The sequence below is a fragment of the Camellia sinensis genome, chromosome 15 (assembly GCF_055761805.1).
Source record: "Camellia sinensis isolate YWXY chromosome 15, ASM5576180v1, whole genome shotgun sequence".
In the NCBI taxonomy this organism is placed as follows: domain Eukaryota; kingdom Viridiplantae; phylum Streptophyta; class Magnoliopsida; order Ericales; family Theaceae; genus Camellia; species Camellia sinensis.
The window spans coordinates 138692973-138765061 of NC_138975.1; the positions used below are offsets into that span (position 1 = coordinate 138692973).

A 72089-nucleotide genomic window follows, 5' to 3' on the forward strand; every position below is an offset into this window, starting at 1 on the left:
ACCAAAAATACACATACACAACATTTTTAAACTTGTATAAAATAAAATAAAAGTGTTCATCGTCAAAAGAGTTCTATGATATATATATATATATGGGCAATATTGTCTAAGAAAAAAAAAAGAAATTTTACTCCGTCCTTACTCAATTATACACCTCCTTCTTAGGGTGTTTATTAACTAAAATAAATTGAATTATCCTTTTCACCAAATAAGGATCCAATACAAGAGTTTTGACTAAAATTTTCTATTATCTCTTTTAGGTCACACTTTATATTATATTATATTTTTAAAATGAATTAAGGTAAATTATATTGACACCCCTAAAGGTTTGCCTTTGATATATATTCCTTCATGACGTTCTACAAATTACATTTCCCTCCCCAGGATTTTCAATTCCATTACAATTTCCTCCTTTTGTCAGTCAAAGGCTAGGTCAACTAACAAAAAGAATTGATGTCAGCAAACTATTTATCAAATATACCAAATTTAACCCTAAGCTTTCTCTCTCTATGGCCCTGTTTGGCAAGTGGGTTTTGGGCTATTTTTTAGCAAAAATTCACAAAAAGATAAAATAAGTTAAAATAGCTAATAAGACAAAATGTTACATCAAGTCCATAATCATTTCACTTTTTCTCATCACATCCAACTATAAAAAAATTCAATCATTTTCCCAAACACAATAATTCTAGCCTTCTAAAATAACCAAAAACTAAAATAGCTAACTTCCCAAATGAGGCTATATCTTCTTCGTCCTCTCTGCCTTTAACTTGCTCAAACCCACGACCAGGTTGGTCCAAACACACCCACATGCCTATGTCTATGCCCATGTCTTTCCCAACAGCTCCATGAGCCATTTCTTGCCACAGTCACCGCAACCCAATAGCAATGAACACCTACTTCTTATCCCACTTTTGAACACTACAACTGCCCCTCCAAACAAATGAAACATTGTGCAAATGAAAGCCATCGTGAATCAAACAAATCGGATGGAATTTGAAGAGACTTAAACTCAACAACTAACCATTCTTATTGTTATCAATTGAAGATTTGGGAGAGAGTAGGGTTTTGAGAATATGATATATATATATATATATACATATGTGTACATACAAATAAAGAGAGAATGGCACATGAGAATATGGGGGTTGAGGAGAAGGGAAGATCAATTACAAGATGTTTAGTGCTTGAAGTTCAAGATCAAGGAGGCTGAGCAAACGCCGAATGTGAAGAAGCCGTTTGTGAAGAATAAAAGTAATGGTTCTGTCGTCGCATATTTGTCGATCAGTTCCTTTGGTTTCTTGCTGAGAAATCAAGAAAAATGGGTTTGGCAGTGGATTGGGTTTGAAATGTATATATGTATATGTACACATGATCAAGAAAAGTGGGCTTGGATTTGGGCAGTGAACTGGGTTTGATATTATATATATATATATATATATATATAAATGTACACATTTTCTACACATGAACAATCTGTGATTCTTTAATTCACAGATTTGTCTGGTTTCTATCTATATAGTTACATATATTGTGGTATGAAAGTGGATTTGGGTAGTCAAAGGTTTATCTTTTATCAATACAAGATGTTTAACCATTCTATAATATACAATATGCTTTAGAGAGAGAAAGAGTGAGGTTTGCAAACCCACGAACAATATCATCTAAGGGTTTCGGTTTGATTTGGCCTTACAGTGATGATGGCCAGAAGATGGATGATGATGGAGTAAGGATAGATCACGGTGTGGGTGCATCAGTTCTATGATGGTAGGGATGGAAGGTTGTAGGTGCACTAGCATACACCGCTATGTGAGATATCACAGCTCTGCTACATAAGTGGACTAACTCCCTTAGGCTAGTATGAGACCTTTTAAAACTATGAGGGGTTAGTTGTAACAACCCCGACCTATGTTTAACCTTTAATCCATGATTAAGAATGCCTAAGAAGTAATTAAGGTGAAATTTTGCATTAATTGCACATGTTATATGTTGTGTGAGATTCTATCTATTTTGCGTAGAAATATCTATTTGCGTTTCTACTTTTTTCTGTAAATTGACGGCCTTATCGTCATCCGATCACGAAATTGACTTGGTTGATGTGATATTTATAATTTTTAGAGTTTTATGGTAGGTTGAATTGAACTTTGATTCGGAACAAATTAATTAGAATAAAATAATTATACTTAGGTTAATCATGACTCAATTAAAGCTCTATTAATTGAGCCTATATAAGGCCAAAGCACTCTAGACACTTTAGAACTACTCTCATTTCATCATGCCTTGAGTAGAACAACGTAAGAAGAGAGGAAATGAAGAGAAAGTGAGATCAACAAGGAAGGAAAGAGATTGCTAGAGGATTTGAGGAAAATTTGTGGAATTACTCAAGAACTCACTAGGATTCAAACACTTGTGGATTTTAGGTAAGAATTCAATTCATACTTTATGAGCTCAAGTGAGTTTTCATGAACATTCAAGAGAGTATAAGAATTGATCCATAATTGAAGCTAAGAAAGTAGAATTTGGTAGCAAATCATATATGCATGCATGCTCATTCCACTATAATTTGAGTTTGTTTTCAAGGAATTTCCCTCTTGCATGTCCTTATTTTGATCTTGTTCTAAGAATTCATCATGTCCTTGAGTTAAACACCTCATTTGATCTTGTTTTGAAGGCTTTGAAGTCAAGAAATTACTTGCATGTTAAGTTCATGTGATGTTTTAACATTCCAAGTTTGATTTCACACAATTGACATGCTTTTGGGCTTTGATTTTTGCGAAACGATTTTCAATTCATGACGTTCTACAGGTTTCGAAATGTTTTCTTGATTTTTGACCCAAAATTATGAGTTTTGATGTGTTAAAGTCGAGTTTTGAGCTTGAGAGTGCAATTTGAAAATTCCAAAAATCTGTCTCTTTGCTAGAGCGATTGAACCTGCACTCGAGCGACCACTCTGTATTTTTCACTCTCGCTCGAGCGACCGAAGCTTGGGTTGAGCATAAAATGCATGCTCCCAGAAGTTTCACATTCTTGTCGACCACTCGAGCGACAAGAGTTATGCTTGAGCGAGGATCTCAGTCACACGCTCGAGTGACCGTCAAGCGGCTATCGAGCGAAGAAATCACACAACCAGTATTTGTGCAGAGTTTACAGACTGCTCGAGCGAGGAAAGTTACGCTCGAGCAACCACTTACATTTTTGAACATCTGCTCAAGCGAAGGAAGTTGCGCTCAAGCAAGGCCTTTGTCTTCAGCATATTTGACTAAGTGTTTTCAAGTATATTTTTATATCCTCATTGCATCCTAGGCATTCCTAGGCCATGATTAAGACATAATAATGAGGATAAGGGCTAGAGACACACTAAGAACGAAATGAACTAAGTTAAGTACAACCCAAGCGTGTGTTTTAATTTGTTTATCTGTTATGTTTGTGTAAGTCACGCGCCGTGAGCTGTCGATCCATTGGTGGTCAACGAAGTTATTTGTGAAATTATCTGTGAGTAATAACTTCGTAAAGTTATGTTTGACTTTAATTATTTTCTGATGATATGAAATGATCAGTTTTCTAAAAGCTATGAATTGTATGAATGAATGATGATTCAATTCTTTGAGATGTATTTGTTGTATCCTTAGCAGAGGCCCTCGCCTAGGGGACATAAAACTGTAGCTCATGGTCATGGGGCCCTCGCTCGGGGGAAACAATACTGTGGCCCATGTATGAGATATGTTACCCGGTACTGAAGGTTCCATTATGGCCCATGCATGAGATATGTTACCCGGTACCGAAGGTTCCGAAGCGATATGTTAATGCTAATGGATGTACCACACATGATTCGAATATGAATATGAATATGACTCTGTTTCTAATACAAACACGCCTATGTTTTTATTGATATGAGATTTGAAATCTAAATCTGTTACGGTCATCTTTCATTAAAACCTTTACTTTGTCATTATTCACTGAGCTACAACTCACTTTATTATTTATGTACGTAGGTGACCAGGTGCGTGACCAAGCTCAGAGTTGATAACTTGGAGTCTCTGTCGTGTCAGCTAGCTGTTGTGCCTTTCGAGGAGGTTGCCTTTTGTGGCACATGTTTGAGGCTTTGTTTTCTTTTGGGGATATGAACAAGTTTCCAGTTTTTGTGTATATTGGTCTAAGTTCCTTTTTGTTATACTTGTGATGGATGTGATGTAGATTACTGTAATTATGACATCTCGCCTATGTATATAAAGTTTTGAAATTTCTGTCCTATGTATGTCTACACAGCTCAATGGACTATGTATGTTTTATAGAATTGTTTCCACAGCCCTTTTTATTATATGATATTTGTTCAGAGGCCTTTGGTAATCCAAGGATTATTGGCCGATTACTATACTAAACCTATAGGGGCGGGTTTGGGTAGTGACATTAGATGTTGGTTTTCACCTAACTGCAAAGTGGATAATATCGTGCTAGTCAGGGAGAGTTAGTTACTTCATTTGGTGTTGTTTTTGGGAACTCCCTGCTCAGGCAACTAGTCCATTGGGAGTTATGTGGGTGCACTATCCCACATCGCTCTGTGAGAGATTACAGTTTCACTAACCCTCCCCGACTAGCATGATATTGTCCACTTTAAAGTTAGATGAAAATAGCAGCTAACCCCTCAGGGCTTTAAAAGGCCTCATATTAGTTTAAGAGAGTTAGTACATCGCTCTATGAGAGATTATAGCTCCATTAACCCTCCTCCACTAACACGATATTGTCCGCTTTAGAGTTAGGCAAAAATCAGTAGCAAACCCCTCACGACTTTAAAAGGCCTCATACAAGTCTAAGGGAGTTAGTCCACTTATGTAGTGGAGTTGTGATATCTCACAGAGCGATGTGAGATAATGCACCCACATAACTTCCTAGTTGACAAACTGCCTGAGTAGGGAGTTCCCACAGATGGCGCCAAATGAAGCAACTAACCCTCCCCGACTAGCATGATATTGTCCGCTTTGGAGTTAGGCAAAAACCAATAGTTAACCTGTAGACACCCCATTTTTGACCGACCTTAAGACTCAGACATCACCGATTGTGCGCTCGGTGACGTTGCATATCGTGCTCGTTCAGAAGTCTCAGAGTCGCGGCTGTGCGCCCTGCCTCCGGATTTCCGAACCCTCTTCTGCGCCTTGCCTCGGTTTGCGAACCAGACTTGGTTTTCTCTGTTTCTTTTCCTGAGGGGAGGGAGAGGTCCTGTAGACCATCTCTCAGTGGCCGTGGGCTACATTTTGTGGCTGTAGGCCATTTTGTCCATTTCGGAGCCCGGTTTCTGGTTTTTCGGGACCGTTGGCCGTGTGCCTCGGTTCGGGACCGCCTAACCATCTCCGTTTGCCCCGGTTTTGGCATACTTCTTATTTGCTCCCTTTTGAGGGACACTGAGGTCTGAGAGACCCACTTCGTGGCCGAATGCCACTTTCGGTGTTTAACAGGCAGTTTTCGGGGCCCCGAACTGCACGTTTTGGCCCCCGAACTTTCGTTTTGCATCGGTTTTCGTTCATTTTTGGTAGGTACCTCTGTTTTATCACCAGGAAGGCCGTAGAAGGGTGGGAGGCCAGCAATTGTTTCAGCAACCAGTTTTATTCCTCCGCCACCCTCCGACGCCCGTTTTTCTTCATTTCCGAGCTAATGTTGAACAACCTGGGGCCATTTTCTTGAACTTTGAACCATATATTTGTGTTGTACACACATGGGAGGACAGCAAAAGTTGGTGGCCGGCCAGTAATTCTATCTGACCCTTTTGACCCCCCCTAAAAATGGCCCATTCTCTCTCATTTTTTACAGTTTCCAATTTTGAACTACAGGGTTGTGTTGAGGGCACCTGGGAGGACACCCTTTTGTGGTGGCCGGCCAGAAAATTAACTTGACCTTTTTGACCCCTAGCCGGCCGGCCATGGGGGGTAGCCGGCCAGCCACCTGCAACTCCAAAAGCTGGCCGGTCATGATCCTCACAAAGTGCACTTTACAGCTGTATAGCTGTTTCCCCCAGAAAATATCTCAATCCGGGGGGCAGCTGTTGGGGGAGAACTTGGTCTTTTTTCCCCCACTCTTTCCCTCCCTTTGGTCCCTCTCTTTGGTCCATATAACCAGCTGCCATCTCTTGTATTAGGGGTTAGAAAAATTGCTTCAAGCATATACATACATATCTCTATCCATCTCTCTCATTTTTCCTTGAAAACTCCTAAGTTCTACCTCATTTCTTCACCACCACCAAGCACCACCACCACTACTCCATTTCTAGTAGCTTGAGAGGCTTTCCAGCAGCTAGGAGGCATCACTTCTCAAGCCAAGAAGCAACCAAAGACTTGTCTTCAAGGGTGAGTTTCATTTCCCCCTTTTTGGTCCATTTCTTGTGTCATTTTTAAGCCATATATGCTTGTTGTTTTGAGCTCCGGCCCTAACTGAAAGTAGCCTTATTTTGAGCTCTTTTTCACTTTTGCTTAAGGGCTCAGCACTGTTTGAGGCCCCCATATTGCACTTGCTTCAATATCCTCCTTGAATGCCATTTTCTTGCATGATGTTTTTAGCCTATATGTGATCTGTTTTGGAGCATGATGTAAACTGTAAATAGGCTTATTTTGAGCCCCTCTTCAATATTGAAGAAGGACTCATCACTGTTTGGGACCTCCATCTGCCACTTCATGTTATATCTCTCTTTGGTCCCCATTTTTGCATGCCTTGGCAGCCCCTTGTGCTTCCGTTTTTGGTCATTTTATAGAACTGAAAATAGTCTTATTTTGGCCCATTATTCATGTTTCATTAAGGGCATTTCATGTTTTGGGACCTCCATATGCCACTTCATGTTATATCCCTCTTTGGTCCCCTTTTCTTGCATGCCTTGGCAGCCCCTTGTGCTTCTGTTTTTGGTCATTTTACAGAACTAAAAATAGTCTTATTTTGGCCCATTATTCATGTTTCATTAAGGGCCTTTCATGGTTTGAGGCATATTTTATACACTTCATGTTATATCCCTCTTTGGTCCCCTTTTCTTGCATGAGTTTTTAGCTCATTTTGTTTTTGGTTTTGTCCTTTCGTCCGAACTTAAAGGGGTCATATTTTGACCCCCTTGACATGACTAATCAAGAATATTTTTCTGTTTGGTGAATGCTTTGTATACCTCATGTTATAACCACTTTTGAGCCTCATTTTGCATTGCATTTCTAGCATGTTTGTATACTGATTTTTGGGCTGCCATAAACTGTAAATGTGCATATTTTTGGTCCCTCTTCAGTGTTGTAGAAGGGCATTTTTCAGTTTGGGTTTTGCATATACCACTTGTTTCATTGCCCTCTCTTGGCCCCTATTTTTGCATGCCATTGTTGCCCTATCTTTGCTTGCTGTTTGGCCATGATTTGTACTGGTAAAATGATAATTTTGGGGCTGCCTTGCTACTGTCTATTCATTGCATGTCCATATCGTGCATATTTGGTATAGCTATAGGCCTTTTCGGGTGCCAAAATTTATGCTTCGGGGCTATTCCATGCATCGGGTGCACTTTTGCCTCATTTCGGGGCTGTTTTCCCCCACATTTCAGTGCTGAAATTCCATTAGCATGTTTGCGTATCATTTTCCATGCTATTGCATTGCATATGCCATTGTCTCGATTTGCGTGCCTGTGTGCACGCATTTCGAGGCACTTCACTTTCATCCATCGGCCTCTTATGTGAGTGTAGCTGAGGCTCTCTCATGTTAATGTAAGCCCATATCATTTTCCATGCTATTGCATTGCATATGCCATTGTCTCAATTTGCGTGCCCGTGTGCACGCGTTTCGAGGCACTTCACTTTCATCCATCGGCCTCTTATGTGAGTGTAGTTGAGGCTCTCTCATGTTAGGATAAGTCCATGTTGCATTCTATATGCCATTTTAGCCATATTACATTGCATATGCCATTGTCTCGATTTGCGTGCCCGTGTGTACGCGTTTCGAGGCACTTCACTTTCATCCATCGGCCTCTTATATGAGCGTGGCTGAGGCTCTCTCATGTTAGTGTAAGCCCATATCATATTTCCATATCATTTGCATTGCGTATGTCATTTTCTCGGTTTGCGTGCCTGTGTGCACGCATTTCGAGACATCTCATTTTCATAGCATTGTGCATACTAGGCTGTATCTTAGTTGCATTCATGCATATCATGCATATTGCATCGTGTTCGGGATAGAAGTTAGCCCGGGCACGGGAAACGAGGTGCGTTTCGTACTCCGAGTGACGGAACGTGTCTCAATTCCCAGTCACCGACACTCCGAATTACCCATGATGGAGTTAGGTTCTTGTTGTGTTTACACGTGCATTCATTCTATATTAAGTTGCACATTTCGAATTCTCTGCCATCATGCATCGATATGCGTGATTGGTGACACGAGGATCGAGGCATGCATATATCTGTGAAAATACATTGCTATGCCCCTTTTCTGCTCCCTGTTGCAGCAAATGAAGAATCAGCAAACTTCCGGAGTTTGGCGCGCTTTCCAAGAAAAATCACAAAACAGAGGCTAATCGGGGCATCCCAGTAGATTTTCGCGCAAGGCAGCCCAGACATGCATCATTCATTAGGAGCAAGGCAGTCCCTGGCTTGCACGCCAGTTTTAAAGCTTTCTTAGTCAATTTGATTAATTAATTAGGAATTTGTATATTATTTGGACTGTAATATTTATTTGGACTGTAATATTCTTTTATTCGGGACTATACTATTTATTTGAACCCTCTGTGCGAGGGCAATATTGTAATAAGTGTGCGTGAGTGTGGTGTATGTCTTCCAACCCCACGTCTTTCTTCATTTTTATTTATCCGCTTATGATGGTTAGATTAGGGCATATTTAAATTAGCATACAGTATGACAGCATGTTTGCATCATTCATCTGTTTTGCATGCACCGGGCTCGGCGTATCATACTAACTGCATTGTACTTTCAATTCCAAATTGAATACATGTTAGCTGTAGCATTTCATATGCCATGTTTAGAATAGCCGAGTCTGCTATAGTTGCATTTTTGCATGCGTTGCATTAGGCATTTCTGTATACTTAGGATCATGCATAATTTCTAATGTAGTTTCTATTTTGGCTTAGAGTACTCGGTAAGTTTTATGCTTTAGCATCCTTGCATGTGTGTGAGTGACTGCCATGATAGCATGCTTACCATGAGGCTATATGCTTATGTGATATAACTGCCTGAATGCCTGTGGGTGAAGGTTGGGTTATCTGGATTGGAATAAATCATCAACTGTTTGTTTTAAGCCCACTAGATAGTGGCAAAACCATCTTTTCTAAGCCCACCCGAGGGTGGCAAAATCTGCATTCTAAGCCTACTTGCGAGCAGCAAACCACCTTTCAAAAACAAACATGAAATGTTTTGTTCCAATTCAGGCGACTCAGTCTATACTTGTATGCTGTGCGCATCACATAGTAACCTAGGCTAATAACCGGAATAAGAACATACAATGTTTTCAAAAATAGATATCATGGTTAGTAGAGGCCGGTCTCTGACCGGGCGAGCGGGGGTGCTCACGAAGTGACCTTCCCCAATCGTACCCAAGGTCCCGAACCGAGGCAACTTTGGTGATGACGGACACGTGGCCTTTGGCACCGAGTCAGGGTTTCCTAAATTTCCCAAAAATAAAATATTTAGGTGGCGACTCTGTATCTGGCAAAACAGTCCATGTTTGGCACTTCTTTCAAAAATCTGTTTTTCTCAAAACGATTTGCCGGATTTGGACTCTTTGGTTCAGATTAAGAACCGTGACATAAATTGAGTCCGAACTGTAGCATGAGGCCCACGGGCACGTCTACATAACCCCTCACGGTTTTAAAAGGCCTCATACTAGTCTAAGGGAGTTAGTACACCTATGTAGTAGAGCTGTGATCTCTCACAAAGCGATATTGGATAGTGCACCCATGTAACTCCCCACTGGACTGGCTTGCTTGAGGAGGAAGTTCCCACAGACGGTGCTAAATGAAGCAACTAACCTTCCCCGACTAGCACGATATTGTCTGCTTTGGAGTTAGGCGAAAACCAACAACTAACCCCTCACAGATTTAAAATGCCTCATACTAGTCTAAAGGAGTTAGTCCACTTATGTAATGGAGCTATGATCTCTCAAAGAGCGATATGGGATAGTGCGCCCACATAACTCCCCAGTGGATTGGCTTTCTGAGCAAGGAGCTCCCACAAACGGTGCGAAATGAAACAGCTAACCCTTCATGACTAGTAAGATATTGTCACCCCTTTAAAAGGCCTCATACTAGTTTAAAAAAGTTAGTCCACTTATGTAGTGGAGCTGTGATCTCTCACAAAGCGATGTGGGATAGTGCACCCACATAACTCCCTAGTGGACTGGCTGCCTGAGTAGGGAGTTCCCACAGACGACACCAAATGAAGCAACTAACCCTCCCCGACTAGCACAATATTGCCCACTTTGGAGTTAATGAAAACCAGCAACTAACCCCTCACAGTTTTAAAAGGCCTCATACTAGGCTAAAAGAGTTAATCCACTTATGTAATGGAGTTGTAATCTCTCACAGAGCGATGTGGGATAGTGCACCCATATAACTCCCTAGTAGACTAGCTACCTGAGTAAAGAGTTCCCATAGACAGCGCCAAATGAAGTAGCTAACCCTCCATCCCTCTCCTCCTCCTCCCCCCCCCCCGACGACTAATACGATATTCTCTGATTTGGAGTTAGGCGAAAACCAGCAACTAACCCTTTACGGCTTTAAAAGGGCTAACATTAGTCTAAGGGAGTTAGTCCACTTATGTAGTAGAGCTGTGATCTCTCAAAGAGCGATGTAGGATAGTGCACCCATATAAGTCCCCAATAGATTGGCTGCTTGAGTAGAGAGTTCCCACAAATAGTATCAAATGAAGCAACTAACCCTTCCTGACTGGCACAATATTGTTTGCTTTGGAATTAGGCGAAAACTAGCACTAACCCCTCGCGGCTTTAAAAGGCCTTATACTAGTCTAAGGTAGTTAGTCCACTTTTGTAGTGGAGCTATGATTTCTCACAGAGCGAATTGGGATAGTGCACCCACAAAGGTGAAGATGGTAAATGTGATGATGGTAGATGGAATGTGGAGATGGTGGATATGAGAGCTTAGAGAGAAAAAAAATGAGAGAAGGTGAAATTGTGAGTAAAAGGGAAAATTCACACCTTGTGTGGAGGGTATTAAGGTCAATGAATTTTTTTTGTTAGTTCTGTTAAGTGACAAACACTGACAGGAGGGTCAGTGTAATTTCTGAAACCTCAAAGAGAAATCTGTTTGGAAGATAAACGTCAGGGGATGTTAGTGTAATTTACCCTATGAATTATCAAACTTAGTATTACATACACAAAAATAAAATGATATTTTTGACTAAAACTCTTCCGATCCGAGCGCATGCAATTGGTGAGTGCTTTTTACCGCCTACGGACGCAGGGACAGAATCTGAATTTCATTACTATAGAGATAAAAATATTTTTTCACCATATAGATAAACACACATGTATTTACAATACAATATATAAATTATATATATAACCAATCAACGCAAGGCATAAGTACCATCAAATGGGATATATAAATTATATATATGTATATATACATACAAAAAATTCAAATATCATATAAATAATTTCTAACAGGATGAAAAAAAAAATTAGTAGAAAACAAAAAGAGAAGGTAAGATTAGAGAAGAACGAGATATATATATTTTATACTAAGATCTCATTTTATTTATAAAATAATATATATATATATATATAGATATTTAGAAGTATTATGATAAATAAATTTTTTTACAAAAATAGAGGAATCATGACCACCCATAATCTACTTCTTGTTCCATCCATCTCTTGCAACAAACTACACCAGCTGCCAAAACTTCCAAAATTTTTGCATCGCTCACGTCCATCGCCATGGGAATAAGGTGGCTCATGGATCGGCACGGATGGCAATTGGCTCCCCTAGATTAACTGTTTGGATGGAAGAAGTGCTGTTTCATTTGCCTTCACTTGTGCTTTTTGAATGTTTGTAATTTGCCTCATCTCCCATTCATCATCACATGTTTTATTAAAATTAAAAATTAATAAAAAGTTTCAAATGAGGTAGTCTAACTTTTTTACTAAATTTATATTAAATGGAGTCAAAATCAAAACTTTCATCAAATAAAAGAAATTTTTCATTATTTTTCATTTTTCATCAAGTTTAAATTTATCATTCAACGGGACATCCTAATGGACATTTACTAAAAACAATTTAGACATTTTTTTGTTTATTTGTGGACGATGTCCAAGACATCCACTTGCTCAAACAATCCAAAAAAAAAAAATCTAATTAAAATTTTAATTTTAACATTAGAGAGTAGATGGTATCAATTTAAATTTATCATCAAAATATTACACAAATTTAATAAAAAAAATTTAATTCGCCGATGGAGGTCGTCATATGGCTTTATCCCATTAAAAAACAAAAAACGACATGCATGCAACACATGTTTGAAAAATAAGTAATGATAAAAGCACATGCAGTGATGCAACACGTGGCCGACTTTAATTGAATCCAATTTAATTGAGTTTTTTTTTTATTACATATATATATATATATATTTTAATGTTTAGTGAACTGTTTTAATATTTTATGATTTTTTTAGTACACTTAATCAATATTCTTAAAGAGCATAATATTTGTGAAATAAAAACTTTAAAAAAATTCACCAAATATTAAAAAAATAATATATATATATATATATATAAATTCAATGTATTTTCATATTTCGTTGTATTTAATCAAATGTTTAAAGATTTTTGTATATTTTTTTTACTTTTTAAGTATATTAAGATTAAATGTATCTAAAAATTTGCATATTCAAATCTTAGTGAGTTCTCTGTGTCCTCTCTTTACTCTCTTAGTAGTTTAAATTTCGACTCCAATCTCAGAATCTGTAAATCCATTTGGAATAGAACTATTCCATCCAAGGTTTCATTTTTCTGTTGGCTGGTAATGTAAAACAGAATCAAATCTTCAGAATTTTTGCACAGACTTTGCATTCTGGACAGCAATGTTTCCATTCCTTGCCCCTTCTGCAGAGTTGAACCTGAATCAGCTGTTCATGTTTTGCTTCTTTGCCCCTTCTCTTTGTTGATTTGGTCTCCTTTTATTCATGATTTGGGATTTTATTGGTGCATATATAACTCTGTGGAAGGCCTTCTCAATTGGTGGTTGGGTGGTAGATTGAAGGGCTTTGATAGGCTAATTTGGAGAGCTATCCCCATTATTGTTCTTTGGTCTCTTTGGAAGCACAGGAACGAATGTGTTTTCTCTAAGACTCAACCCAATTTCTTTGGCCTGTGTGAATTAATCAAAATCAGAGCAGCTTTTTGGTTGAAAGCATCTATTAAGAACTTCCCATTCTCAATTGATGATTTAGCTTTCAAATGGAATCAAATCAGGCTTTGTTCCTGATTCTACAGTTGGTCTTTGCCTTTTGATCCTCCTACTTTTCTCTGTTGGTCTTTGTTCTGATCTGTCTGGGTGTATTCATCATCAGTGGTCCTCTGCTTCAGAGCTCTGTTTGCTGAACGTTTGCTGTGAAGTGAATGGAAACCAGTTGATATTCTGATTAGAAATTACAAATATTCATTTGCATTTGAAGGGAGATCATGATTTCTGTGGGTGATGGGTGTTTTTTTGGTGGAATGCAACTGCTATAGTGAGATTGCAACTAGTTTTTGGTGGTCTGCTGCTAGGTAGCTTCTCTATTGGTCTGCAACTGATTTGGTCTGTTGTGCTGGTCTAGTGCTGCTGTGTTTGGACTGGCTGCTGCTGTGTTTGGACTGGTCTGTTTCCATTCTCTGTCTGTTGTTGTGGCAGCACTTTTTGCTTTCTTTTTGTTGGTTCCTCACCAACTGGCGCTTTGAGCTTCGTCTTAGCTCCAAGCTTCTCTTTATTGATATAACTTATCAAACATTGTATGTTTTCATCAATAAAGATTTATTTGCCGATCAAAAAAAAAAAATGTTTCTAAAAATTAAAAAAATAATAATAACTATTAAAATATTTAAAATAAGAATTGAAAACTAAAAATATTATTTTTGAAAACTCAAAAACAAATATGGTGATAATAATAAAATTATCTAGTATTATCTTATTGCACTTCTTGATGTTTTAGGATTTACACTTGCTGATGAATTAGGATAATAATACCATTATTTAGTGATTGCATTTACACTTGCTTCTCTTATTTTAGTGATTGCATTTGCACTTTGTTTTTTTTTATTATTATTATCTTAGGGCGATTTAATAATGGTAACTTGTTTAATTTATTACATTTGTCACTAAAAAAATGTATGATTTATTTTTTAAAACCCAATTATTGTCTATTTTTTTAGTAAAAAATTGAACAGCTTACAATTATCGGATCGACCTAATTTTTTTTGTTAATGAAATATAAGGAGTACTCGACAAAATAAACGATTCGAATTATCAAAACAGGACGCGTAGTGGGCCCCATGAACCCAAACAACACCTTGGATTGGAGGGAATCCTCCTCCAATAAAATAAATGTATTTCTCTTGGTCCATATATATCACTCGATTAGACAAGCAAAAATGAGGGAAATTGATTGAAATGGGAAGAAATGAATAGAAATCTATTTTTCTTATAACTCATATTTTGAATCTCTCTGAAAGTAGAGAAAGTAAGAGATAAATGAAATCAATTAAATACTATTTTGTTATAATACCAAAATTGTAATTTTAGATAGAGTAGAAATTAAAAGATTAATTTGATAATATAACATTATATATAAAGGTTAATTTTGATAATACTAAAACTCTCAGTACGTCTCTAATTATACTTTTCAATTTTCAATCTACTTGGATTTGAATTCCATGGATCACTAAACAAAATGAACGGCATTCTTTGAGTCTATGAGATCTATCATCTATCATAGGTCTTGTTTCAATTATTTAAATATTTTATTTTACAGAATCATTCGTGTATATTATCTATACAAAAAAATTTCTCAATCTCATAATTATAATTTATTCAATTTATCACATTTGTATCTAAAATAAATAAATGATAAATTTGATTTTTGACTTAAGGAGTGTTTAAGCATTGATTTTTGTAGTCGTTTTTTTATTTTGTGATTTTTTTGGAAAATTTCCAAACACCACCTTAATATTTGATGGAAACTAAGCTATTTGGAGTTGGGTGGGGGTGGAGGTGGTGGTGGGGTGGTGGTGGTGGTGAAGGTGATGCGGTGGTGGAGGTGAGAGTAGTGTAATAATGTAGTAATGTTAGTAAGACTTTAATTTAAAAAATATTTTTGCCTTTTAAAAAGAAAATATTTTATGTTCAAAAAAAATTATTTTTCGTTAGCTACAAAAAATATTTTCTATTAATTTTTATTTTTCATCATACCAAACCTGACAAAAAATTTCCGTCTACAATTTGAAAATAAAATACGGCAATATTATGGAATACAATACAATAGTCAATTTATTACTTGTTTGGTTTGTGAGGATACATGACCTGACCTGACGAAACCTTTATTGCAACATTACATGAATGAACAATAAGGATTCGTGCTTATTAAGCCTTCTTAAACATGACTTTGAATGGCACATCACTCAGAGCCAAACGCCTCGTTCCATGCTCATCAATATAAATCCCAACATCTCTACAAATAACTTTGCAGACATCACACACCCCGGGACAGAAAACAAGCTTATAATCATCATTAAACTTCTCAATCTTAAACCAATTACTCACGGTTTCGGGACCAGGGTTTCCCTCGACACCACCAGTTGTTACAAAGTATTGTCTTGTTGACTCATCATAATTGGCGAGCCTCCACACAGTTGATTGAACGCAGATAGTCGCGGCAGAGAACTTGATGTTCAGATCGGTTGATACCCGAACCACGCCTTTTTTAGGGTTTACAAGAGAGAATGTCAATGGGAGGCCATGGTCGACCTCTTGTCGTGCTTGGACCACGTCGAGTGGGCACCTTTGGGTGGTGCTGGCTAGGGTTAGCCCACCACCTTTGCCGCGGAACACGGGCAGGATGTAGTAATCGATGCCTGCTCGGACCTCTTTGCCTTCTATGTCGCGGACTGGGCTGGGAGCAGAGCTGGCTGTGCTGAGAAATATCAAGTTTGAAGAGAAGGTAGAGAGAATAAATATTGAGAGGAATATTGTTGTCTTCATTGTAAAAGGTTTTTGTATACTTTATTATGTGTGACATTGATTAATATGCATGGCAAAGGAAGTGCTATTTATAGATCAAAGAAGGTGTACAGCTTTGACGTGGTGGGTTATTACACGTTATGTACCCGGTGTCTATTATTGAAAAATTGTCGCATATGGATAATATTGTCATATAGAAATGTTTGGGACCCTTTTTTTGAGATTTCATGACCCCAATTTTAATTTTGGCCTTTAATGTGTGTGCGAAGTTCACTCATGTAAGTGTGAGTCCCACATTGTGAGTGGTTGGGATGAGAGTAGAAATTGTAGGGGTCATGTATGTGTGGGGATTTCTATTACAATTGTATTATCATATCATAACTCAAACCAATCATCCAATAATACAAATATAATAAATCGACCAAAATTGAAGGAGGTTCTACCACATTCAAGTACAGATCTTGTTATTTCTTACAGTTTGGAAGTTAAAAATTGTTGAATGAATACATTTTCCACTGAGAAATCATATAAAATCTCAACTTTACTATAGGAATTTACACATTCGGCGACTAAAATTGCCGACTAAAACAAATTTAGTGGCCAAAGATGCACACTTTAGCTACCAAAATAAATTTAGTCGCCAAAGATAGGCACTTTAGCTACTAAAACAAATTTGGTCGGGAAAGGTTCTATTTTCAGCTACAAAGAATAATTTAGTCGGTGTTGATGTTACTTTTGGCGACTAATTTAAGTTTAGTAGTTGAAAATAGGATTTTGGACTACAAAAAAAATCTTGGTCTGTAAATGTACAATCTTTAGTAACAAAGAATAATTTAGTAGTTAAAGATGTTACTTTTGGCGACTAATTTAAGTGTAGTTGTTGAAAATAGGATTTTAGGCTACAAAAAAAAAATGGTCCCTAATTGTACAATGTTTAGCTACTAAGAATAATTTAGTCGCTATTTATCTTACTTCTGCCGACTAAATTATTTGGTCGGCAATTGTAATTAAGTTTTGGAGGGAAGATTTCCAATTTAGGAGAGATTCCTAAAACAATTAGCGACTAAATTATTCAGTTCGTCGGGAAAAACTGGTTTTGTTTCTTTTTGGCAACTAACAGACACTGGTCGGGAAAAAATAAACCTAAGAAATTAAGGTCGATCTGTCTCTCTCTCTCTCTCATTCAGGCCTCTGTGTCACTGTCTCTCTTACTCTCGCCTCACGCCTTTGTGACTCTCTGTCTCTCTCACTCTCACTCTCGCCTTTGCCCTCCTCTTTGTCGATTTGTCTCCGTCTGTTACACGAGCACCACCGCAAGGGTTACATGAGCACCACAGTCACTTCCAGGTATCTCCTCTATTTCGCCCTTTCTCTATCTCTCTCTATTTGTCTCTGTGTCTTCCTCTCTCTGTTTTCCTCCATTCGAAATTGTGAGGTGCCATATGTTGAAGAAGTGGAACAAGTATTGTTCCTTCCATCTCCATCGACCTCTTCATCACAGAGATCTTGTGTATTATCCATCTAATTCACTGCAAAACCACACTACACCCAACAACCAAACCACTAGTTTTCGAAGCATTGTCGTTTGGTGATGATGAACAGACCTTGCTGAATTGATTGGAGTTTAATAATCGACCTAGCCCCAAATCGACCCAGCCCCAAGCTTCTTTTCCATACTCCATCTATGAGGATGTTGGTCATGACCCATTAACAAACATAGCATTGATTCCCATTGAGTTCCGTTCACTGAATCACCCACAAAAACTACTCTCTTCCCCCTGATCAAAACCAGCATTTTTGTTTAGTTGAACCTAGGAAAAAGAACAACCTTCTCTCTCTCTCTCTCTCTCATTCCTTTTTCTCTCTCTGATTTCAATGGCATCAGATTGAACACCTCTATTCAGGTACCCCTCTCTCTCCTTCCAATCTAGTTTGGTAGAACTATTGTGTGTGCCTCTTTGTGTTTTAATTTAATGTTTCAACTGTTGAACGCATATGAGTTTAACTGAAATGCTTGGGTAAATCACTAAGTGGGGTTAATTGGCTCAAATTATAAGCATCTCATATTAGCCAATTGAACCATTATTACACTCTTTCACATGTTGAGTTCAACTTCAGGCAATTGAGTATAGCACCTTAGCACCTTAAAAAAGAAAAGAAAAAAAAAGGCATTAAAATTAGCGTAATAGGACATATGGTTTGGTCATGTACAATGAAAACCTATAGATGTAACCATAAGGAAGGTGGATGTGATCACCACATATGAAACTGTAAGTGGAGGGGAAATTCAAAACTGAATGCGATAATAAAAAAAGATATGCATTTGTTTAATCTAACTGAGAATATAGCCTTTGACAAAGAAGAATGACGAAAAAATATTCAAATACCCCACTTTATTGAGAAACAAGGCTTAATTCCATTTGGTTTGGTTTGGTTTGATTTAGGAGAAAAGCAAAACCTAATGATCTAAGATTGGTGACTGACAGTGACACATAATTTTGACTATCAAGAGCACAATGAGTTTGTTCTATGTGATGTGTGCATTTATTCAAAACTTAATAAAGTTAAAATTTGTGTTCAAGCCCATGCTAGTCTCTGTGGTGACTAGTGACTTATTGTTTCATTTTTTTGTGCAAAAATGGATTGAAATTATAAGACAAGCATGCCGTAGTGTGGATTTCTTGAAAGATCAAGATGTAATCAGGATTGTCCTTAATATATTGCAGGTATGTTTTACGACTAAGACAATTTTTCTCGACTCAATGAAATTACATTATTTGCTGTACTTCCAGAACTTGGTTCTCTCATGAGATGGAGCATTATTTTTTCTAAGCTTCTTCTTCTTCTTCTTCTTTTTCTTCTTCATCATCATCATCATTTATCTATTTAGTTATTTTCTTTGGGGGTGGGGTGGGTATTCTATGTGTGAGTTGATGTGAAATTGAAACCACTTAGGGAGTCTTTGGCAACCCATGCTTTATTATTTGACTTTGTTTTACTACAACAGAATGCACTATTTTTTTATTTTATTTATTTTTTTAGCATGGAGATATTTGAACATAATAATGGTATTTTTTTTGGTCAAAAATATCGAGTAATACAGGACAAAAATATTCAGTTCTTTGTATGAGCACACTCCTTGGAAGTAGCAAGGATTGAATGTAACAAAAATTTACCATCCTGACAGAGGACTTAGTTCACTTTTCCAATAAAAATTACTAACATGATATTATACTGTATTTCAATAGTCTAAAAAAGAAAAAAAAAATTATTATACCACATTCTGAAAGAACTTTAATATTACTTAAGAAGTTCAAAATCATTTTGTATTGATCCAAAATGAAAACTATGGCTTTCTAGTGAATGATGTACATGAATATTTCCCCATTTAAAATCTTTTCGCTTTTTTTTTTCCTTACTCGCTGTACATTACCCCATCATAACATTGTCATTATTAATTCAGTAAGTTGAAATTTGGTGCAAAATGCCAGCTACAAACCTCTTCATGTCCAAATTAGTCCAATGAATACACCAAGCTGTAGAAATATTTCTCATTCTTAAGGTTTTCGAAAGGAATGAGTAATGACAGTATCATGAACAACATTTTGAAAGAAGAACATGTATGGCACCAATCCTTCGGAACATGGATAGCTAATTTAACTAGCCTAAACTTGTAATATGCAAGAAGTTTAGTTTGACTACATTTGAAAGCCATGAAAGTGCAGTAAATCGCAACAACAGATCACAAATCACATATCCCCATGCATACAAAAGATCAATGTGATATAATTTGAACACATCAATTTTCAGTTGTCATCTAGAAGAAACATTCAAATTTGAACCATAAAGAAGAATTCAATGTATGTCGATGTTATTGATATTGTGATTTCAATCAATTCTCATATTTGAAATTACAGAGAACCACTGGGGTTAGCCCAGTGGCCAGAACCCAAGTACCTCACTAGGAGGTCAAGGTTTAACTCCCCCTCCCCCTCTAATGTACCCAAAAAAAATATAGAGTAATTTTGCAACTTTTACAATGCGACTTTTACCTTTCACCAAGCTACACAATAGTACCCCTGCAAAACTTTTTAAGATTTCCTCTTCATTGGCTGTAATTCACACAGAAGATCTTCAGTGACAACATAAGACAGCCAACACAAATGCTAAACATACAACACCGGCATTCTGCACAAAATTGCCCTTAGATGGCAACCGAACACGGGGATGTGGCAAGCTCGGATCCATTGTTCATCTTGCAAGGGTCCAAGCTACATCTGAGAGGAAGTAATTTGCTTCACCGTGGCCATAAAAAGAAATATGGCTGTATCAACCATGCCTTGAAACTCAAATGTCAAGCCAAGGAAACACATCTTTTTGGGTGTGCTATTTCTCAAATGCATTCATACAGATCTTCTCCAGCAACAATGGCCAGTCTTCTCCAAGTTGCTGTGGATTTAACTCCATTGCAACCTTGAAATCAAGCAATGATATTGGTGTCATTACAAAGAATTGTAGACATGTTCCAGATTGACAAGAAGAAATGTAAGTGCCCTTGTTATGTACTTTTTTTTCTTTCTTTCCCTCTGCGTTGGCTATGGCGGGGAGTTGGCTAATATTACATTGTTATTAAAGGGTTCCATTATTTGCATCATTTGGATCAAATGGTTGTTTTTGTTAATAACTTAATAATGTGAATAAAGGTTCACTTTGTGGATTGAACTTTGTGATAAATTAAACAACTTATCCATTGAAGGAGTAAAACTTAGGGGTTGTTTAGGGTGTCCTAAATAAGTGTACTTTTTGTCTTTTTGAACTAAAAAGTTGAGGAAAAAAATATGGTTGTTTGGGTTAACTTTTTGACTTTTTATGGAAAAATGTGTATTAAAAAATTATATAAATTAGTGTGCAGGGGAAAATTAGGATTGGGAGTTGTGCAGCCGTAATTTTTGACTTTTGGTAAATAGTGATAACTTTTTTTAACTTTTTGAGTAATTTTTTGACTTTTTGGCAACTTCCCAAACTTGGCCTTATCAACTGTGACTCATGGTTTATCATTGGTAATATATTCAGTGAGAGATTTGAATTTGAATCCATGTGTTCATTTGATTTGAATTTGAATATGAATTTATAATTATTTTACGAATCTGGTTCTGTTTCTAAATCTTGTGTAGGACGAGAGAAGAACTATGGACAGAGAACTAGTGCTACAAGTTTTACTTTATGCCTTGGAAATTACGATAAGATGGATATCAAGTTCATATTATTGCAGCATTACATTTTCATGTGCCATAATTCTCATCTTGGCATAGCTTACTCCTTACTCATGGCACTTAATTTGCATATTTACTAACCATGACTTTTCAAGAGGTTGTTGAACTGCAACTTCTTTTCATAGTATTGATTTCATTTTGTGTTTATCTTGCTATGTGGACTTGTTCTTTAGTATGAGTAATCTATGATTCTATCTGCCTTGTCTATGATTTTATATTTTACATCTATTCATTCATATTACTGTTGAAATGCATGTCAAACATACATCAAGGAATTATTCTCATCTATTCATTCATATTACTCTTGCTATGATTTTACATACGTGCATAGTATTACTCATGTCCAACTGCTGATTATGAAAATTGGAGCTTGTTTCTTAATTGCCAACCCTGTAATCATGCTATAATGCCATCTTATCCAACAACTTAAAACCTTCTTCTTCTTCTTTTTTTTTTTTGTGTGTGTGTGTGTGTGTGTGTGTGTGTGTGTGTTAATTGGTTCATTTATCTATTTATATTTGCCATGCTTGGTTTATTTATTAATTGGATTAAATCATAAATTAAGCACCTAAGATTCACTAGTCTTTATTAATACATATTGAAACAACTTTCCATCATGTAAAAACAAAGGTATGGGCTTACAGTTGTGGTCTGTTTATAAAATGTACTTTTTTTTCTTTTTATGTGATGTTATTCATTGGTAGTAAAAATATTCAATAATTTTAGTTTATATAGACTCTGTATGTCTATGTTTATTCTGTATGTATTTGCCTGAAGTTCAACTATAAGTATTTTCCAACATCAATAATGAACATAATAACTAATACTTGTGTGCAACTTTACTTTTGGCCTTTTTGAAGTATTCAGAGGAAGAAATGTGGGTGACATTATAGGGATACATATCGGCATGTAACTAGATAGTAATATCTTGCACATGAAACTATGTTCTTAAACTAGATGATTTTGTCTTCAAGCATACATAATGTCGAAATTTGATAATATTACATAGTTATTTGAAACATATAGATTTTGTGCCTTCAATCATACATAATGTTGAAATGAAATTACTATTACACAGTGATTTGACATATATAGCTTTTGTGCCTTCAATCATACATACGGTACGTAAATAGGACACCTACATTGGGAGTTAGAGTTGAAAATGTCATAAACTTAGTCGAAGAAAGGGATTCGGGGGGCGAAAATGCAAAATAGCCCCCGAACCAGTACTTCTACGTAACGGGAAGCTTCTTGGTGATGTAACATGTAGGGACGGATGGTACGTAAATAGGACACCTACGTTGGGAGTTAGAGTTGAAAATGTCATAAACTTAGTCAAAAAAAGGGGTTCGGGGGGCGAAAATGTAAAACAGCCCCCGAACCACTGTTTTTACATAACGGGAAGCTTCCCGGTGACAAATGTGACATGTAGGGACAGACGGTACGTAAATATGACACCTACGTTGGGAGTTAGAGTTGAAAATGTCATAACAATAGTCGAAAAAAGCGTTCAGGGGTCGACAATGTGTTTATGTGGTAGAACATGAAATGCCCATGTTGTGGGTAACTATTTTGGTAATACTATAGTTTGTTTAACTCTTTCCTTATTAGTTAAACGTGGCACAATATTTTTGGTAAATTCTTTTGTGCTTTTGTTGACTGTGGCCCTTTTAATTGTCATAAACACAACTTTTGGCATTAATTCATAGAATCGATGCTCGTCTACCAGTCCATGTTTGGGTGTCTTTCATTAATTAATAGCTATTACTCTCCTTGGATTTTAATGTTTGAAATTAATACAGTTGCTATACAGTTGAAATTAATACAGTTGCTATATAGGCACCAAACTAATGAATTTTATTTTTTTTTTTTGCAGATGGTTTTGGACATACAAATGTGGATATATAATTTTTTGACAATTACGGGAGGGCATTGTTCTTATATCTCTATCCGTATATATAGTGGTTCGTACAAATTACTTTTTTGGTGTGGTAAATATCCGATTAAATTTGGCATGGTAGAAATTAGCATAGCACGTCGTACAAAATAGTTTTGGGGCAGTACAAATTAAACTTTTGTTGTGGTACATATGTTCTTTTTGTTAATTAATTTGGTTATTCCTGTATTATGTATGGATTTAAATTATTGACGTTAGATTAGACTTAGAGTGTATGGAATTTGTATTATATATAGAATTGGCCGTTCAAGATTAATTTTTTGGATGCTTGGAATTGAAATGTGTGCATGTTGTTAAATACTTTAATGGTTGATAATATATTTTAGTGTTGATGGATTATATTGTTTATACAGGGTACAGGTTGTAATATAAATGAATACAGGTTGTTTACAAATTTTTTTAAAAAAATAAAAAAACAAAACAAAAAATTATTTGGCCACCAAATGTTTTTGTAGCCAAATAGGTAATCAAAAGTTTTGGCTACTAATAATTTAGTACCAAAAACATAACCCAAAATGTTTTTGCCACCAAATAATTAGTAGCTAAAAAATTTGAGAATGAGAGAAAGAAACTATTGGCCACTAAATTTTTTAGTCACGGAAAAAAGGGTATCATTTGGCGACTAAAACTTTTGGTGGCAAAAAGTAAAGAAATGAATCTTAATAGGTTTTTGGCTACGAACAGTTTTAGTCGGCAAAAGTCACCACGATTAAGGTAGAACTTTTAGTGACTAAAAATTTAGTCGCGGAAAGGTCACGTTTGCCGACTAACGAAGGATTCGTAGAAAAATGTTCACTTTCGGTGACCAATATTTTCGTAGCAAAAATGAACACCTTTCCCGACTACATGAGCGTAATAGGCAAAAGTCACATTCGGTGACTAACGATTTTAGTGGCGAAAAGATACCATTTGCCTACTAAAAGAAATTTAGTAGGGAAATGTTTCATTTTTTGGCGACCAAATGAAGTTTAGTCGCCAATACTATCGCCGACAGGGTATAGGCGACGAACTTGGCGACAAAAATATTTGGTCGGTAAATCATTTCAGCGACCAAATCTATGCCTTTTGCCGACCAATAGTTTAGTAGCCAAAAGTGACATTTGTTGTAGTGCTTGATCGTTATGTTTAGGTTCTTAGGGCTCATCATGTGTCCTATTTCAATTATTTGAACATTTCATTTTGTAAGGCATTCTGTGTACATATATCATTTGTGAAAAAAAAAATCACTATGATAATTGTAACATCTTCATTTTTATTGCATTTTTTTTCAAAAAATGGAGAGTTTATTTTTAAAAACACACTTATCATTCTTTTAAATAAATTAAAAAAAAAAAAAAACAAACGTGATAAAATGAGAATGTTACGATTATCGGATTGACTTAATTATTTTAAAATGACATACATAAAAAGTCTTACAAAATGAAATGTTTAGATAATTGAAATAGAACCAACATGAGCCCAAACATTTGAATTTTAATACAAAAATTATCAACTTAAATCATGTTGAGAATTTTCAGCTCGTTGCCATTTATCCGTAAAATTGACAGCTTTGTTTTAGTTGTTTTAGATCAACAGTTTAAGCAAGTTAGGCGAGATTAAAATATAAAAACACATTACTGAACATTTTTTTTTTGAATAGCAAGAGAGATCTATATTGATGAAAGCATACATAGTATGAGGAAAACATCAATAAAGAGGGGCTTGGAGCTAGCACAAGCTCCAAGCTCCGGTTGGTGAGAAACCAACAAAAAGAACAAAGCAACAAAATAACAAGCAGAACAAAAATGCAGCACCAAGACAAATCAGAACAGAACAAGCCCAGAAATGCAGCACCAAGACAGATCAGAATAGGTCCAGAATTACAACACCAAGACAGAGCAAAACAAATCAGAACAAAGTAAAACAGAACAGATCAGAGCAAGACAGATCAGCATCAGAACAGAATAGCAAGATAGCATTGACTGCAACTGGACTGTATAATGCAAGATGACTACTAGGACCTAGCACCAAGGCAATATCTGATTTGTGGGAAGCTGAAAAGAAAGTCATTAATTGAAAATGGACATCTCTTGGATGCAGCTTTATATCAGAAGGCTAATCTGGTGATAATGAGTTCATGAAGATCCTGAAGCTGTGATTGAGAGCCTTGGAAGAGACACTCGTTTCTGTGTTTCCACAATGACCAGAAAGTCACCAGAGGAATTGCACTCCAAATCCTTCTTTCTTCAAATGTACAGCTATGCCCAGCTCACCACTGAAACAGTCCTTGAATAGACCCAGGGACCACCCAAACAACCCCCTACCATTGCAGTAACTCAGACCAAAATCTCCATACCATGGGGCAGAAAATTAGCACATGTTCAATTGACTCTTGCTGGGACTTGCAGAAAGTACACAGGCTAGACGAATCACTGACCAGAATTCCAAGCTGCTGCAGGAAAACTAATGTTTTAACCTTATTTTTCCATGCAAGCCTGCCAAAGAATTGCATTTTGGGAGGAAGATAATTAATCCACACCCATCTACTGAAGATGGCATTAGGCCCAAGAGCAAGGTTAGTATGGTTGTAGAAAATAGAAACAAGGGTCTGACCAGGTTTAGTAGCAGACCATAGAGCCAAATCATTAACCTGAAGATTAAATGCAGGTGCTCCTATTAAAATTCCATTAATTCTGGGTAGCTCCTCTTTTTCCCATTCAAATAGATATCTCCTGAAGGTGAGTGGCCAATTGTAAGAGCTGCTTCTGATCTCCACAAGGTCTCTAATAGATCCCTCCTTATCGTTAGATAATTGAAATAACCTTGGGAATTCATCTTTAAAAGACATATCTCCAGACCATTTATCATGCTAGAATTTTATTCTACAACCATTGCCCACTCTTAAATGTAAGTTAGAAACATAAAAAGTGAGTAAAGGTACTTTCTACTCAACTACTGATACAATATCACTCCATAGTCTAGATAGGATAATGCTTGAGTTAAGATGAGGCAACTATTTTCCTCCAAGGAAGCTGTATTTACTGCAGAGGACCCTCTTCCATAATGAGTCATGTTCCGAAGCAAATCTCCACCACCATTTGAGAAGCAAGCACACATTCACATCTCTAATTCTTCTTATGCCTAGCCCACCTTGCTTGATACTCTTAGATGCTTCCGACCATTTCACTAGATGGATTTTCCTCTTCAATTCTGAGCCCCCCCCCCCCAATAAGAATAAAGCTTGAATTTTGTCTAACTCCTTAGCTATACCTTCAGTTAGTTTGAATAAAGACATGAAATACACTGGTAAACTAGATAGCACTGCCTTCACCAATGTTAATCTTCCTGCAAAAGAGAAGAATCTCCTTTTCCACCCAGCAAGTCGCATTTTGAATTTGTTAATGATAGGTTTCCAAGTCTTCTTTCTCCTAGGGCTTGTACCCAATGGCAGGCCTAGGTAGTTTAATGGCAATCTCTAAGCCTTGCAATTAAGTAAGAGGGCAAACTCATGAAGATCTGGATCAGGGAGACCAATTCCACAAAGCACACTTTTATGATAGTTGATTTTAAGCCCTGTAGCTATTTCAAAACATCTAAGAATCTGCTTCAAACAGAGAACTTCGGACATCTCTGCTTCACAAAATAGTAAAGAGTCATCTGCGAATTGAAGGTGAGGGATCACTACCTGATTGGATCCAATGACTGTCCCTTGTAACAGATTCAGATTTCTAGCTCTCTGCAGAAGTATATTCACTGCTTCTGCGACCAAAATAAATAGGAAAGGTGAAAGAGGATCACCTTGCCTAAGGCCTTTGTGAGGTCTAAATTCCATGGTTGGTGAACCATTGACAAGGACTGAGAGTTTTGCAGTAGAGACACATTCTCTTATCCATGAAGTCCATTTAACACCAAAGTCAAAATTTGCTAACAATGAGAATAGGAAGTTCCAATTAATGGAATCAAAAGCTTTTTCGAAATCTAACTTAAACAGCAGTCCTTTTTTCTTAGATTTGGACCAACTATCCACCACCTCATTTGCGATTAGGATACCATCAAGGATATTCCGTTCACCCAAAAAAGCTGACTGAATATCTCCTATAATCGTGGGTAACACATTACTGAACATTGATCCTTCCATTTTTAAAATTTTCAAACAATTTTTTTTTCTTCTTAATTTCACATTCTAACACAAAAGTTACAAATTAATTGAATGCATTATTCAAAATCATATTTTACAAAACCAATATACAAAGGAATCAAATAAGGGAAAATGCAGCCAATATTCTCATTCTATATGATATAATGATAATATTTGAGTACTAAATTTTAAAATTATTTGAAAATATTGTTAAAAATTAATTTTTAATTTTTTTAATTTTTTAAAAAAATATATAAAAAATATAAAAAATAATATGAATCAAAATAAATTAAAAACTCAAACCTAACAACACCCACTTTTCCACCCACAGCCGTGCTGCCGACCACAACTAACAAAAGTTTTCATATTTAATAACGGCAACAAAATCAAAAATATTAAATTATGGCATGAAAAGTCAACTGGTTCTTATCTTCTCCCACGCAGAGTAACCTCCTTGAATTGAATTTATGCTAGGCAACTTATGAAAAGTCAATTAATTGCGGCCAACATTAAACATGATTTTGTTTATTTTTGATAAAAATGAAAACAAAAAACATGTTAGGACATGATCACATTATATTCTCATTCTATATGATATAATGATAATATTTGAGTATTAAATTTTAGGATTGTTTTAGAAATATGATTAAAATTTTTAAATTTTTTTTTTTGAAAAAATATGTAAAAAATATGAGAGATGATATAACTCAAAATAAATTAAAAGTTAAAAGATTATTTTTAACCATTTTCTCAAAATAGTCCTTAAATATAACGTATAATGCTATAAATACAACAACAAAAAATTATAAAAATAAAATATATGGTTCACATTTATTTTAAAGGTAGATCAATGTATCAAATTTGATACTTGCAATAAATTATTCAATTTTTTGCTAAATCCCATAAAATTCATCAATTTCACACATTACAACTAAATTACAACTTATTTTTCCAAATAATCCACATGTTTCAATTTCATCCAATATGGGCTAAAACAAGGGTGACTTTGCCAGCTAGAATTTTCTTCAAAACACTTTAGAATTCGTTCAGTTGTTAATTAAGAAAAGAAAACAAATTATAGAAAAAATTGATTTTTTAATAATTGTAGTACTTTCACTTTCCAATATTTGTTTGGGCAAATTACTTAAAAGTTCTATTTAGAAGAAGATAAGTCTATTTAGTCTCACAACTTTTTGAATACTCTCAAAAGTTCATTACATATTTTTTTTCTTCATTTTTCTCTATGTTCGTTGTTCTCTACCTCTTTCTCTTCCTGATTTTTGGTGACCTGCGGCCATTCCTTACTTCTTCTCTTTCTCTTTCTAATATATAGTCACTGATGACCGACGACTATCATTGATTGGGGTTCACAGGCAACCACCGACCATCAGATGAGACGAGTTTACCCTTACCGGCCATTCCTTACATTTACCGACAACGAAAGGGACGACAAGGAAGATGAGTAGATCTACATCAGATCTGAGTAAATCTGCATTAGATTTGACTAGATCTAAACTAAAAATAGTTATCAGTTCTCTCTATATCTGTTTCTCTCCATTGATTTCTCAATTTTTTTTACCTTTTCTCCGTTACACACTTCTATTTTCTTATTTTAATAGAGATTTTTTTTTTAAGTTTTGAACAAGTTGTTTTTAAATTTTAGTTACAGGCGGTGAAAACTGTAAATTTTTACAGTTTCAATTTTTTTGGTACTGAAATGAATCATGCTTTAAAAATGTAAAATTTTACAATTTCATATCCTTTTTTAGAATTGTAAAATTTTACAGTTTCATAACATGTTTTTTAGTTTGATTAATAAAGATAAATGCTTAAAAGAATCATACTTTGAAATTGTAACAGTTTACAGTTTCAAATCTTACTTTTCAATTTGATCAATATTAGAGATTATTTGCTTAAACATTACAAAAATTAAAAAATAATATATACTTTTTCCCATTGTTGTTTGTTGTTATTTTTTTTTAATTTTTTTTTCCTTTCAATTTATCAATATTTAGCACATTTTGCTATGTTTTTTCATTATAATTTCTCCATTTTATTTATTTATTTTTTTGGACAATATTCTAGATATTCCGGTGAATCTCCGATGGTATTCTTGACGTTCAACGAACATTTTGGACATTCCAGCGATTTTCAGTGATGTTCAGAACACTCCAGCGATACCTGGTGACTTTTCAGTGATATTGAATATTCCGGCAAGTTTTCGATGACTATTTGACGGAAGTTCGAGGGTGATGAGATGCAGTAGCATTTTTAAAGTTATAAATTTTTTTTTAATAATAATTAAAAATATATAAGACTAATTGATATAAATATTTTCTTTTGAGATTATAAATTTTGAATTTTGTGTATGAAATTTATTGATAAGTGTCCTTATTTATTTTTATGTGATGCGAAGTAGTGGGCTTGTGGCTAAAACAGTGGATCATGTCCTGTTTTTGGGCTCATGAAATCGAAGCTCCAATAAGGACCGTGGGCGGAGGTGTTCTGTTATGTAGGTGCCGTTTAGTAAAACTTACGTTTTCAATTTTCTATTTATATTTATAAAAATTTCAAATTTCAAATAAAAATTTGTTTGGTAAATTTTTTATTTATAAATCAGTAGTCTCAATTTATAAATTTGGCTAAAAAATGTAAACTCAAAAAAAGTGTTTTCGTTTTCAGTTTTCATTTTTTTTTTAACCACCCAACACACAAGCCACCACCCGCCACCATTTTCTACCACCGTCTTCCACCACCACCACCCACCTGCCACCACCACCCACCACCCACTTGCCACCACTACCCACCACCCGCCACCACCACCCACCTACCACCCACCACTCACCTGTCACTCACTCGCCACCACCACCACCCACCCCTCGCCATCACCACTACCACTACCACCACCCACCTGCCATCCATCCGCCGCCACTCACCACCGCCCACCACCACTACTCACCACCCACCTGCCACCACTATCCACCACCACCCACTAGCCACCAGCCATCCACCTGCCACCACCACCCACCACCCACCACCACCACTCGCCACCTACTCGTCACCACCTACTACCACCCGCCATCTACCACCCACCTACCACTCGCCACCACCCACTTGCTACCATCCACCACCCGCCACCGACACCCACCCACCCACCACCACCACCACCACCACCACCACCACCACCCGCCACCTACCCGCCACCACCCGTCATTCGCCACCCATCTGCCACCACCACCCACCAACCGCCACCACCACCACCACCACCCACTCGCTACCACTTGCCATCGTCACCCACCCACTCACCACCGCCACCACCCACCCGCCACCACCCACCATAACTTGCTATCCACCACCCACCGTCACCACTTTTCACCACCGCCTTTTGCCACCACTTGCCATTTCTCACTCTTTTTTATATTTTAAAATTTTTTTAAACATTTTGTCAATTACCAAACACGTTTGTAGTTTATGTTTTTTTAAAAATAAATAAAAAATAAACAAAAACCAGTTTATAAATTTTTTGTAAATATAAACTGAAAACGTAAACGTTATCAAACAGACCCGTAATAATCACCAACAACACACGACGTGGCGTGTAAAGGCTGAAGATGAAAGAAATCAAATAAACCAAGGTCGGCGAAGTTAGGTTAGTTTGGAAGTATGTTATTTTAATAATTTTTTAATTAAAATATTAAGTAAAAAAATTATTATGTTTGAAATAATTTTTTATGAAAAGATGTGCAACAAGTAGAGAGAAAATGAAAATTTTGTTTTTTTGATATAGGTTATAGGCTTTTTAATTTTTTTAGTAATTTTTTAACTTTTAAACTAAAACATTGCATACCAAACAAGACCTTAGCACCATTTAAATTGATTATCAAAAATTAAAATCATATATTTTTTAATTATTAACTTTTTATTTATAAAAAAAAAATATGCCTCAAACCGCTTTAAAAGAAAAAAAATGAAATTGTTCACCCACATTTGCAATGATGGTGTCCCAAGGCCCCATCAAACTTTCAAAAATTGTTTAAAAAATGTACTTATTTATATTGTTAATAATTTACTTAACATAATTTAATTTATTTAAAAAACTATAGGACTCCATCAAATAGGGATTCATACTCATTTGACCCCAACTGTTTGACAAGTTTAATTCACTCAATTTGGTTAACAATGTTTAAAATTAGTTTTGAGTTGTTTGAGAAGTTTAATTCACTCAATTTGGTTAACAGTGTTTAAAAATAGTTTTGAGTTTTTGTGTGTGTGTGTGTGTGTGTTTAGTAGGAATGGCAACGGGCCGGGGCAGGGCTAGAGACCACACTTCCTGTCCCCGATCCCCGATGGTAGAATTTTCCTCGCCCCTGGCCCCGATCCTCAACGAGGAGTCTATCACCGCTTCCGACCCCAGCCTCTAATGGGGATCGGGTTTCCCCGAACCCAAAAATTCCCCTGCCGAAATAAAAGAAACAACAACATATATATTCAACAACAAATCTGAGTATATATATTTATCAACAACAACAATCATCTGTTTATCATCGTCATCATCAATAGCACACCCATTTAGAGAGAGAGAGAGAGAGAGAGAGAGAGACGAACAGATCTGAGCTCAAAATGCAAAAAATAAAAAATAAAAAGTCTACACATTCACACAGAGAGAGAGAGGCGTGATGGAGTAGCTGCGCAGATCGCCATGATAGAGAGGAGGGATAGCGATGATGGAGCAGTTGTGCAGATCGTCGTGACGGAGAGGAGAGACAGCGGTGATGAAGCAGCTGCGCAGATCGTCGTGATGGAGAGGAGGGACAGTGGTGATGGGGAGAAGGGATGACGGCGATCGGCGGTGATGGGAAGTGGGAAATCAGCACTGCGCACAGAGAGAGAGGGAGAGTGAGAGGCTGAGACTTGAGAGAAATGAATGTGAGAGAGTGAGAGAGGCAGACTGACTCACACATATATAATATATATATGGAGAATATTCAGGGAATATTTGGGTTTAATTTGGGGACGGGCCGGGAGAACTTATCCCCGTCCCTGGCTCGAAAACCGTCAGGGATTCAATTTTCAATACCATCCCGGCCCTATGAGTGGTAAGTTTTGGGGAAAACCCGTTCCAACCAATTGGGGTCGAGGGATTGGGTCCCCGTCAGGCCAGGTTCAAATTTGCCATCCCTAGTGTTTAGTGTACTTTTAAATATGTTAAGAACTCGTTTGGGAAGAAGGGTTGGGTTGAGTTCGAAACTATTTTAGTCATAAAAAGACAAAATAAACTTTTTAATCTAATAAGACAAAATATCACACCCAACCCATAATCATTTTATTTTTTCTCTCATAAAAGTGAAAAAAACCAAAAAGTCTATCCCAAACAAGATTTTTTAACCCTAGGCTAAAATAGTAAAAAAAAAAAAAAAACGAAAAAGTCAACCCAATTCCTAAACGAACTCTAAGGGGTTGTTAAAGATGTTCTAAATAAGTGCACTTTTTGACTTTTTATGAAATATGAGTTAGGTTTGAAGTGATGTGATAGAGAGGTGATGTGACTTAAATAAGATGATGTGACTTAAATAGGATAGTGACTTTTTTAGGGGATGCCAAACCTAGCCTAAGCATTTTCATTTTACCTTTTAGATGTTATTAATCTAAAATACATTTAAAAATACACAAGAGGACATCCATTGAGGGGGAAGTCCATACGGAGATCATATATTTTCTCTCTCTAGAATGAGCTCAACATCTACTGTCGTTTTTGACCCCGAAGAAAAGTCATAGGAAGAGGAAGACCATCTCATTCACAACACCAAGAAGATCAAGAGTAAAGAGTCAATAGAGGAGGAAGAGATGGAAATCGCCGAGGAGGTTTCTCCCTTACCAAATCTCTCATCCCAATCTCAAACATCTAGCCCTAAGATGTTAGATACACCAGCTGAGGGACCCAAAATTAAATCAGTCAAGGATGCCCTTGCATCACCCAGAAGTAAAGACTTCTACTTTAATGAGCTAGAAGACAACATCAACATTGAGGAGGAAGATGAGAATGGAGACACAGACATCCAAGATGGGCCTACTCCACAGAGGGACTATGGGATACCCACAATCGATCTCCCAAAAAAATTATTGAAAGAAATCAGACAACCTTTGGCCAATGCTCTGCTTATCAGACTACTTGGGAAAAGTATAGGGTATAGAATGCTTTGTTCTCGAGTCAAAACACTCTGGGGTCTACAAGATGATTTCAATGCAATTGATCTGGGAAACAACTACTTCCTATTTAAGTTCTCATCTTAAGAGGATTGTGCAATGGTTTACTTAGGTGGTCCATGGGTAATCATGGATCACCATCTCATGGTACGCAAATGGGAGCCTGACTTCAAGGCATCAGAAGCCTTTGAAACCACCACAGCTGTCTGGGTTAGGTTTTCGGAGCTTCCGATTGAGTACTATCAAGAAAAAGTTCTACACACCATCGCGAGGCAATTAGGGAAACCTTTGAAGATTGATCTCACCACTGCCATGGCCACAAGAGGGCGCTTTGCAAGAGTTTGCATCGAAGTGGACCTTAGCAAACCACTTTGTCCCAGATTCATTCTAGGTAAGAAAAGTTACAATATTGAATATGAATCTATTCATTCAGTTTGTTGTCTTTGTGGTAGGGTGGACCATCGCAAGGAGCTATGCCAATTCAAGGAAGCACATCGAACATGTCAGATGAACCAGAACTCTAGCTCGCCGCCGGCAGGAGACCCACCAATTGTGACGGATAATACTCTATCTAACCAGAACGCATCAAATGAGGATCTTTGGTGTAAAGTTCTCAAAACAAAATACCTCAGAAATAATACTCTATCCAACTGGCCAACCAAAAGAAGAGCCTCTCACACTTGGAAAAACATTATCAAGAATAGGGATGTATTGGATAAGAATATCAAGTGGAATGTAGGTACAAGGGAGAACATCTCCTTATGGATTGATTGGTGGTATGGATCACAGCTTCTTTGCAACAAATACCAAGGACCTCATATTGATAACACCACTGGAGTTAGTTTTATTCTAGATGATGAGGGACAATGGAATATGTCTTCTATTGAAACAGTCATATCTCAACAAGACAAGGAAGACTTTCTCACTATATTCAGGCCCAGGTATGTGACATTCACTAATGGCCCAATTTGGAAGGGCTCTACCAATGGTAACTACTCCACTACAGCAGCATACCAAGCCTTAACAAGGCAGGATAACAATAGGGAAGACTGGCAGTAGCTGTGGAACATGAAGGCTCCCAAAAAAATTAAAAGCTTCATGTGGTTAGTGGTGCAAGATAAACTCCTAACCAATCACCAGAGGCTAATAAAAAATCTTTCCTTGAACTTGTCCCAGATGCCAATGCAGTAGGGAAGACATCTTCCATCTTCTCAGAGGTTGTCCTAAAGCAAAATCAATTTGGATACTTCTGAGAGACTCTAATTGGTGGCAACAAAGCATATATACTTCAGTTCAGGATTGGATCAAAACTAACATTAAAAGTAAGGTGCAAGTCAATGAAATACAATGGCCCTTAGTCTTCATAAGAGCACTTTGGAACATCTGGAAGGAAAGAAACAGAGTATAGTCTTTGAGAACCACACTCAACCCCCATCTGTTAGTGTCAAGCTCATATTAGAGCAAGCAGAGGCAACTCAACAAGCATTTTAGAATTTCCTCAATCCAAATTACATAAACCCTGTACTAACTAATTGGTCTTGTCCCATTGCAGGTAAACTTAAACTTAACGCTGATGACTGCTCCAAAGGTGACCCATGGCAGTCAGGCTATGGTGGACTACTCAAAGATGAAGTTGTCTCCTGGATATGGGGTTACCATGGTTACCTAGGTCATTGCACTAGCCTGGAAGCAAAAATCTGGGGCATACACAGAGGACTGACCATTATTATGCAAAAAAAAGGTTGTCCAACATCACCATTGAAATTGACTCTCAGAATGCAATAGAAATGCTCAGAAAAGGTGTTTTCACTACTTCACCCGATCGATCCATTATTGAAGATGCTAAATTCCTTCTCAACAGGTGCCAGTGCTCTATCCAGCATACTCCCAGAGAAGGAAACCACAGTGCTGATGCTTTGGCCAACATTAGAGTTAATCAACATGAGCATCTTGTGTATCTTGAGAACCCACCTAGCTCTCTACTTTCTTTTCTTATCACTGATATGGTGAACGCTAACTCTGTAAGGGATTAACTTATCCCAGGGCTGCTCTGTCTGGAACTCGTTGTTTAACTTATTCCCATTAATAATAATAAAAAAAAAAGTCCATACAGATATCCGGCTGTAAAATCGCTAGTACAAATACCAACTCCTCGCAGAATAATTTTGTTGTATTTATTAATTTTTTTTAAAAAAACATTTATAAATGTTTTACTTTTTAATACATCTATGTTATATGCATCTAAAATTTGACTTAAATATGAAAAAAATTCTAAAGATAATAAAACACAAAAAATAAGAAAAAAAACTCCAACTATTTTTAAAGACTAAAAACCAAACTGAGAGAATATTGTTTACTTAATTTTTTTTATAGAATTTATTATGGAGTGACTCTGGATTGTTTTGGGGGAGATGGTTAAAAACTGATTTTTTGAATTTTTTTTAAAAACTTTTTTCACCGCTTCATGTGAGAGGTAATATGACCCAAAATGAGTTAAAAACTGACTTTTAACTTTTGATATATATTGCCAAAACAACCCTCCATCTGTAAAAATTATTGGGGTCACCACTGTCCAAAATAATAGGCCACATCTCTAAAGATCAAATATGAAATTTAGGGAATTTGAAGATTTCATGGGCTTACAAAAATCTTATTTTAATGGTTTGAACTATTAATTGAATTTGTAAAGTTCTCAATGTATATAATCAATACGAACAAATAAAATCAGATGTTATGAATATCAGATTGATTTAAATAAAATGATATATATTGAATATACTACAAAATAAAAGGTTCATATCATAAAAATAAGACCCATGATGAGTCTTATGAATCTCTTAAATTCTCTCAAATTCTGAGAGAAGTCCATTTAATGATGGAAAGTTATAAAATATAATTATGATGATAAAAACAAGAATGGTAGAAAAATGACAATATAGTCATTTAAAAAAATTTTGGGTATGACATCAGCAATTCATGGGACAATTTATAATGAGATTACAAATCTCAGGGAGGGGAATGTAATTTTTCAAACATTAGGGGAGAATATGTATTAAACAGAAATCTCATGAGTGACAATATAATTTACCCAAAATATTAAATATTTTTGGATAAATTATATTAAATCCCCTCAAACTATCGGTCATTTATACTTTACCCCCTAATGTTTTAAACATAACAATTATCCCCTCAAACTATTTGAATTTGAATATTAAGTCATTTTATTAGTCATTTGTTAGATATTTGGATAAAAAATTGTCAAGTGCTGTGCACATGATGATTATATTAAATTTTGTGATCAAATTACCTGATTTTATTTTTTATAAAAAATTTAATATGATTATCATGTGCACAACACTTAATAATTTTTTTTAATCTAAATATCTAACAAATAACTAATTGAAAGGCTTAATGTTTAAATTTAAATAGTGTGAAATGATAATTATTGAATTTAAAACATTAAAACATAAAATATAAATAACCGATAATTTGAAAACATTTAATATAACACTACAACACTGCTCCTGGTGTTCAGAAGGTTCTTCAGAACTATAAGAATCTTCAAGATATCATTGTCATTTTGGGGATGGATGAGCTCAGTGAAGATGATAAGTTGACTGTTTCTCGTGCTCGTAAGATCCAACGGTTCTTGAGCCAGCCTTTCCATGTTGCTGAAGTGTTCACTGGAGCACCAGGAAAATATGTGGAGCTAAAAGAGAGCATTACCAGTTTCCAAGTAATAAAAAATTTGTGATGGTTTTGCACAATAGACTTAATTTGCCTTATCTTATGAGAACATTATTTAGATATTGTAGCTAGTCTACTCTCTCGATTTTTTCATTTGTTGTGCACATGTTATTTTGATTTAAAAATTAGGGCAAATTGTCAATACCCCTTGAGGTTTAGCAAAAATAGAGATTGTCCCCAAAGGTTCTAGAAATTACATCCTGTCCCTTCAAATTTTAAATCGCATTACAATTTCTCTCCTCTGTTGGTCCACTCCACCATAAGGTCAACTAATGGATCTTGCTTACATCGGCACTAAAAAATTCCAAAGTCCCAATTTTGATCCTAATAATCCATACCCAAGCCCGCACCGAAAACCAACCCTAATAACCCATACCCAAATCCAAACTCAGGGAAGGGTATAGAGGGATAGTGAGTGGGGTGAGAGGGAGAGGGTGGTGGCTAAAGGTTGGACAGAGTGATGGGGCCGGGGGATTGGTGGCTAAAGTGGTGGTCGTGAAACTGGTGGGAAACAATGTTTTGGTTGAGGCTTTTATGTTCAGTAATACTATTGCCAACTGCATAGAGAGTATCTAATTTCTATATTGAACCATTTTCTCGTGCGGTTTTCAAAATCATTTAACCTGACATACATATGGTGATTAATGCAGAGAGTCCTGGATGTAAATAATTAATATACATGTAACCATAATAATAAAGCAGAATTGAACTTTACAGGATCTTGAATTCAATACAACTCAAGAATAAAAAAAACATACCTTTGTCAACCATTGAATTAGAGAAGTTGAGAAAATACTCCTAATAGTTGAACCTTGAATTCTTGGCTCATCTTTTTCTCTTTGTCTCTCTTTATTAGGATGACTATAGAACTTAGAGTGATGGAAAAATACTCATATCATGTAAGGGGAGTCATCTATCCTTATATAGAGGAGAGAAGAGGGTTAGATAAACTCTATCAGAAGAATTCTTATCTATCAAGGTTTCCTTCTTATCTTATAAGAGTAATTATATTAAAATTCTAATTAATGAACTGAATCTCAAATATTGGCTTTATCTAATTGTGGAATCCAAATAAAATAAAACATGTAAGGAATATGTAGGCTATTGGGCTACACCAGAAAATAAATCCAACATTCTCCCACTTGGCCTATTAAGCCGATTATGATGTAACTATGAGGTTTTTTTTTTTTTTTTTTTTGTCAAAATATGCAATTTATAAAAATTTTGACCCATTGGATTCCATACTAAGAAACTTTGACACGTGATCACGAATTTTAAAAATAGCCAATAAGTTTAGATATATTAGAAACTATAATACTGTGGTTACTTCAGATCACCAATGTGAGTTATAGCGGTTATATAACATTTTATGTCATATTTCCTTTTATGCGCCACACCATCGATAACCTTCACTAACCCAGTCCATTATTGGGATATGCAATTATTTGCCTGAAAGGCCCCTGTAATTTGTCTTGTTAAGACATTTCTTGTTTATCAATATTCAAATTAATGCGTACACACACTTTTAGAATAGGAAAAATAGAAACAAAATTATTATTGCGCAAATAGTGTCAAATAAAAAATAAGCACTCAAGATTATCCATAAGCATCATGGGTTGCTTAAAAGACTCATCCTGATAGCATGCTCTTTGTATGTCTTTGGTAGCAATCCCTTTGTGATTGGATTAGCAATCATAAGAGAGGTGCTTAAATTTTCAATTAATACTTGTTGTTTCTGGACTCTTTCTCTAACAATTAAGTACTTTGCATCCATGTGTTTGGAACCACTGGAGTACATTTCATTCTTAGAAGGGAAAAAAAAAATGTTGTGGTATTGTTACAATATATCTTTAGCGGCCTGACAATTGAGTCAACAACACCAAGTCCTAAGATGAAATTTCACAACCATAAAGCATGAAGTGTAGCCTCAAAGCAAGCCACAAACTCAGCCTCCATAGTTGATGAAGCAATAGTGGACCGCTTCACCCTCTTCAATGAAATTGCCCCAGTAGCTAGTAGAAAAAACAAAACCTGATGTAGATTTTCTACTATTAAGGCAACCAGCAAAATCTGAGTCTGAGTATCAGGTCAGTTCCAACTGTTCTGATCTCCTATAGGTGAGCATATAGTCCTTTGTTCCCTGAAGATATCTCATAACCTTCTTTACTGTCTTCTAATGTTCCATTCCAAGATTACTTTGGAATCTTCCCAACATTCCAACTACAAAACTAATATCTGGCCTGGTACATGTATTGGCATCCATCAAGCTCCCTATTGCTAATGCATATGGAATGTCCTTTAGTTGTTTTCTTTCCAAGTCATTCCTTGGACACTGTTTGTCGCTTAATTTATCACCCTTCATGATGGGTGCATCACCGGCTAAACAAAACTACATATTGAATCTCTCCAAAACACGATAAATATATCCTTTTTGAGATAGTCCTAGTAATCCTCAAGATCGATCCCTAAAGATCTCTATGCCAATAACATAGTTTGCCTCACCCATATTGACCATTTTAAAGTTCTTGGAGAGATATTCCTTGGTTTCATGCAATAAGCCAAGGTCATTACTAGCTAACAAAATGTCATCCACATATAGCACCAAAATAATGAACTTACTCCCACTAACCTTCAGATATATGCACTGATCAACTGTATTTTTCTTAAATTCGAAGGAGGTAACGATATCATTAAACCTTAAATACCATTGCCTGTAAGCTTGTTTAAGGCCATATATGGATTTTTTTAATTTGCAAGCTAAATGTTCTTACCTTTCTTTGCAAATCCTTCTGGCTACTCCATACAAATTTTTTTATCCAAATTCCTATTTAGAAAAGCAGTTTTCACATACATTTGATATAACTCTAAGTCATAATGAGCTACCAATGCTAGGATGATTCTAAGCGAGTCCTTCTTTGATATTGGAGAGAAGGTTTCTTTATAGTCTATGCTTTCTTTTTGAGTAAAACCCTTGGCAACAAGTCTAGCTTTAAATCGTTCGATATTACCTTTTGCGTTGTGCTTGGTCTTGAAGACCCATTTACACCCGATCTTTTTACAATTATTAGGCAATACGACGAGATCTCAAACACCATTATGTTCCATGGATTTTAACTCTTCATTTATAGCATTGGCCCATTTAGTAGAATTATCACTATTCATGGCTTGTGAAAATGAGATTGGATCTTTGTTAATCCCAATATCGCAATCAGATTCCTGTAGATACACCATGTAATCATTTGGAATGGCAGGCTTTCTTTCCCTCTGAGATCTTCTAAGAACTGCCGATTGTGGTGGTTCTACAATATTTTCAATGGTGGTATCTTCATAAGGTGGTGAAACATGAGGTGGAGAAGGATTTTCATCATGTTGTTCGTTTCCCTTAGCCTGTGGAATAGTCTGAGGAACAACAATTTTTTGATAAGGGTCAAATGTTGGCACATCTACCCTAATTTTCTTGAAATTCACCACTCGTGTTTTGTCACTCCCACTAATTTCACCATTCTCTAGGAATCTAGCATTACTGGACTCCACTATCCTCATACTGTGATTAGGATAATACAGTTTGTACCCTTTAAACTTGTTTGGATAACCAATGAAATATCCAGATATTGTTCTTGAGTCCAACTTTTTCTCTTGTGGGTTGAAGATTCTTGCCTTTGCTGGACAACCCCAAATATGTAAGTGTCTCAAACTAGGTTTCCTACCAGTTCACAACTCGAAAGGAGTTGTTGGGACCACCTTACTAAGAACCTTATTTAAGATATACACTATAGTCTTTAAAGCTTCACCCCACAGTGAAATGGGTACAAATGAGTAATTTAACATACTCCTAACCATATCTTTAAGTGTACCATTATGCCTTTCAGCAACTCCATTCTGCTGTGGCGTACCAGGCATTGTATATTCAGCACAAATGCCTTTCTTTTTTAAGAATTTGGCAAATGGGCTAAGATTTTGGCCTGACTCATCATGTTTACCATAATACTCACTTCCCCTATCTAATCTCACTATTTTAACCTTTTTATCTAATTGTCTCTTGACTTCAATTATGTATACCTTAAGGATGTCAACAGCTTGAGACTTTTCATGAATTAGATACACATATCCATAACGTGAGAAATCATCTATAAATGTGATGAAATATTTTTCACCACGAAGACATGGGATATTGAGTGGCCCGCAAATATCTGTATGAATTATCTCAAGAAGCTCATTACTTCTCATGGCACCTTTCTTAGTGTGTGTTTGGTTTTCTTTCCTTTAATACAATCCACACATATCTCAAAATCAGTGAAGTCTAGGTTTTCCAAAATCCCATTCTTCACCAATTTTTCAATTCTATTTCTAGAGATATGCTCTAACCGTCTATGCCACAAGATTGAGGATTTTTCATTAATTAGATCATGTTTTAAACCAATATTCGAATGTAGAGTTACTAATGATTGTGTAAATTCATGATTTAAGGCAATTTTATATAAACCATCACATAAATTACGAAAACCAATCATTATGAATTAAACATTGAGTTTTTCACAACTAAATAAAATTAAATATCCAACATGATCTAAACTATATTCCTAGAAATTGAAGGAACATAAAAAGTGTCTTCTAGATCCATCTAATGACCCATCTTTAAGATCAGTCAATAGGTTCCTACAGCTACGACTTCAGCTTTAAGACGGTTCCCCATATAGACAATTATTTCATTTTCCTTCGATTTGGTTGAGAGGTATCCCTGCATGGAATTTGTAATGTGGGTCGTGGCCCTAGAGTTAATCCACCAAGTGTTAGAAGGTACTTCAGCAAGATTTGATTCATAACAAATAAAAAAAAGTTTCTTATATTTCTTTTCGAACCAAGCCTTTCACTTGCTGCAGCCTTTCTTCACATGTCCCTTTTTGTCACAAAAGTAGTACTTGACAGTGAAACCATTATGAGCCTAATTTTCTTCCTTGTAATGTGGATTGTGGCCCCAGAGTCAATCCACCAAGTGTTAGAAGGTACTTCAGCAAGATTTGATTCATAATAAACAATAAAAAATTTCTTACATTTCTTTTCGAACCAAGCATTTCGCTTGCTGCAGTCTTTCTTCACATGTCCCTTCTTGCCACAAAAGTAGCACTTGATAGTGAAACCATTCTAAGCCTAATTTTCTTTCCTAGGCCAATTTTTTTTCTAGGGTGGATTTTTCTTTGATTTTACAAAATTACCCCCCCCTAATTTTTTTCCCCTTTCTTTATTGCTCTATAAGTTACAACCAATGCAATTTGATGTCCTTCTTCCCTCAACGTTGAGAATAAATTGCACGAGAAAAGTTTCATAAACTTGCATCCTTAAAGTTTTAAGCTTTGTAGCTTTGTCAGCCATGTTGAGGATGTGATCCTGAACTCCTCGGTTGCCATCAATAGGTATTAACATAAGGTCTCATAAGTAACACGAAAATAGGCTTAAACAATATACCATAAACAATATACATATTAAATCTTTGAGAATTATAATGATGAACTATTGATATCACATAAGTCAACTTTGGGAAAAACTTAGGTATATCTATTGTCCACTCGTCAAGAATCACTTATGTAGGTCTAAAGTAATTTATGCAACTTTTCAGTAAGTCATGTTACCTTTGGGTATTCAATTCCAATCTATCAAATTACATACGTTACATTATCCACCCAGTTCATAATTATTTGAAAGTGACTCTCCTTTGGGCTAGTTTCAATCTCCTAATTATAACTGTAATTGAGAATATTACAGACCTTAATGTTACCCTTTTAACAATTCTTTTATGTAGTTCTATATTCATAAGTTTTACAAATCTAGGCCACTTTGGCAGCTACTAAATTAGTAAACCTTATGAATACGAAACTAACCAACAATATTCTTTATTCATTAATTTGAGTTATTTAATAATCATTAATTCAATCACTATTTTAATGAAATAATTATTTTTTTGATTTCTAAAATTTCTTTTATGTGATTGCAATTACCAATATAATAATAATAATAACTCTGGACGAACATGAATATATATATATATATATATATATATATATATATGTGAGAGCCAGATAAAAGTGGAATGCATATAGGCCAAGTACATATTTGGTTAATCGGTACATATTATACTGGCCCCGTTTTATGCGTTCTGGATGCCGAATATATTATTCGGCCATAAAGTCAGTTGAACGAGGGGCCGATTGAAAGTTGGAATACGACGAAAGAAGGACCGAATGAGCAATCACATGGCGGATTAATAGTGGGCCCTATCCTGAGGACCAGAAGCGTGTATAAATAGAAGCATAACAACCAAAGAGATGAGGTAAGAACTAGTACGCTTAACTTAAGATACAAGTAACCAAGAGAGTATACACTGACTTAACCGTCGGAGTGCTAATTCCGCTACCCCCGACCGGAATGTTCATTCCTTTTCAGGTCACTAGCTGAGGATCTCGAGCGTCCCAGTGGAACAAAAGATTATTTCCAAACCACTTCCCCACAATTGGCGCCGTCTGTGGGATTACTCAAACACATCCATGGCGGGCGTGACAAAAGATCCTCCAGTGGTCGCTGGCGACCCTACGCCACAAGACGAAACCACTCCGAGCAACATGCTTGGGCCAGAGAATATTACCGCAAGAAGGGTCTTGAACTTCAATTCACCCTCAACATCAGCACATGAGACAATGCAAGCGATTATGGAGCAAGCGAAGCAAAACGAATAGAGGTTGGAAAACATGATGGCTGAGAACGAGCATCTTCGACAAGATTTGGCCTTGGAAGTGGTAAAATCCCAACAAGCCACGCACCAAGACCCAGGATGACCTCTGAGAAGGGATGGTTGACGATCTCGAATTCGGAGACATGATAGTGGCAGTGGCTCTGACTCATCATCCCCAGAATCTACAAAGAAGGGATGAGTCGACATCTTTAGTTCTTCTGAGGGAAGTCTGTATGCATGGAAGAAGCAAAGAAGAAATGATTCAGATGAAGAGGATCAGTATGACCCTTTTGTACGACGGATTGCAAGGGTAGTGCTACCCAAAAAGTTCAAAGCACCGTCATTCACCTTGTATAATGGTAAATTAGACCCCACCGATCACATTCACCATTACAAGCAAGCCATGACGTTTCATGCAGATGACGAGGCCTTCATGTGTCGAATATTTCCGAGCAGTTTGGGACCACTGGCTGTAAGGTGGTATTATAACTGAAGCCGACATCGATCAAGCGCTTCCACCAACTCCAAAAATCCTGTAAGGCAAGGTTCATCACTAATGAGGTCCAGTCAAAGCAAGCCGATTCTCTGTGGGCAATGCAAATTCAACTGGGGCAAACCCTTTGTGCATATTCGACGCGGTATTGGGAATGCTTTAGTCTAGTAGATGATGCCTGCAATGATTCCATGGCCATTACCACCTTCAAGATAGGGTTACATCCAGACAGTGCCCTCCGCAGCTCTTTGACCAGACGGCCCCCAAAAACAGTCTGGTCGTTGATGAAAAAAGTTAAGGAATACTGCAAAGTAGAAGACGATGCCCTCCAGGTCAAAGACGTGTATAAAGCCGCTAAGTCGACCCCGCCTGAAGTCGTGCAGCTGATAAACGCTGTAGCACCATGGAGCCCTGAATCACGGAATCGGGCTAAACGCGATAGAAGACGGGATTCACGCCGATCAAACGACTTATGTCTACACCGAGCTAATGAGCAGCTTCAAGTGGATAGCAGGCACGCAAGACGCGCCGACAAGAAATACACGGAGTTATCAAAGCCGATCAGTGTGGTTGTGGATAAGGTTCAACACATTCCGTTCTTCAAACGGCCATAAAAAATAGTGGGACCTCCCGACATGAGGAGACGGGATAGGCGGTGCGAATATCACAAAGATCACGGTCATGATACCGACAGTTGCTATGCTTTGAAAGATCACCTTGAGGAGTTGGTACAAGATGGTCGGCTCCAGCAATACGTCCGAAAGAACAACTCAACCAAAACAGTTGCCCTACAACAGGATGCACCTCCGCTCGGCGTCATCCATATGACATACAACCTGCCAACAGCCCCCGCCGTGCATGCAATTCATTCGCATCTAAGCCCCTAAAAGCAAATCACACCAACAAAACGGCCCCATTAAGCTCTGAATATTACCTTCGACGATTCTGATTTGATCGGTGTAACGCTCTCCCACATTGATTCATTGGTCATCAAACTACGCGTAAATCGATTCACCGTTGAACGCGTTTTCATAGACCAGGGGAGTACTTCAGAGGTTATGTATTACAAGAACTTCCCCAAACTCGGGTTCGTCGAGTCGGACCTGTCTCCGGCTCATCTATTATTCGACTTCAACACTAATCCAGAATACCCGTTGGGCAAAATCACACTACCAGTTCGAGCAGGCTCTCGAACAGTGGATGTGGAATTCTTAGTCGTCAAGCTGCCTTCACCGTATAATCTTATCATGGGACGAACTTGGCTACATGCCATGCATGCCGTGCCAAATACCTATCATCAACTGCTCCACTTCCTGACTGAACGCGACATTAAAGAAATCTGTGGTTTCCAGAAATCGGCACAATCATGTTATCTTCTCGCCGCAAAGACACCAAAAGAGCTGGAGATGAATTCTATTGAGGTTCCGGATCATGAGAGTCTCGACAATGTTGGACGGCTCCCAAGTGAAAAGGCCACAAAAGCCTTGGATCGAGTTGAAATTGACGGGGATCCTGACAGGTTCTTCGTGGTCGGCGCTTCCTTGAATAAAACTGACAGGCAACAGCTAATTACCTTCTTACTCGGCAACCTTGATGTATTCGCATGGTCGTCGTATGAGATGCTAGGGGTAGATCCATCTGTTTCTCAATACCGTGTAAATGTTGATCCCAAATGTATGCCGATTATTCAGAAAAGTTGGTGGTCAGCCGTAGAACACACTGCTGCCGTTGTCGAAGAAGTTGACCAGTTGCTTGATGCCGGGACAATCCGGGAAGTGACCTATCCTAGATGGCTGTCGAATACTGTAGTGGTAAAGAAAAAAAAATGAAACTTGGCGTGTCTGTGTGGACTTCACCGATTTAAATAAAGCTTGCCCCAAGGATTGTTTTCCTCTCCCAAGAATTGACCAACTCGTAGACACCACGGCACGTCATCAACATATGAGCTTCCGTGATGCCTACCGAGGCCACCATCAAATCGCCATGCATTTGGAGGACTAAGACAAAACTGCATTCCTCACCCCAAGAGGAACCTATTGCTATAAGGTTATGCCTTTTGGGCTAAAGAATGCAAGGGCAACTTACCAAAGACTAGTCACCGCTATGTTCAAGAAGCAACTCGACCGTACTATGGAAGTATACATTGACGATATGGTGGTTAAGTCCAAAGAAGAGCAAACTCATCTAGCCGATCTGGAGGAGACATTCAGCATTCTACGCAAGTACAAAATGAAGCTGAACGCTTCCAAGTGTGCATTTGGGATCGGATCCTGCAAATTCCTTGGCTATATTGTCAACCACCGAGGAATCGAAGCCAACCCGAGGCAAATCACAGCAATCTTGGAACTCAGCTCCCCTCGATCGGTGAAGGAGGTTCAAAAGTTGATGGGGATGGCCGCTGCACTCAACAGGTTCATCAGTCGTTCCACAGATCGCTGCCGACAATTCTTTCATACCCTATGGCAGGGTAAGGCTTTTGAATGGACCTCTGGGTGCGAAGCCGCTTTTAACGGTCTGAAGACCTACCTCCGATCAGTTCCACTCTTGACAACACCTTTAGCAGGTAACCCGTTCATTTTATATCTGGCAGTCTCCGACCGGGCCATCAGTGCTGTACTGCTAAAGGAAGAGCGTGGGGAGCAACAACCAGTGTATTATGTGAGTAAGGCAATGGTTGACGCCGAAACACGTTACCTTCCATTGGAAAAACTCATCCTAGCCCTCATCATGGTAGCAAGAAAACTGATGCATTCCTTTCAAGGGCATACCATCGGGGTACTAACGGACTACCCCCTCCGGGCAGTACTCTGCAGTGCAGAAGCATCAGGGCGCGTTTCAAAGTGGGCTCTTGAACTCGGCCAGTACGATATTCAATTTCTGCCTAGAACCTTAATCAAGCGGCAAGTGCTTGCCAACTTTGTGGCCGAATTCACTGGGGGTCTTGCCGATTTAAAGTCTGATCAAATTCAACATAAGCCGAACTGGAAAATTTATGTTAGGGACATTTAGCAGTTATACTGTGATGGATCGTCCAATCAACGCGGCAGCAGAGCCGGAGTAGTGATCATGGCTCTCGATGGAGCAATAATTGAGCAGGTTGTCAAACTCGACTTCGAAGTATCGAACAATGAGTTCGAATACGAAGCCCTACTAACCGGCTTGCAGAACGCACATCTCCTGGGTACTCAACGTTTGCTTATATTTTGTGATTCAAAACTTGTAATCAATCAATTAAAGAGGGAGTACACGGCCAAAAATGGCCGTATGGCCGCTTATATGAAAACGACAAATTCCTTGCTGGCAAAATTTGATCATCATAAATTGAACCAAATAAGCCGTGATCAAAACACACATGCAGACGCCCTGGCTTGCCTAGCCTCTACTATGAACTCAAAGATTAAACAGACAATTGAAGTGGGTTTCATCCCTAAGTCGAGCATTGGTCCTTTAGAGGAAGTCCAGATCAATGTCATAGAGTCAGGTCCAGGTTGGATGGACTCCATTGTTGCATTCGTATCTTCTGAATAGCTCCCGTCGGATAAGAAAGAAGCACACAAGCTGCGAAACAAAACCCTGCGATACTACTTAGATTCACAAGGAAAGTTTTACAAAAAATCCCATTCTGGCCCGTATCTAGAATGCGTTCATCCGGATAAAGTGGAGGAACTCCTGATTGAAATACATGAAGGTAGCTGTGGTGCCCATTCTGCCGGGCACTCTTTGGCCCATCGAGCTGTGACACAGGGGTATTATTGGCCGACAATGAGAGCTGATGCCGAATGTTACGTGAAGAAAAGTGAACAGTGCCAGAAGTTTTCTGCCTTAACCCATCTGCCTGCTGAAGAATTAAGCTCTATAACCAGTCCTTGGCCGTTCTCCCAATGGGGACTTGACATCGTCAGACCATTGCCTCGCGCCCCGGCCAACAAGCGATTTTTTATTTTTGCAACAGATTATTTCACAAAATGGGTGGAAGCAGAGGCACTAACGCACATTCGAGATACTGATGTGAAGCGTTTTGTATGGAGAAATATCATAACGCAATTCGACATTCCAAGACCACTTATTTCAGACAATGGCACCCAGTTTGATTGCGGTGTCTACCGAGAGCTGTGCAGCAAGTATGGTATTCGGCCCTATTTTTCCACCTCGGCTTATCCGCAGAGTAATGACCAAGCTGAAGCCTCCAAAAAATCTATTTTGGACAGCATCAAGAAGAGGCTGGAAAAAGCCAAAGGCAGATGGGTTGACGAATTGCCGAGTGTGTTATGGGTTCATCGCACTACTCCGAGGCGGTCCACTGAGGAGACGCCGTTCGCTCTGTGCTTCGAAACATAAGCAATCATCCCCTTGGAGATCGGCCTCCCAACCATGATATCAAAATTTTTTGATATGGGCCAAAACGACATGATGCTGGCCTTGGATTTGATTATGATTGAAGAACGAAGAGACCGTGCCCTTGTATAATGAACGTGTTCAGCTGCGCTGCTATACACCAGGAGAGTTGGTCCTAAAGAAAGTGCTTCAAGCTGCCAGGAATCCGGCTGATGGAAAATTGGGTCCTAACTGGGACGGCCCCTATCAGATCGACTCGATCGCGGGATTAGGGGCATATCGGCTCAAAGACATGTCTGGGAGGAGTCTGCCACGGCCTTGGAATTCAACGCACTTGCGTAAATTCTATCATTAAACCCGACTTGTGGGGCATGATACTTGTTTTGAATGGTTCACCATGTACATATTTCACTTTTGCAATGCAAAGTTTTCTATTTTCTTACTGCGAAATTCAGTTCAAAAGTCTTCCGGTTTGAGCCTCTGAATTCGGAGCGCCCTTCGTGGATATCACGATTGGCCAAGATAGAAAAGCCTCCAAATACGGAACCCCATCCGTGCAAGCCACGTTTGGGCCGAATAAGACTTCAGATTCGGAGCGCCCTTCGTATATATCACGATTGGCCAAGATTGAAAAGCCTCTGAATACGGAGCCCCATCTGTGCAAGCCACGTTTAGGCCGAATAAGACTCCAGATTCGGAGCGCCCTTCGTGGATATCACGATTGGCCAAAATCGAAAAGCCTCTGAATATGGAGCCCCATCCATGGAAGCCACGTTTGGGCCGAATAAGACTCCGGATTGATCTGCCAAGATCAAAAAGCCTCTGAATATGGAGCCCCATCCGTGCAAGCCATGTTTGGGCCAAATAAGACTCTAGATTCGGAGCGCCCTTCGTGGATATCATGATTGGCCAAGATCGAAAAGCCTCCAAATACGGAGCTCCATCTGTGTAAGCCACATTTGGGCCGAATAAGACTCCGGATTCGGAGCGCCCTTCGTGGATATCACGATTGGCCAAGATAGAAAAGCCTCCGAATTCGGACCCCCATCCAAGCAGGTCACGTTTAGGCCGAATAAGACTCCGGATTCGGAGCGCCTTTCGTGGACATCACGATTAGCGCAGATAAAAGTCGTAGATTCGGCGCGCTTCTCGTGAATATTACGATTGAAAAGCACACGAAGTTTGCGAAAGTTGAAACACGCAAGCATTCAAAATGAAATGTTTCATTAAATTGATTGACTGGCACAAAGTGTATAAACATAAGTTGAAACATGCAAACATTTAAAACAGAGTGTTTTATTAAATTAACCAATAAATACATAATTTGCACTTAATCTGTGTTCGAGCATTACAATGTCTACTTTTATTCGTCATCTCCCTCCTCATCACTCTTCTCGACTTCGAAGGCGGAAAAGGGAAAATGATGACCTTGATATAGCGGCAACGCCGAATCAATGCCTGCTGCCCGAAAAGCGTCTGCGGCTTGAAGTGCCTTGATCCAACCATGTTTAAATCCACGATTTTCACATCGACAGACCTCCTCAGCAAGTTTTTCCTTGGTTTTGTCTATCCCGACCTTTCGGCCGTTATGAAAGCCTTTTTCATAGGCCCTGGACCTGGCAGTCTTAATTGCAAACATGCTAGCCATATTTCGATCGGCAATCGCATGACTTTTTAGCCGCTGGGTTACCCTTTCCTCCACGACCGGGTTAGGATGGCCGGCCGATTGGGTCTCGGCAGTCTTGACCTTTCTTAGTTTGCGCTCAGCCCTTTCTGTGTGAGCTTCTAAGCTTCAAATACATTCGTCTCTCTGCTCTATATCTCGCCGTGCGGCACGAAGACACATGCCGATTTCATAGGCGGTATACAGCCCCTTTACTGCCCTATGAACGCCTTCGCGAAACACTTCAAAATCTTGTCGACCTACCATCGACTGCTGGACTTCCGGAGGAAAAATCTGGCGAGCGAACTCGACTACCACATTTGGGTCACGAACGATTGAATCCGTTTCTGTCATTGGTCTATTGCCTACAAAGACAGCAAAACTCAACGGACGCGGTGTCGCATCGGATTCTCTTCCGATCCGGGGTTGAAGGGATTTGCCTCATTGCTGTTTTTTTCTCCTGGGCAACCTACTTCGACGACGAGGGGACTAGTGTCTCTCTTGCCCCTTCTAAGTCCTACTTCCCGTGCGCATAGGTTCGCTAGTTCAATTCATCTCTCCTTCCATCTTAGCCAACGTCCTCCCTTCTCATTTACTATTGAAGAATAGTCTATTTGACATTTGCGCTTGTCTAACCTTCCTCAACAGACTGGTCCGAGTTGTCGAATCTGAGCACGTTAATAGAACCTACGCACACGAAGCACTCGCCCCATTTATTCCTTATGGGTGCAGCACCCTCGAGGCGATATCATTAATGCTTAACTCCAAAAGCCTCACGCCAATAATTGTTTTCGGCGTCCTAGTTCATTAACTTGCTGGGGCAAGGGCAGATTCATCAGTCTATTCGGCATAACTGTCAGAGATCAGCCAAATTACCGTTGAGCCCCAGCAAACCCCTACACTGCCGTTTTTAATCCGTCTTGGTTCATTAACTTGCTAGGGCAAGGGCAGATTCATCAATCTATTCGGCATAACTGTCAGAGATCAGTCGAATTACCGTTGTGCCCCAGCAAACTCCTGAACTGCCGTTTTTAATCCGACTGGTTCATTAACTTGTTGGGGCAAGGGCAGATTCATCAATCTATTCGACATAACTGTCAAAGATCAGCAGAATTACCGTTGTGCCTTGAGCAAACTCCTAAACTACCGTTTTTAATCTGACTAGTTCATTAACTTGCTGCGGCAAGGGCATATTCACTAATATATTCGTCTAAGCTGCAGCACTTTACAGTTAGTTTTAATTCGGTAGCTTGTTTCATTCAATGCATGATTTTACATCTTAGTTGGTTGCTAATGAGCACCTTCATTGAGCACAAAAGACAAAAATAATTTCCATTCATAAGCTGTGCGCAAATAGCAAAAGCAATTTTCATTCATAAATTGAGCACAAATAGAATTCACTTTACAAATGAAAATTACCCTATATCAACTTCTCACAAAAATGACCAATCAAAAACAAAAACCTAACACATACAACAAATTCTACATACGCTTAATACCAAAAGCAAAATGAAAAATATTCAACTGTCTTCAACGTCTACCTACTCGTACGGAATTGGCTGTTCCGATACCACGTTAGCGGCAGCCAAGGCTTTGAGCCAGCCGTGTTTGAACCTCCTATTTTCGAATTTCGGCACCTCTTCGACGTAGTCCCCCAAGACAGCATTCTTGCTAGCCTGGAACAGACACGGTGTTTGCCTTCACCCGCCTCAATTCTTCTAGGTCGGCCTTCAGCTTGGCAATCATTTCGTTGGCCAGTTTGAGCGCTTCTCCATTCGCTTTCGCCTTTTCCTCAGCGGCCACTTTCAGTTTGACAGCAGTCCTGGCATCGTTTGCTACCGTATCAGCCCTAACTCTCTTTTCTGCCGCTCTTCCAGCCTCAGAGTCAGCTCAGAGAGAGGCCTCAATGGTTCTGCCATTCTCGTTTTCCAGTTCAGCTGTAAGAAAGCTGATTTGTTTGATTGTGTCATGTTGGCAACATCTAATCTTGGCTATTCTCCTCGCCACCTGCAAAAGAAAGGATCAATAAGCTAATATAGTGACATTCTTTTTTTAGCCTTGCAAAACTGTAAAGGACTACGTACCAGTATCGCCGATTGAGCGGCTAACGCAATGGCCGGTAGATTGACCTCTACCCTAAAAGTTGCTCTGTCAGCCGGCAGAGAAATTGAGGAAGCCAGGCTCAAGGCTACAGTCGGGTCCCTTATAGCCGATGAATCGGAGCCAACCGGCATGTTTCTAATCCTTGGTTGCACTATGAACGGCACAACCAAGTTCGATTCTTCCAAGCGTGGTCGTTTATCCACTGGGTCTTCAGAATAAACGGCTTCTTGATCAGTTGGGCGCTTTTCACCCCTGAGCTCGGTCACTTGACCCTCCTGTTGGTCGATAATAGGTTCCGTTTCGGCAATTTGATTCTGAACCACTTCTTCAACAGGAATAGGTGGAGTCTCTTCCCTGGCGTCAAGTGATGGGGGTGGAGGTTGGTTTCGCTCTACTTCAGCTCTTCTCCGGGCAGCCATCCTCTCGGCGTTTCTCCGTTTGGTCATTTAGGTGAGCGACTCGCCGGCCATGTTATCAGGATAGTAGCCGGGCAAGTCCCCTAAGTTTGTAAAGATGTCTTCGAAAAAGTCCCCATGGCCTGAGGCGGGCGGAGGGTTAGTCGAATTGAATTCGGCTTCCTCAAAAGCCGAATTAAGTGCTTCGTCTATCTCGACTTTCGACTGGATCAAGTCCTTAGCGACCAGATCGGCTGCTTGTTCTTCCTCTTGTGCCGAATCAGAGTCTTCTAAACCAACCTCCTTTATGTTTTTGAAGCTGGGGAAGATAAGGGCGGTAAGATGATCTTCACCACTCGAAGTTGGAATGTGGTCTGCCGCCGAAAACGTAGAGTAAGACGGTGCGCATCGCAAAAGAATGGGGGCCGCCCTTCCTTGTTTCTGCAGGTTTGGATGGCCAACGAACTGTAGAGCGACTTTAATGTCTGCAAGTATAGTGTCGTCGACTGAAACCAACACTTTTTTTCAAATTGTTACCTGCATAAACAAAACGGTAAACACGTAGAAGGAAAGCCGAATACAAATAAGGTTGTGCGGGCCGAGTATTAGGAGTCGTAGAGATTCTGGATAGTAGAACTTGGAGAGTCGAAATATATAGCACTCGGCGCCGTCTCGCAAGCTCGAATCTAATCCTACTCGGACAAATAGTCGGTTAAACAAGGGGCCGACTGAAAAGCAGTTTGCTACAAAACATGCCGAATAGCGAATTGAAAATGGACTAAATCCTGAGGCCCAAGAAAGGAAAGATATAAATAGAAGAACATTAGCCAGAAAGAGGTACGTGAGAACCATTACACTTAACTTAAAATACGAGTAATTCAGAGAGTAGAGACTGACTTCCCCATCAGAGTGCTAATTTCGGCACACCCGATCAGAGTGTTAATTCTTTTTCAGGTAGCTAACTAAGGATTACGAGCGTCCCCCAGGACCAGAAGAGTATTTCCAAACTATTTCTCCACAATTGGCGCTGTCTGTGGGAATACTCAAATACATCCATGGCAGGCGTAACAGAAGACCCTTCGATAGTCACTGACGAAACCACACAAAGAGACAACCTCACTCCAACAAACATGCTTGGACCGGAGACTATCACCGCAAGCCATGCCTTGAACTTCGCCTCACCCTCGACTTCGGAGCATGAGACAATGTAGGTGATCATGGAACAAGCAAAGCAAAATGAACAAAGGTTGGAGAATATGATCACTGAGAATGAACATCTCCGTCAAGATTTGGCCTTAAAAGTGGCGAAGTCCAAACAAGCTGAATGCAAAATGTAACCGGCCAGTAATCCGAGATTACCGAAGGCCTGCTTAACAGTAGTACAGTAATACAGAGTATAGGGGCATGGCGGAAGCCAAAACAGTAAATAGACAATGTCCAATGAGATGTGACAGTCTGAATGCAAAAAGACTTTTCATATATATATATATATATATATACAATCAGTACCAAGACAGTATGTACAATGTATACAATCATTCAAGACAGGGACTTAATCCCTATTAAACAGTACAGTACAAAAACATTCATTCTAAACAGTAGTTATATAACAGATACAAAAAGGGGAAAACTAAACACCCCCAAAGCCCTGGCTTCACAGGCTCGGAACCTCGCAGTGAGGCACAATGGTTGGCTTTGACAAAAGGGAGCCTAACCCACGCTCCTAGCTCCGGTCTGGTGCCTGAGCACCTACATATATATATGAGCAGTGAGCTAAAGCCTAGTGAATAACATAATGCGTAAAGAGGTTAAGAATGGATGTCCTTTCAGTATTGAAAACAGTCAATTGATTCAGTGTATCAGTCATTCAGTCATATGTGGTACATCCAGTAGCAGAACAGTACAGTAAACAGTAGGTCTTGAAAGATCGAATAGTCAATGATGGCCATCGGTAATGGTTCCAAATATGGGAACCGACAGAGATCTTTATAACAGTAGCAGTAACAGTAACAGTAGTTGCTAAGGATGCCACAATACAGCTCAGAATAGAGGACAAACATTCATTCAGTTAACAGTAAACAGTTCAGTTGATCATTTATAAAATATTCATTTTCGAACATATCTTTAAAACATTGTTACTCACAAAGTTCTGGGCTACAGATAAGCTAGAGCGCGTCTCCGAAAGCCAATCCTACACAGTTGCAGAATGAACACACACTAAGCTACACAGTTGGGAAAATAATAACTTAATCCCTATCTTGACTCGGTATGGTTCTACATCAATGTCCTCATTAAGATGCCATATACTAGGCCTAAGAATGCCTAGGATGGAATGAGGATGCAAAGATGCACTTTAAAAATATTTTCAAAATTTTTAAAAAACAGAGCTCTCGCTCGAGCGTGGGATTCCCAGCTCGAGCGGACATGCAAACAAAAGGCTCCGCTCAAGCATAAACTTTCCGCCCGAGCATACTGAAAAAGTACTGGATGTGTGAAAATCACGCTCGATGGGCGCTCAATACCCGCTCGAGCGTGTGACACAAGTCCTCGCTCGAGCGTCCAATACCCCGCTCGAGCGGACTGTAAAACAGTGCAAAGTGCTGGAAACACGAATTTCCCGCTCGAGCGCCAGTAACCCCGCTCGAGCGGAAGTCCAAATTCTGGAAATTCCAGATTCTAACTTGAAGCTCAAAAACAAGTTTCAATGTACCAAATTCGATCCTTTTGGGCTAATTTTCTGGAAAACGCTTCAAAACTCATAATATAACATGTTTCAAAGATCAATTTGAGAAATCAAAGCCCAAAGGTAGTTCAATTAAATCCAATTTCAAACCAAACTTTCAAGAACAAGACTAATATGGAACATGCAAGAATTTAAACACTTCAAATCTTCAAATGCTAGCTCAACTGAGCCAATTCTTTTCAAAACAAGATAAATTCATGGTCCTTAGCAAAAATAGGAACATGCATGTGACAATTTTCCATGAAAACAACTTTAAACTCATCAATATGGGCATGCATGCATGAAATGAGCTTCAATTCAACATATAGAATCAATTCTAGACTTTAACTCACTAAATTTCCATGATCCATGAAGATACAACTTAAATACATAAACCAAGGGATAGAATCTCTACCTTAGGTCTCCAATCACAAGTCTAGAGGCTCAATTTGCAATAAACTCTACAATTCCTTCAATTTCCAAGCAAATCAACAAGTTGAACTCAATTCTCTCTCTCTCTCTCTCTCTCTCTCTCTCTCTCTCTCTCGGTCGACTAGGAGCTCAAGAAGGCTGAAGAAATGTGTTGTCTAATGTATAATGAAGCTCAAAATGTTTAGATAGTGGCCACTTAGAGTGGTAAAGTTGTGAATAAGGCCAACTTTGCAATTTAACATTATTTATCCTAATTTAATAGTACCGAATCACATTTCAGATAAATATGCCATAAAATCCCATTAATTCTAACTAACGCAAATCAACAATCAATTCCAGATTCGGCCGCTGATAAGGCCTTTAATTTGCAGTTTAAAGCATAAAACATGAACAGATAGTTTAACAGTCAACAGATAGATATGCATTTCAACTAGCACATTCAATCAATCAGTTCAGTTTTTCAGTCAGTTCAATTACTTATCATGATCAGTCTCAGTTTAGCAGTAATCAGTAGCTTAATCAGTAATCAGTGGTGAGGGTTATTACAGTCTCCCCTCCTTAAAAAGAGTTTGGTCCTCCAAACTCGAATTACCTTCATTCCAGAAGAAAACATGATTCAGTGGAAACAAGTCAGGATATCTCTTGGCCATGTCATCTTCCCTTTCCCAAGTGCCATACACGCCACCATGGTTTTGCCAGTCAACTTTCACTAACGAGATCTCTTTGTTTCTCGACTTCTTGATCCGTATGTTCACAATTTGAATGGGTTGTTCTTCATAAGTGTAATCATCACTTAGCACTACATGAGTAGGCTCAATCACATGGAAAGGATCCCGAAAGTATTCCCTCAACATTGAAATATGGAACACGTTGTGCATATACTCCATTTCAGGAGGAAGCGTTACTTGATACGCCACCGGATTGATTTTCTCAATAATCTCATACGGCCCGATATATCTCGGCGCTAACTTACCCTTGACTCCAAAACGAGTCTGGCCTTTCATTGGTGTCACTTTCACAAAAACATGATCACCTACTTTATACTCTCTGTCTCGCCTTCTGACATCCGCATAACTTTTCTGTCGGCTTTGTAGGGTTTTCAGTCTCTGTTGGATCAGTTTTACTTTCTCAGTTGTTTCATATACAATCTCGGGCCCAAGCAATGGCCCATCTCTAACTTCTGTCCAGCAAATCGGAGATCTACATTTTTTACCATACAATGCCTCGAAAGGCGCCATACCAATACTTGAATAGAAGCTGTTGTTGTAGGCAAATTCAGCTAACAGTAGATGACTTTCCCAATTTCCCTGGAAATCAAGAACACACATCCGCAGTAAATCCTCTAGAGTCTGGATGGTCCTTTCTGACTGGCCATCTGTCTGAGGATGATATGCACTACTCAATCTCAGTTCAGTACCCAATGCTGTCTATAAGCTTTGCCTAAATCTCGATGTAAACTTCGAGTCCCTATCAGAAACAATGGACACAGGCACTCCATGCAGTCTAACAATTTCATCAATATAGATTACAGCCAATTTGTTCGCATCATAAATTGTTTTAATAGGTAAGAAGTGAGCAGATTTAGTCAGTCTATCAACAATAACCCAAATTGAGTCCATACCTTTACTGGAGCGAGATAAACCAACAATAAAATCCATGGTAATATGTTCCCATTTCTACTCCGGTATCGGTAAGGGTTGCAGTAAGCCTGCGGGTCGTTGATGTTCGGCTTTAACTTGTTGGCAATGAAGACATTTTGACACAAAATCGGTAATTTCTTTCTTCATTCCCGGCCACCAGAAATTCAGTTTCAAGTCTTGATACATTTTCGTATTCCCTGGATGGATAGACAATTTTGAATTGTGGCCCTCTTGCAGAACTCTTCTTTTCAGTTCAGAATCATTCGGTACACACAGTTTTCCCTGGAATTTCAATACATTATTCTCAAATTTAAATCTGGCTTCGGTTTGGATTCCCGTTCTTCAGTGATCTTCTTCAAGAAGTCATCCTGTTGCTGTTTCTCTTTAATTTCTTCAATGAGTGCCAGTTGAGCAGAAATAGCAGCTATTGCTCCACCTTGTTCTCGCAAAACAATCTCAATGTCAGATTTCTCAAGGTCACAAAGCAACTCTTTCTGTCCGGTAAGTAAACAGGCTAAGTTTCCAATCGATTTCCGACTCAGTGCATCGGCAACAGTGTTAGCTTTCCATGGATGGTACAAAATTTGCAAATCATAGTCTTTAATCAATTCTAACCATCTCCGCTGCCTCATGTTCAGTTCATTCTGTGTGAAGAAATACTTCAAACTTTTGTGGTCTGTGTATACCTCACATGTAGCCCCATAAAGGTAGAGACGCCAGATTTTTAGTGCAAACACCACTGCAGCAAGTTCTAGATCATGGGTCGGGTAGTTCTTTTCATGCGGTCTCAGTTGTCGGGAAGCATAGGCAATAACTCTCCCATTCTGCATTAAGACACATCCCAAACCTTATGAGAAGCATCACTAAAAATGGTAAAACCATCCGTACCTGAGGGTAGGGTAAGAACCAGTGTAGTCACAAGTCGAGTTTTCAACTCTTGGAATGCTGATTCTCTTTGGTCAGTCCAGTCAAATGATATCCCCTTCTGAGTCAACTGTGTCAGTGGTAAGGCAATTTTGGAGAAGTCTTTGACAAATCTTCTGCAATACTCGGCTAATCCCAAAAAGCTTCAGACTTCTGTAACATTTGTTGGTCTAGGCCAATTTACCACGGCTTCAACTTTCTGTGGGTCAACGGAAATGCCATCTCTACTAATAACATGTCCCAAAAACATAACATGATCAAGCCAAAATTCACATTTACTCAATTTCGCATACAGTTTCTGTTCTCTTAGGGTCTGTAAGGCAAGTCTCAGATGATGTTCATGTTCTTCTCTATTTTTAGAATAAATCAGAATGTCGTCTATAAATGCAACAATAAAGTCATCGAGGAATGGTTTAAAAATTATGTTCATAAGGTCCATAAATGCAGCAGGTGCATTGGTAACTCCGAAAGGCATAACTAGGAATTCGTAATGTCCATATCTCGTTCGAAAAGCAGTTTTGTTAGTGTTCTCTGGTTTAACTTTTAGCTGATGATATCCAGATCTAAGATCAATCTTAGAGAACACTTGAGCACCCTGTAACTGGTCAAATAAATCATCAATACGCGGCAATGGATATTTATTTTTCACAGTTACCTTGTTCAGTTCACGGTAGTCGATACAAAGTCTCAGTGAGTCGTCTTTCTTTTTCACAAACAAGACAGGTGCACCCCATGGCAAAGTACTGGGCTTGATGAACTTCTTATCTAACAGTTCTTGCAGTTGTACTTTCAATTCTTTCAGTTCAATCGGAGCCATTCGGTAAGGAGCTTTAGATACTGGCTGTGTGCCTGGAATCACATCAACGGTGAACTCATTCTCCTTATCAATCAAATCCCCTGGCAGATGATCTGGAAAAACATCTGGGAATTCTCTAACTATAGGAACATTGTTCACATCAGTATTATCATCAGTAGGTACAGTCAATATAGAACAGAAATACCCTTTATACCCATTTCTAATCAATTTATATGCTTTCATCGATGAAATCAGATATAGGGGAGGTACTACTCCTACTCCATTAAACACAAATTCAGGCAAACCAGGTGGACGGAAAACTACTTGTTTCGTTACACAGTCTATGGTAGCATGATACTTCGTTAACTAGTCCATCCCCAATATTACATCAAAATGGTCAATGTTCAGAGGCAGTAAATCAATATACAGATGCATATCCCCAACAATAATTTCACATGCAGGGTACATATAAGCATAAGTCATAGATTCCCCAACAGGTGAAGATACAGCTAGCAGATAGTTCATGGGTTCTAATGGTCTATTCAACTTTCGCGAAAAAGCATGTGATAGATATGAATGTATAGACCCCGAATCAATCAAAACATATGCATTTTCAGCACAAATTGAGAGTATACCTGACACGACGGTCTCGGTATTTTGTACGTCTCCCGATACAAGTGCGAACACTCGGCCTTGCCTCATAGGCTCTTTTCCAGTCGCTTTCGGATTAGGTTTCAGTGCAACTGTTGATGCTGCCGTGCTAGGTGCAGCTTTACTATTGCCTTGAGGAGTGGAAGGGCAATCTTTGACCATGTGGCCCACCTTGCCACATCCGTAACAAGCACCTGAAAGTTTGTAACAAACCCCTTTGTGTTTCTTACCACATTCAGAACAGGGCGGTATGGAACCACTTCCCTGACTGGAGCTGGTGGTTGACCCCGAGTTTTGCTTTTTGTTCAGTGGGTTGTTTCTGCCTTTCTTGAATTTAAAACCCCGTTTCTTCCTGTGCCACTCAGTTGCGGGTGTTTCAGTCTGTTTCAAAGCTTCGATATTTGCTTCGGCCATAATGGCTCGGTCAAGAACATCCACATACTTCAATAGTTTCAAAACATTGATCCTATCAAGGATTTTAACATTAAGGCCGCCTTCAAACTTCCTGGCCTTTTGGTAATCTGTATCAACCATGTGTGCTGCATAACGGGCAAGTTCTGTAAGTTTAGATTCATACTCAGCTACCGACACGGTACCCTATTTCAGTTGTTCAAACTCAGTCACTTTTCTGTCCCTGACACACTGAAGGAAGTATTTCTCGAAGAAGGCTCCCTTAAACTGAGCCCAATCCATAACAGTATTGGTGTCACGGACTAGCATCCACCATCTTCTAGTTTCTTCTTGTAAGGTGAAGGTAGCTAGCAACACTTTATGTGCTTTGGAGCACGGAAACACTTCAAACAATTTTTCTGTTTCAAGAACCCCAGCCTCAGCCTTTAAGGGTTCAAGGCCTCCCTGAAAGGATGACAGTTTCATCTTACTAAGTTTCTGTGTCAAAGCTATGATATCATCATTAACAGGTGGCTCTGGTTGTACTGGAGAAGGTGGGGGCTGTGGGTTCTGTTGTTGCTCTAGTCTTTGAGTTAGTAATTCCACCATTCTCTCCAACCTCGCCATTCTTGCCTCAGAGGATTCAGTTTCATCAACATTTCTTGCGTTGTCCATTTCACTATAGGCAGTTATAACAATTATAAACATAGGCAGTTGCATACTTAGACAGATTATCACATTAACAGTTATATTCATGTCTTAGCCACACACACTTATCATGCTCATGTAATGCCCGAATCACTTTTCTAGGACACCCTATAGCTTATTTGGACACGTGTGTGCGGTATAGCTCGTGGTTTAGGTATCGCTCTGATACCACTCTGTCACGACCCAAACCCGTCCCTATGGGTTTAGCACTGTAACCGGCCAGTAATCCGAGATTACCGAAGGCCTGCTTAACAGTAGTACAGTAATACAGAGTACAGGGGCATGGCGGAAGCCAAAATAGTAAATAGACAATGTCCAATAAGCTGTGACAATCTGAATGCAAAAAGACTTTTCATATATATATATATACAATCAGTACCAAGACAGTATGTACAATGTATACAATCATTCAGGACAGGGACTTAATCCCTATTAAATAGTACAGTACAAAAACATTCAGTCTAAACAGTAGTTACATAACAGATACAAAAAGGGGAAAACTAAACACCTCCAAAGCCCTGGCTTGACAAGCTCGGAACCTCGCAGTGAGGCACAATGGTTGGCTTTGAACAAAAAGAGCCTCACCCACGCTCCTAACTCCGGTCTGGTGCCTGAACACCTACATATATATATGAGCAGTGAGCTAAAGCCCAGTGAATAACATAATGCGTAAAGAGGTTAAGAATGGATGTCTTTTCAGTATTGAAAACAGTCAATTGATTCAGTGTATTAGTCATTCAGTCATAACATTCATATGTGGTACATCTAGTAGCAGAACAGTACAGTAAACAGTAGGTCTTGAAAGACCGAACAGTCATTGATGGCCATTAGTAATGGTTCCAAATATGGGAACCGACAGAGATCTCTGTAATAGTAGCAGTAACAGTAACAGTAGTTGCTAAGGATGCCACAATACAGTTCAGAAGAGAGGACAAACATTCATTCAATTAACAGTAAACAGTTCAGTTGATCATTCAGATATTCATTTTCGAACATATCTTTACGACATTGTTACTCACAGAGTTCTGGGCTACAGATAACCTAGAGCGCGTCTCCGAAAGCCAATCCTACACAGTTGCCGAATGAACACACACTAAGCTACACAATTGGGAAAATAATAACTTAATCCCTATCTTGACTCGGTGTGGTTCTACATCAATGTCCTCATTAAGATACCTTATCCTAGGCCTAAGAATGCCTAGGATGGAATGAGGATGCAAAGATGCACTTTAAAAATATTTTCAAAATTTTTAAAAAACAGAGCTCTCACTCGAGCGTGGGATTCCCAGCTCGAGCGGACATGCAAACAAAAGACTCTGCTTGAGCGTAAACTTTCCCGCTCGAGTGTACTGAAAAAGTAATGGATGTGTGAAAATCACGCTCGATGGGCGCTCGATACCCACTCGAGCGTGTGACACAAGTCCTCGCTCGAGTGTCCAATACCCCGCTCGAGCGAACTATAAAACAGTGCAAAGTGCTGGAAGCACGAATTTCCCGCTCGAGTGGAAGTCCAAATTCTGGAAATTCCAGATTCGAACCTCAAGCTCAAAAACAAGTTTCAATGTACCAAATTCGATCCTTTTGGGCTAATTTTCTGGAAAACGCTTCAATACTCAGAATATAACATGTTTCAAAGATCAATTTGAGAAATCAAAGCCCAAAGGTAGTTCAATTAAATCCAATTTCAAGCCAGACTTTCAAGAACAAGACTAATATGGGACATGCAAGAATTTAAACACTGCAAAGCTTCAAATGCTGGATCAACTGAGCCAATTCTTTTCAAAACAAGATAAATTCATGGTCCTTCGAAAAAATAGGAACATGCATGTGACAATTTTCCATGAAAACAACTTTAAACTCATCAATATGGGCATGCATGCATGAAATGAGCTTCAATTCAACATATAGAATCAATTCTAGACTTTAACTCACTAAATTTCCATGATCCATGAAGATACAACTTAAATACATAAACCAAGGGATAGAATCTCTACCTTAGGTCTCCAATCACAAGTCTAGAGGCTCAATTTGTAATAAACTCTACAATTCCTTCAATTTCCAAGCAAATCAACAAGTTGAACTCAATTCTCTCACTCTCTCTCTCGGTCGACTAGGAGCTCAAGAAGGCTAAAGAAATGTGTTGTCTAATGTATAATGAAGCTCAAAATGTTTAGATAATGGCCACTTAGAGTGGCAAAGTTGTGAATAAGGCCAACTTTGCAATTTAACATTATTTATCCTAATTTAATAGTACTGAATCACATTTAAGATAAATATGCCATAAAATCCCATTAATTCTAACTAACACAAATCAACAATCAATTCCAGATTCGACCGCTGATAAGGCCTTCAATTTGCAGTTTAAAGCATAAAACATGAACAGATAGTTTAACAGTCAACAGATAGATATGCATTTCAACTAGCACATTCAATCAATCAGTTCAGTTTTTCAGTCAGTTCAATTACTTATCATGATCAGTCTCAGTTTAGCAGTAATCAGTAGCTTAATCAGTAATCAGTTGTGAGGGTTATTACAGAATGTTTCAATTTGGTAGACGATGCTTGCCATGACTCTATGGCCATCACCACCTTCAAGATGGGGCTACGTCCCAACAGTGCCCTCCGCAGCTCTTTCACCAGACGGCCCCCCAAAACAGTTTGGTCGTTGATGAAGAAAGTTGAAGAATACTGTAAAGTGGAAGATAATGCCTTGAGGGTTAAAGCCAGAAATATGACCAACAAGATGGCTCCTGCTGAAACTGCCCAACCGTTAAATTCCGTAGCACCTTAGAGCCCTGAACCACGACATCGGGCGAAACGAGATAAGAGACGAGATTCTCGCCGATCAAGTAACCAATGCTCCCACCAAGCAAATGAACAGCTGCAAATCGACAGCAGGCGCACAAGGCGCGCCGAAAAGAAATATACTGAGTTGTCAGAACCGATCAGCACGGTCATGTCTAAAATCTAACATCTTCCGTTCTTCAAATGGCTGTCAAAGATGGTGGGACCTCCCGACACTCGAAGACGGGATAGGCGGTGCGAATATCACAAGGATCATGGCCATGAAACTGAGAGTTGTTATGCATTAAAGGATTACTTGGAGGAATTGGTACAGAATGGTCGGCTACAACAGTACGTCTGAAAGGGCAACTCAACCAAAGCAATAGCCTTGAGACAGGATTCCCTTCCACTCGGCATCATCCACATGATATACAGCCTGCCAATTTCATCCATGGTGCATACGATTCAGTTGAATCTCGACCCTCAAAATCAACTCACTCCGGCAAAACGGCCCCATGAAGCTGCAAGCATTTCTTTTGATGATTCAGATCTGGCCGGAGTGACACTTCCTCACACCGATCCCTTGGTAATTGAGTTACGCATAAACTGATTCACCGTTGAGCGTGTACTCATTGATCCGGTGAGCACATAAGAGGTTATGTATTACAAGACATTCACCAAACTCAGCTTCTCAAAATCGGATCTCTCTCCAGCTCCTTATCCATTGTTCGACTTCAACGCCAATCCAGAATACTCATTGGGGAAAATCAAACTACCAGTCCGAGCGGGCTCCCGAACAGTGGATGTGGAATTCTTGGTCGTCAGGTCGCCATCGCCGTATAATCTCATCATGGGGCAATCCTGGTTGCACGTTATACAGGCCGTGCCAAGCACCTATCATCAGCTGTTACGCTTCTTTACAGAACGAGGCATTGAGCAAATCCGTGGCTCTCAGAAATTGGCACAAGCATGTTATCTCCTTGCTCAAAAGACGCCAAAGGAATTGCAAGTGAACTCTATTGATGTAACAGATCGCGAGAGCCTCGACGACGTTGGGCGGCTCCCAAATGAAAAGGCCACGGAAGACCGAGATTGAGTTGAAATCAACAGCAACCCGGACAGGTTCTTTATGGTCGGTGCCTCCCTAAATCAAGCCAACCGGCAGCAGCTAATTTCCTTCATGCTCGGTAACCTTGATGTATTTGCATGGACTCCATATGAGATGCCGGGTGTAGATCCGTCTGTTTCGCAACACTGTTTAAATGTTGACCCTAAATGCAAGCCGATCATTCAGAAAAGTCGGCAATCAGTCGCAGTTGTTGAAGAGGTTGACCGGTTGCTTGATGCCGGGGCAATCAGGGAAGTGACCTACCCTACATGGCTCTCTAATACTGTGGTTGTGAAGAAGAAGAATGGGACCTGGCGAGTCTGCATTGATTTCACGGACCTAAACAAAGCTTGCCCCAAAGATTGTTTTCCTCTCCCAAGGATAGACCAACTGGTAGATGCTATGGCACGTCATCAGCGCATGAGCTTCCTCGATGCCTACAGAGGTTACCATCAAATTGCCTTGCATCTGGAGGACCAAGACAAGACTGCATTCCTCACCCCAAGAGAAATCTATTGCTACAAGGTTATGCCTTTTGGGCTAAAGAATGCAGGGGCAACTTACCAGAGACTAGTCACCATAATGTTCAAAGAGAAACTCGGCCACACTATGGAAGTATACATTGACGACATGGTGGTCAAATCCAAGGAAGAGCAGAATCATATAGCCGATCTGGATGAGACATTCGGCATTCTACGCAAATACAAAATGAAGCTGAATGCTTCCAAATGTGCGTTTGGGATCGGCTCTGGCAAGTTCTTGGGTTACATTGTCAACCACCGAGGAATCAAGGCCAGTCTGAGGCAAATCACAGCAATCTTGGAACTCGGCTTCCCTCGTTCGGTAAAAGAGGTTCAAAAGTTGATGGGGATGGCCACCGCACTTAACAGGTTCATCAGTCGGTCTACAAATCGCCGCCGACACTTCTTCCATACACTATGGTAGGGAAAGTCTTTCGAATGGTCCGCCGAGTGCGAAACCGCTTTCAACGGTCTCAAAACCTACCTTCGATCAGTTCCCCTCTTGACAACACCCTCGGCAGGCGACCCGCTCATCTTGTATCCAGCAGTTTCTGACCGGGCTATCAGCGCCGTACTGATTAAGGAAGAGCTGGGGGAGCAGCGGCTAGTGTATTATGTGATCAAGGCAATGGTTAACGTCGAAACACGCTACCTGCCGCTGGAGAAACTCATCCTAGCCTTAGTCATGGCAACAATAAAACTAATGCATTACTTCTAGGGGCACAGCATCGGGGTGCTAACAATTACCCCCTCCGATCAGTACTACGCAGTGCAGAAGCATCAGGACGTGTTTCAAAGTGGGTTCTTGAACTCGGCCAGTACAACATTCAGTTTCTACCCAGAACCTCAATCAAGGGGTAGGTGTTTGCCGACTTTGTAGCTGAATTTACCGGGGTTCTTGCCGATTTCAAGTCTGATGAAATTCGACCTAAGCTGAACTGGAGAATCTATATTGGGAACATTTGGCAGCTGTACTGTGATGGGTCATCCAATTAGCGGGGCAGTGGAGCCGGAGTAGTAATCATGGCTCCTGATGGCGCAATAATTGAGCAGGCCGTCAAACTCGGCTTTGAAGCATCAAATAACGAAACCGAATACGAAGCCCTTCTAGCCAGTTTGCGGAATACACATCTTCTGGGTGCTCGGTGTTTTCTTGTATTTTGCGATTCAAAACTGGTGATCAATTAGCTGAGGGGGAGTACGCGACAAGAAATGACCGTATGGCGGCTTACATGAAAACGGCTAACTCTTTGCTAGCAAAATTTGACCATCATAAATTGAATCAGATAACACGTGATCAGAACACACATGCAGACGCCCTGACCTGCCTAGCCTTCGCCATTAACTCAGAGGTCAAACAGACCATCGAGGTGGGTTTTATCCCGGAGCCAAGCATTGGTCCTTCGGAGGAAGTCCAAGTCAATATCATAGAATCGGGACCGAGTTGGATGGATCCCATCGCTGTATTCCTGCCTTTCGAACAGCTCCCAGAGGACAAGAAAGAAGAGCACAAGCTGCGAAACAAAGCCCTGCATTACTACTTGGATCCGCAAGGAAAGCTTTACAAAAAGTCCCTTTTTGGCCCATACCTAGAATGTGTGCATCCGGACAAAGTCGAAGAGCTTTTGACCGAAATACATGAAGGCAGTTGTAGCGCACATTCCGGCAGGCGCTCTTTGGCCCATCAAGCTATAACACATGGGTATTATTGGCCGACAATAAAATCTAATGCCGAATGCTATGCGAAAAAAATGTGAACAGGGCCAGAACTTTTCCCCGTTAACCCATCTGCTTGCTGAAGAGTTAAGCTCCATCACCAATCCGTAGCTGTTTGCCCAGTGGGGGCTTGATATCGTAGGACCATTGCCGAGGGCCCCGGGCAACAAGCAATACTTGATTGTCGCCACAGACTACTTCACAAAATAGGTCGAAGCGGAGGCATTAACACACATTCGAGATGCTAATGTCAAGCGCTTTGTGTAGAGAAATATCATAACACAATTCGATATTCCAAGAGCTCTTATCTCAGACAACGGCACCCAGTTTGATTTTGGCGTCTACCGGGAGCTGTGCAGCAAGTATGGTATCCAGCCCTACTTTTCCACACCGGCTTAGCCCCAAAGCAATGGTCAAGCAGAAGCCTCTAACAAATCCATCTTGGACGGCATCAAGAAGAGGCTGGAGAAAGCCAAGGGCAAATAGGTCGAAGAATTACCGAATGTATTGTGGGCACATCGAACTGCGCCGAGGCGATCCATTGGAGAAACACCGTTTGCTTTATGTTTTGGAACCCAGGCGATCATACCCCTGGAGATCGGCCACACGACCCTGAAATCACTAGTTTTTGATATGGGCCGAAACGACATGATGCTGGCTTTGGATTTGATTCTGATCGAAGAACGAAGAGACCGCGCCCTTGCCTCCATGGCACGATACCAGCAACAGCTAGCCAAGTCGTACAATTAACATGTTCAGCTGCGCCACTATACACTAGGAGAGTTGGTCTTGAAGAAAGTACTTCCGGTGACCAGGAAATCGACTGATGGAAAATTGGGCCCCAACTGGGACAGCCCGTCTCAGGTCGATTCGATTGCAGGGGTAGGGGCGTATCGGCTTAAAGACATGTCTGGAAGAAGCCTCCCACGGCCTTGGAATTCAACGCACTTACGAAAATTCTATCATTAAACCCGACTTGTGGGGGATGATACTAGTTCTGAATGGTTTAACGTGTACATGCACCACTTTTGTAATACAAAGATCCTTGTTTACTCACTGTCAAATCCAGTTCAAAAGTGTTCCGATTGAAGCCTCCGGATTCGGAGCGCCCTTCGTGGATATCACGATTGGCTAAATAAAGTCTCCAGATTCGGAGCCCCATTGGTGCGTGACGTCTTTGGGCCGATAAAGCTTCCAGATTCAGAGCGCCCTTCGTGGATATCACGATTGGCCAAAGCCTCCGGATTCGGAGCCCCATCGGCCCATGACGTCTTTGGGCCGATAAAGCCTCCGGATTCGGAGCGCCCTTCGTGGATATCACGATTGGCCAAATAAAGTATCAGGATTCGGGGCCCCTTCGACGCGTGATGTCTTTGGGCCGATAAAGCCTCCGGATTTGGAGCGCCCTTCGTGGATATCACAATTGGCCAAATAAAGTCTCCGGATTCGAAGCCCCATCGGCGCGTGATGTCTTTCGGCCGATAAAGCCTCTGCATTCGGAGCGCCCTTCGTGGATATCACGATTAGCCAAATAAAGTCTTCGGATTCGGAGCCCCATTGACGCGTGACGTCTTTGGGCTGATAAAGCCTCTGGATTTGGAGCGCCCTTCGTGGATATCACGATTGGCCAAATAAAGTCTCCAGATTCGGAGCCCCATCGGCGCGTGGCGTCTTTAGGCCGATAAAGTCTCCGGATTCGGAGCCCCATCGGCGCATGACGTCTTTGGGCCGATAAAGCCTCCAGATTCGGAGCGCTCTTCATGGATATCACGATTGGCCAAATAAAGTCTCCGGATTTGGAGCCCCATCGGCGCATGACGTCTTTGGGCCGATAAAGCCTCCGGATTCGAAACGCCCTTCGTGGACATCACGATTAGTGTCTTCTGATACGGAGCGCCCTTCGGCGCATTATGCCTTAGGGTCGAAAAAGCCTCCGAATTTGGAGCCTCATTGGTGCATGACGCCTTTTGGCTGAAAAAGCTTTAGGATTTAGGGCCAGGGCCGTGCGTAACACGTATGCTGAATAAATATTTAATGCAGAACGCTCTGTTATGACGAGCCGGCAAAAACCATTTGCACATTAAGGCATATATACATTTGAAATGAACTCCTGATGATCAGCGTCTATCCAATCATCTAAAACACATTTATTTAAACATTTATACAATAAAACACAAAACATGCAAGCATATCTGTGCCAAACAAAAATTATAAAGAAACACGAACATTGAAAACAAAACATTTTATTCAAACTGCCAATGATTACATAGGTTTTAACGCAATCTGTGTTTTGAGCATCACAATGAGTGTTTTTATCCGGCGTCTCCCTCGTCGTCACTCTTTTCGACTTCAAAAGCAGAAAATGGAAAATGATCACGCTGGTACAGCGGCAACGCCGAATCAACACCCTTTGCTCGGAGAGTCTTCACGACCTGAAGTGCCTCGATCCAACCGTGCCTAAATCCCCGATTCTCGCATCAGCAAACCTCCTCTGCAAGTTTCTCTTTGGTTTTGTCGATCCCAACCTTCCGGCTTGCATGGAAGCCTTGTCGTAACCCATGTTTCTCGCATTCTCTACGGCGAACATGTTTGCTGTATCTCGGTCGGCGATGGCGTGACTCAACAGTCATTGAGTCACCTTCTCCTCCACAATCGAGTTGGATTGACCCAACGCACGCAGCTCGGTGGTTTGAGCCTTCCTAAGCTCCTTGAGCTCACGCTCGGCCTTCTCCACGCGAGCCTCCAAACTGCAGATTCTTTCCTCCTTCTTCTCTATTTCTCATCGCGCGACGCGCAGACGCATGCCAACTTCATAAGCGGTGTACAACCCCTTCACCACCCCATGGATACCTTCTCGAAATACTTCAAAATCTTGTCATCCAACCATCGATTACTGAACTTCCGGGGGAAAGATTTGTCGAGCAAACTCAACCACCACACCCAGATCCTTAATGATGGAATCCGCCTCCGTCATCGGTTTATTCCCCACGAAAACCGCAAAACTCAATGGTTGTGGCGCCGCGTCTGGTTCGTCCCTCTGTCGCGGTCGTGGGGAGCTTCCCCGTTGCTGTTTTTCTTTTCGGGGTGATCTGCTTCGACGACTTGGGGACTGACGATTTTCCGTTCCTTGGACATCCTTCCTCCCGTGCGTGTAGGCTCGCTACTGCGATTCATTGCAGTGTCTAGCTCCGCTAATGTTCGTCCCTCTCCTCTGCTGTTGAAGAACAGTCTGTTTGACATTCGCACTTACCTGAAGCTAGTTTAAATCGAGTATGAATAAGAATAAATGGAATCACTGGCGCGAGCTCACCCCATTTATTCTTAATGTATGCAGGGCCCCCGAGGCAACATCTTTCATGCGAAATGCCAAAAGCCAGACGCCGATCGGATCATTCCACGAACTAGTTCTATTCGGTTTATGAATCTCATGCACTGGCTAGGGCAAGGGCAGATTTATTAATCTGATCGGCCAAATATCTAAACCCAATTTCGATCGTTTTATGCCTCAGCCACTCCACGAACTAGTCTTAATCGGCTTATGAAGCTTATGCACTGACTGGGGCAAGGGCAAATTTATTAATTTGATCGGCCAAATATCTAAACCCAATGCCAATCGTTTTATGCCCCAGCCACTCCACGAACTAGTCCTAATTGGCTTATGAAGCTCATGCACTGGCTGGGGCAATGGCAGATTTATTAATCTGATCGGCCAAATATCTAAACCCAATGCCGGTCGAATTATGATACTTGGTATTGAAAGCAAAATGCTGCCATTTCACAATTGAAAGCAATACCATTCATCAATAACAAAATTTAGCACAAATAATAGCAAGGCAAAAAAAGAATAGCAAGGCAAAAAAGGAAATTTTCATTAGTAAATTGTGCACCAATTGTAGCCATTTTACATATGAAAATTACTAAACAAAAAGCTACAAGTTCATATGAAAATGCCTAGTAAAAAACTACAACTGTAGCAATACATGAAAATTACTAAACGGAAAGCTGTGAAAATACATTCGAAATCCTAAAAAAAAACAATTGTCGCCCAAATTAGTCCTTGGAGTCAGACTCCAGTAGCTCAACATCCACTTGCTCATATGGAATCGGCATAGCCAATGTCACATCAGCAGTAGCAAGGGCTTTGAGCCAGCCGTGTTTAAATAACCGATTTTCAAATTTGGAGACTTCGTCCACGTATTCGGTGAAAGCAGCACTTTTCCCGGCCTCGAATGCCGTGGAAGCCTCCAGGTCGGCTGCTTCCTTCGCCTTCTTTATTTCTTCCACCTCAGCCTCCAATTTGGAGATCGCCTCGTGGGCCAATTTAAGCCCGTCGTCGCTAGCGTCCGCCCTCTTCTCGGTGGCCGATCTCAGTTGATTAGCATTACGGGTTCTCTCCATCTTAGCCTCGGCCCGCGCGCCTTCCATCTTCGCCCTTGAAGCCTCGAACTCGACCCTACTCCTTTGGCCCTCAACTTCCGTTTGTAAATGGCTAAGCTGTTCGAC

At 39.4% G+C, this 72089-nt stretch overlaps 1 protein-coding gene, 1 long non-coding RNA gene and 1 pseudogene across 2 annotated transcripts; 2 read left to right on the forward strand and 1 right to left on the reverse strand.

Annotated features, from left to right (window-relative positions):
- Positions 1-15586: 15586 nt before the first annotated feature.
- On the reverse strand, positions 15587-16226 carry LOC145812709 (miraculin pseudogene; annotated as a pseudogene).
- Positions 16227-18816: 2590 nt separating this feature from the next.
- LOC114284829 (uncharacterized) lies at positions 18817-20608 on the forward strand. Its single transcript, XR_003637048.2, has 2 exons — positions 18817-18909; positions 20311-20608. It is a non-coding gene; the product is annotated as an uncharacterized LOC114284829 (long non-coding RNA).
- A 25148-nt stretch (positions 20609-45756) lies between these two features.
- On the forward strand, positions 45757-46527 carry LOC145813341 (uncharacterized). The gene has a single exon (XM_082908623.1). It carries the CDS (start codon positions 45757-45759, stop codon positions 46525-46527), a length of 771 nt encoding a protein of 256 aa, XP_082764749.1.
- Positions 46528-72089: the final 25562 nt, after the last annotated feature.

Bases quoted from the DNA above. Each gene is read 5' to 3' on its own strand.
- LOC145813341 (XM_082908623.1), top strand. From the start codon at position 45,757: ATGTATTACAAGAACTTCCCCAAACTCGGGTTCGTCGAGTCGGACCTG.